The 70,260-nt window shown below is 45.2% G+C and overlaps 3 protein-coding genes across 9 annotated transcripts; 2 read left to right on the top strand and 1 right to left on the bottom strand.

Moving 5' to 3' along the window:
• The first annotated feature begins 12,036 nt into the window (after positions 1-12,036).
• TMEM216 (transmembrane protein 216) lies at positions 12,037-20,210 on the top strand. Of its 2 annotated transcripts, none has more exons than XM_054441418.2 (5): positions 12,037-13,708; positions 14,274-14,375; positions 14,927-15,019; positions 19,135-19,336; positions 19,623-20,210. In XM_054441418.2, the coding sequence occupies exons 1-5, from the start codon at positions 13,675-13,677 to the stop codon at positions 19,636-19,638; spliced, it is 447 nt and encodes a 148-aa protein (XP_054297393.1). In that variant the 5' UTR covers positions 12,037-13,674; the 3' UTR covers positions 19,639-20,210. The 2 variants fall into 2 exon arrangements, with proteins under 2 accessions (XP_054297393.1, XP_054297394.1); XM_054441419.2 differs by having other exon boundaries at positions 12,037-13,722.
• A 3,884-nt stretch (positions 20,211-24,094) lies between these two features.
• On the bottom strand, positions 24,095-50,560 carry CPSF7 (cleavage and polyadenylation specific factor 7). Of its 5 annotated transcripts, none has more exons than XM_054438726.2 (10): positions 50,475-50,560; positions 49,743-49,851; positions 41,989-42,207; positions 41,068-41,171; positions 40,517-40,689; positions 36,695-37,109; positions 36,249-36,367; positions 33,127-33,295; positions 32,300-32,467; positions 24,095-26,077 (listed from the first exon to the last, which is right to left on the bottom strand). In XM_054438726.2, the coding sequence occupies exons 2-9, from the start codon at positions 49,794-49,796 to the stop codon at positions 32,305-32,307; spliced, it is 1,416 nt and encodes a 471-aa protein (XP_054294701.1). In that variant the 5' UTR covers positions 49,797-49,851; positions 50,475-50,560; the 3' UTR covers positions 24,095-26,077; positions 32,300-32,304. The 5 variants fall into 5 exon arrangements, with proteins under 5 accessions (XP_054294701.1, XP_054294704.1, XP_054294702.1 ...); XM_054438729.2 differs by having other exon boundaries at positions 40,544-40,689; XM_054438727.2 differs by lacking the exon at positions 50,475-50,560 and adding an exon at positions 50,448-50,468.
• SDHAF2 (succinate dehydrogenase complex assembly factor 2) lies at positions 50,548-69,281 on the top strand. 2 transcript variants are annotated; one of them, XM_054438731.2, is made up of 4 exons: positions 50,548-50,742; positions 58,195-58,418; positions 58,575-58,684; positions 67,688-69,281. In XM_054438731.2, the coding sequence occupies exons 1-4, from the start codon at positions 50,707-50,709 to the stop codon at positions 67,816-67,818; spliced, it is 501 nt and encodes a 166-aa protein (XP_054294706.1). In that variant the 5' UTR covers positions 50,548-50,706; the 3' UTR covers positions 67,819-69,281. The 2 variants fall into 2 exon arrangements, with proteins under 2 accessions (XP_054294706.1, XP_054294707.1); XM_054438732.2 differs by lacking the exon at positions 50,548-50,742 and adding an exon at positions 50,761-50,918.
• Positions 69,282-70,260: the final 979 nt, after the last annotated feature.

Here is a 70,260-nt window from a genome sequence, read left to right as displayed (position 1 = left end):
AAGCTGTGCTTTCATAAAGCCCTGCAAACTGAATCTAGACAACTTCAGAAGAAAAATAACAGCAACCTATTTACATACATAAGCCACTTTCATACCTGCCTACCCATGTATGGACTTCAGAGTAATGTGGCTTATAGCAATTTTCCAGGATTGTTGTTTTGTTTGTTGTTGTTGTTCTCCCTTCCTCCCCCTATTTTGTCTTCATAGGACATGACACTTCACAACCTTCTAAAAATGAGTTTTCCTAATAACTCAGGACCTACTCGTCTAGAAATAAACCATCCTAGCCATGAGAGATCAGATGAAACCTGAGACAAGAGACTCGTTTTTTTCTAAAATGCTTTCTCTAAAAGATTTTTAAAAAGAAAAGGGAGGAAATGTGAAAGGAAAATATCTTGGGCCCCCAAATCTCTCAGCTAAAGGCGAAAGTCAAGCTGGGAACTGCTTAGGGCAAGCCTGTCTCCCATTCTAATCAAAGTCACTGCTCCGCTCACTGAGACAAATGCATATCTGATTGCCTCCTTTAGAGAGACTCATGAGAAACTCAAAAGGATGCATCCATTTGTCTCTAGTTTACCTATGACCTTAAGCCCCTCCCTGCTTCGAGTTGTCCCACCATATTGTTTCACTGAGCCAGACTAAGGCATACGTGACTATTCCTCTACCCTCCTCTTGCATGTAAATTGTGCATTCAGTGAAAGGCTAATCAGAAACTCAAAAGAATGTAATTGGTTGTCTCTTATCTACCTATGACCTGGAAGTCCACTCCCCTGCTTAGAGTAGTCCCACCTTTCTGGACCAAACCAATGTACATCTTACACATATTGATTGATGTCTCATGTCTCCCTAAAATGTATAAAACCAAACTGTGCTCTGACCACCTTTGAGCACATATTGTCAGGACCTCCTGAGGCTGTGTTGTTACAGGCACGTGTTCTCAACCTGGCAAAATATACTTTCTAAATTAACTGAGACCTGTCTCAGATTTTCTGGGTTCACTAACGTGGTGATTGAAGATTTATTTTGCTTTCACACTGGTCAGTTGTGCCTGAATTCCAAAGGGAGGACAGTATAATGAAGCATGTCCAAACACCCCTTCCAATCACAACCTGAACTAGTTTTTCAGGTTTAGTTTGGAATCCCCTTGGCCGAGAGGAGGGTTCATTCAGTCTGTTGGGGGACTTAGAATATTACTTTTGGTCTACACCAGGGAGGACATGGAAGCTCCCTGGCTCTTTTCTATACATTGCCCTATGCATCTCTTCCATCTGGCTATTCTAGAGTTCTTTCCTTTTATAATAAACCAGCAATCTAGTAAGTAAACTGTTTTCCTGAGTTCTATGAGCCATCCTAACAAATTACTGAACCCAAGGAGAGGGTTGTGGGAATGTCTGATTCATAGCCAGTGGGTCAGAAGTACCAGAGAGCCAGACTTGTGATTAGCATTTGAAGTGGGGGCATTCTTGTGGGACTGAGCCTTACTTAACCTGTGGGCTCTGATGCTAACTCCATGTAGTGTCAGAATTGAATCGAATTGTAGGACACCCAGCTGATGTTGAATAATTTGTCAGTGTGGGAAAACACCCACACATACCATCATACCTGGGTAATTTTAATTTTTTTGGGTAGAGATGGGCCCTTCCTACTGTTGCCCAGGCTGGTATCAAACTCCTGACCTAAAGCAATCCTCCTGCCTGGGCTTCCCAAAGTGCTGGGATTATAAGCATGAGCCACTGCACCTGGTGGAAAAAAGCACTTTGAAAGGGCTTAGAGACTTCCATTCTTCTAACTGACCGACACTGCAGTCAGGAACTAGAAAAGTCAGATAAAATACACACAAAAAAAGTCATATATATATGATTTTCAGTTTGAGGCTTTGTTTTTTTTTTGAGATGGAGTTTCACTCTTGTTGCCCAGGTTGGAGTGCAGTGGCATGAGATATATATATATATATGTGTGTGTGTGTGTGTGTGTATATATATAGAGAGATATATGTATGTATATATAATATTTAATATATGTATATTGTATTTTTAGTAGAGACGGGGTTTCGCCATGTTGGCAAGGCTGGTCTCAAACTCCTGACCTCAGGTGATCTGCCTGCCTCGGCTTCCCAAGGTGTTGGGATTACAGGCGTGAGCCACCACACCCAGGCTAAATAATAATTTTAAAAATCATATTTTTAATACTCTCAGAGAGCTGGTGAAGCAAAAAGGACCAGCAGACCTAAAATTCTAGAGTATGGAGAATCATAGAAAAGCCAGCTAACAATTGCAACAATTCTCCCTGGGGTATTTACTAATTCTACGATTGAGCAAGAGGCTGAGAATCCAAGCATTGCCCAGACAAGGTTGCAGAAAAGCCAGCTGAGCTGAGTCATCTCATAACACTGGAGGAAGAAAATTGGGGAGTCAAAGAGCCTTTACAACATAACAGATTTTTTACTTAAGATATTTACCAAATTCTGAAGCTGTGTAGAACTAGAGGCTATAAAAATCTAAGCCTCTTGTGAGGCACGGTGGCTCATGCCTGTAATCCCAGCACTTTGGTGAGGCTGAGGTGGGCAGATCATCTGAGACTAGGAGTTCGAGACCAGCCTGGCCAACACAGTGAGCCCTTGTCTCTACTAAAAATGAAAAAATTAGCCGGGCCTCGTGGCGCGTGTCTGTAATCCCAGCTACTTGGGAGGCCGAGGCAGGAGAATCACTTCAACCCAGGAGGAGGAGGTTGCGGTGACCGTGCCATCGCACTCCAGCCTGGGTGACAGAGTGAGACTCCATCTCAAAATAAATAATAATAATAAAAAAATAAGCCCCAAACCTCTGAGCAGCAGAGTAGAATTTCTGACTGATAGCGATGAATATTAGAATTTAGGACCCACCTGGGCAAAGGGATTGGTAAACACACAGGGCTTTCATATGAATGCTCAGGAGGGCTCCTTACTGGGAACAGGATGAAACAGGTGGACTGAAATTTGTCAAAATTGTAATGCAGGCTGGGCACAGTGGTTCATGCCTGTAATCCCAGCACTTTGGGAGGCCAAGGCGGGCGGATCACGAGGTCAGGAGATTGAGACCATCCTGGCTAACATGGTGAAACCCCATCTCTACTAAATACAAAAAATTAGCTGGGTGTGGTGGCACACGCCTGTAGTCCCAGCTACTCGGGAGGCTGAGGCAGGAGAATCGCTTGAACCCGGGAGGCAGAGATTGCAGTGAGCCGAGATCGCACCACTGTACTCCAGCCTGGAAGACCAAGCGAAACTCCATCTCAAGAAAAAAAAAAATATTGTAGTGCAGCCTCAAACCCTAAAGTCCCTGATGGGGTTAAAGTGATGAGCACTCATTCTATCTGCCTAGCAAGGAAAGGGTGGAAGAAAAAACATCTGTAAGTTTTTATACACAATTTCTGGGTCTAATAAAAATTACTAGCTTGCTAAAAGGTAGGGCCATATCAATAAAACAAGAGAAAAACTAGGAAATAGAAACAGGTGATCTAACTGTTAAAAAAGGAAGACAAGGAGTCAACAATAGAGGAAAACAAAAATTAGCCAGGCATGGTGGCACATGCCTGTAATCCCAGCTACTTGGGAGGCTGAGGCAGGAGAATCTGTTGAACTCAGGAGGCGGAGGTTGCAGTGAGCCGAGATCGTGCCAGTGCACTCCAGTCTGGGCAACAAGAGTGAAGAATGAAACTCCGTCTCAAAAAAAAAAAAAAAAAAAGGAGGAAAATATGGAAGAAATAGACAAAATATCATTAACTTAAAATAATCAAGAGCGTCAGGGTCAGAATGTATCTTAAAGAGAGTGTATTCAAGAGCAAAGTTCTGGCCAGATGCAGTGGCTAATGCCTGTAATCCCAGCACTTTGGGAGACTGAGGAGGGTGGATCACTTGAATCTGGGAGTTCAAGACCAGCCTGGGCAACATAGGAAAACTCCCATCTCTACATAACATTTTTTTTTCTTTTTTTTTTTTTTTTTGGAGACGGAGTCTTGCTCGGTCACCCAGGCTGGAGTGCAGTGGTGCGATCTTGGCTCACTGCAAGCTCCGCCCCCTGGGGTTCATGCCATTCTCCTGCCTCAGCCTCTGGAGTAGCTGAGACTACAGGCGCCCGCCACCATGCCCGGCTAAAATTTTTTGTATTTTTAGTAGAGACGCGGTTTCACTGTGTTAGGATGGTCTTGATCTCCTGACGTTGTGATCCGCCCTCCTCAGCCTCCCAAAGTGCTGGGATTACAGGCATGAGCCACTGCGCCTGGCCTCTATATAAAAATTTTAAAAATTAGCTGGGTGTGGTGGTGTGCATTTGTAGTCCCAACTACTCGAGAGGCTGAGGTGGGAGGATTGCTTGTGTCCAGGAGGTTGAGGCTGCAGAGAGCTGTGATTGCACCACTGTACCCCAGCCTAGGCGGCAGAGCAAGACCTTGTCTCGAAAGAAAAAAAAAATTAAACCAAGCTAATTAAGAGAGGAGGTGGTTATAAAATTGTTCGTCGGGAATTATCATTGATTTACAGAAAGAACATTGGTTCGTGATTGGCTATACCCTGTTGAACTACAGGGTTTATGGTATTTTATGGCTCCTTGGTGTCAGTCTAGAGTCCACATAGCAAGTGGCTTCAAGAGGTAATTATTTTTCTCAAGAGGGAATGAGACGTGACCATGGCTATGTTTTTAAATGTCTTTCTGAGCCTGATAATTTATTTATTTATTTTTAGACGCAGTTTCGCTCTGACCCCAGGCTGGAGTGCAGTGGCGCGATCTCGGCTCACTGCAAGCTCCGCCTCCCGGGTTCACGCCATTCTCCTGCTTCAGCCTCCCGAGTAGCTGGGACTACCAGCGCCCGCCACCACACCCGGCTAATTTTTTTGTATTTTTTAGTGGAGACGGAGTTTCACTATGTTGGCCTGGCTGGTCTCGAACTCCTGAGCTCATGATCTGCCCGCCTCAGCCTCCCAAAGTGCCAGGATTACAGGCGTGAGCCACTGCGCCTGGCCTCTTTCTCAATATTGAAACAGGGTCCTGCGTGTGTGCAACTGAAACCACTAGAGAGGAAGATGGGAATCTTAGAAGGGAAAGAGCCAGAGAGGGAAATCCCCACATTCTGTCTGCCCACACCTCCACCCAAGCCCTGAACCCCACACAGGCAACTCAGACTCCACGCAGCTCAGTTAAAGACAGAAGATCTAAAGTGGCCAGGTGTGGTGTCTTGCACCTATAATCCCAGCTACTCAGGAGGCTGAAGCCAAGAGTTCAAGACCAGTGTAGGCAACATAGCGAGGAACCACCCCCCAATCTCTAAAAATAAAATAAAATAGAAAAGATCTAAACTGAAGATTGGAGCTGCCAACTCAATAAGGGTGACTGTAGTATATATGTAACTGAGCTAACCGCCTGATAAAATTAAAAAACATCACTCTTTGGGGAAAAGTAACCGAAACCAGAGTCTCCAACATTTACAACTGCCACCAATGAGATGGTCCAGATATCGGAATTAACAGACAAGGATATAAAAGCATCAATGAAAATATTATCTCAAGGCTGGGCACAGTGGCTCACGCCTGTAATCCCAGCACTTTGGGAAGCCGAGGCGGGCGGATCAGCTGAGATTAGGAGTTCAAGATCAGCCTGAACAATATGGTGAAACCCTGTCTCTACTAAAAATACAAAACTTAGCCGAGAGTGGTGGCATGTGCCTACAGTCCCAGCTACCCGGGAGTCTGAGGCGGGAGAATCACTTGAACCCAGGAGGCAGAGGTTGTAGTAAGCCGAGATGGTACCACTGCACTCCAGCCTGGGCAATAGAGCGAGACTCCGTCTCAAAAAAAAAAAAAGAAAAGAAAATATTATCTCAGTAAATTAAAAGACAGGCAACCTCGGGCTGGGTGCGGTGGCTCATGCCTATAATCCCAGCACTTTGGGAGGCCGAGGTGGGTGAATCACCTGAGGTCAGGAGTTCAGGATCACTTTGGCCAATATAGTGAAACCCCATCTCTACTAAAAATAAAACAAAATTAAAAAATTAAAAAAAAAATGAAGCTGAAATAAAAACATTTTCAAATAAAAGAAAACTAAGAGAATTAGTGCTGCACTATAAGAAACATTAAGGCGGGGCACAGTGGCTCACATCTGTAATCCCAGCACTTTGGTAGGCCAAGGCAGGTGAATCACTTGAGGTCAGGAGTTCGAGACCAGCTTGACCAACATGGCAAAACCCTGTCTCTACTAAAAACACACAAAAAAATTAGCCAGGCATGGTGGCCCATGCCTGTAATCCCAGCTACTCGGGAGGCTGCAGAGGGAGAATCACTTGAACCCAGGAAGCAGAAGTTGCAGTGAGTTGAGATCACACCACTGCACTCCAGCCTGAACTCTGTCTCAAAACAAACAAAAGATAGGCCAGGCACGGTGGCTCACGCCTGTAATTCCAGCATTTTGGGAGGCCGAAGCGGATCACCTGAGGTCAGGAGTTGGAGACCAGCCTGGCCAACATGGAGAAACCCTGTCTCTACTAAAAATACAAAAATTAGCTGGGCGCGGTGGCACATGCCTATAATCCCAGCTACTCGGGAGGCAGAGGCAGGAAAATCACTTGATCCCGGGAAGTGGAGGTTGCAGTGAGCTGAAACCTCGACACTGCACTCCAACCTGGGCGACAGAGTGAGACTCCATCTCAAAAAAAAAAAAAAAAAAAGAAGATGATAGTATTTAGGTAAACATAAAGATTATTTTTAATTTTTTTCTATTTTTTCGTTTTAGTAAGATGAAGGTCTCGCTATGTTGACCAGGCTGGTCTCAAACTCCTGGCCTCAAGCAACTAAAGCAATCATCCCACTTCGGCCTCCCAAAGTGCTGGGATTACAGGCATGTGCCACCACTCCTGTTTATTTTGTATTTCTAGTAGAGACGGGGTTTCACCATGTTGGCCAGAATGATCTCGAACTCCTGACCTCAACTGATCCCCATGCCTCAGCCTCCCAAAATGCTGGGATTACAGGAGTGAGTCACTATGCCCAGCTGATCCCAGCACTCAGGGAGGCTGAAGCAGGAGGATCACTTGAGACCAGGAGTTTGAGACCAGGCTGGACAGTACAGCAAGACCTTGTCTCTATTAAAAAGAAAAAATTAGCTAGGCATGGTGACATTGCCTGTAGTCCTAGCTACTTGGGAGGCTGAGGCAGGAGGATTGCTTGAGCCCAGGAGGTCGAGGCTGCAGTGAGCTATGACTGCAGCACTGCACTCCAGCCCTGGGCAACAGAGCAAGACCCTGCCTCAAAAAGATGAAAAAAAAAAAAGAAAAAGTAAAAAAGTATTAAACTATAATAAGAGAGGAATTATAAGGAAGTAAAGAGGAAAGTACCCAAGGAAGGGCAAACTCAGTAGGGTCCCCACCCCCAAGGCAGGGGTTCAGACTTCACTGCATGCCACTCACTGGGTGGTGGTGAAGTTCACTGATTAGCCCAGGCCAGAGCTGGTTCACAGTTGCCAGGCAAGAAACAACCCTCCAGGCCAAAAGCAAGCTAAGGCTGGTAGGCTGATGCTCAGAGCACTTGGGGACACCACCTGCCCAGGGCACATAGCACCCACATTGGGAGGCCCCTAGGAAACAACCTTCCAGGTCGCAGGTGAGCCCCAGCTGTCAGACAGATGCATCAAAAGAGCTGGAATGCCCTATGTGCTTGGACTGCACGGTGTCCACACAGGGTATGGAGGATGGGAATCAACCCTCTGGGATGCACGAGAACTCAGATTGGTGAGCAGACGCACAGAGGAAGTTGGGGCACAGCCTTGACCGCACATTGTCCATGCCTGGAAGGCTTTGGGGAAAACCATCCATGGCACAGGTAAGCCAAGACACGGCGGCAGGTGCACAGAATTAGGGAGCTGCCCCAGGTGGAAGGCCTGGAGTAAGCGGCAACCATGACAGGGAGTCCACAGCAAGTTGGTCATGGGGCCTAGACCAGATCGGCAAAGTTGCCAAGGGAGTGCCGGCTTTGGGTGTGCAGCTGGAGCGGAACACCAGCAGATCTCCCAAAGCGTGCCCTGCTGATGGACGATGGAGCAAGGCCCCTAGCGGGAGCGCACTGGAACCAGAAGATAAGCCCTTTCCTTCCTGCAATGTCTTCTAGCGTCCTCTGCTGACAAGGCCTAACATTGTACTCATTGTAGGGAGAAATGCTTCGAGTCCAGTTATTATCGCTTAACAGACACTGAAGGGTAAATAATGAAGCTGAGAGGCAAAAAATAGGTAACTGGCAGAAACCATTCTTCCGGCTACGCCACTACCATATGCACTCTTTACACAAATTTTGAACTCCCTTAGTAGCTACATTCCTACTAACAAGATATCTCCTTTCTAAAAGTGAAGTTCTCAGCCTTCCCCCAAATGATAAGACATACAGTCCAAACAGTCGCTGTATCCATAGCTGGCTAGATTACTCCACAAATTTGTTATGATCCCATTAAACAGTCTATTACCTAAAAACTAGATTGTAAAGCTGACCTCCAACAATTTGCACATAAAATAACAAAGGGAGACCAAAAAAAGACATGGTCAGTACATACAAATAAACACATGCATGTAAGAAGCAAAGAAGGATATGCATCGCTGCTACAGTCCTCGTTTTTGTAATTGATCATTTTTGTAACTAATCACGGTCATAGTTGACATCCATGGTTTCCTTCGAAAAATCCGAAGGCTGCACACTGGAACCCGGGAGAGCCTCTTTGTTTCTGCAATAGCCCTCTAGTGCCCTCTGCTGACAAAGCTTAACACTGTACTCACGTAAGGGATAAATGCTTAGCATCGATCTGGTTATCATGGAACAGAACAGGTACTGAGAGTGAATCTGGAGCTGAGGCAATGTGTTGATAACTGCCATACTAGGAAACCACTAAATATTCAGAAATTAAATAAGGCCGGGCGTGGTGGCTCACGCTTGTAATCTCAACACTTTGGGAGGCCGACATGGGCGGATCACTTGAGCTCAGGAATTCCAGACCAGCTTGGGCAACATGGCAAAACCCCATCTCTACTAAAAATACAAAAATTAGCCGGGCGTGGTGGCGCGCACCTGTAGCCCCAGCTACTCGGGAGGCTGATGCATGAGAATAGCTTGAGCCTGCAAGGCAGAGGTGGCAGTGAGCCAAGATCGCACCATTGCACCGCAGCGTGGGCGACAGAGACTCTGTCTTAAAATAAAATAAATAAAATAAAATACACTTACAAATAGCCCATGGGTCGAAGAAGAAATCATAAGGGAAATTAGAAAACACTTTGAACCCGGCTGGGCGCAGTGGCTCACGCCTGTAATCCCAGCACTTTGGGAGGCTGACGCAGGTAGATCACTTGAGGTCGAGAGTTCGAGATCAGCCTGGGCAACATAGTGAAACTTCATCTCCACTAAAAATACAAAAATTAGCCGGGTGTGGTGGCACACACCTGCAATCTCAGCTACTTGGGAGGCTAAGACAGGAGAATTCCATTGAACCCAGGAGGTGGAGGCTGCAGTGAGCTGAGATTGCACCACTGCACTCCAGCCTGGGCAACAGAATCAGACTCTGTCTCAAGAAAAACAAAAACAAAAGAAAACAAAAAATCTAAAGAAAGTAAGAAGAAGGAAATTATAAAGAGCAGAAATTTGTAAAATAGAAAACAAATATACATTGAAGAAAAAGAAAGTCAAAAGCTGTTTTTAAAAAAATTAATAAGGCTGGGCGTGGTGGCTCACATCTGTAATCCTAGCACTTTGGGAGGCCGAGGTGAGTGGATCATGAGGTCAGGAGTTTGAGACCAGCCTGGCCAACATGGTGAAACCCCATCTCTACTAAACAAAAACTAGCCTGGCGCAGTGGCGGGCGCCTGTAATCCTAGCTACTCGGGAGGCTGAGGTAGGAGAATTGCTTGAACTCGGGAGGCAGAGGTTGCAGTAAGCCGAGATCACACCACTGCACTCTATCCTGGGTGACACAGCAAGACTCCATCTCAAAAAAATAAAAAATAAAAAAAATAATAATAATGATAAACCAGGCATGGTGGCTCATGCCTGTAATCCTAGCACTTTGGGAGGTTGAGGCAGGTAGACTGCCTGAGCTCACCAGTTTGAGACCAGCCTGGGCAACATGACAAAACCCCGTCGCTACTAAAAATACAAAAAAAAGGCAGGGAGCGGTGCCTCATGCCTGTAATCCCAGCACTTTGGGAGGCCAAAGCAGGTGGATCATGAGGTCAGGAGATCGAGACCATCCTGGCTAACACGGTGAAACCCCGTCTCTACTAAAAATGCAAAAAAAATTAGCCAGGTATGGTGGCGGGCGCCTGTAGTCCCAGCTACTCGGGAGGGTGAGGCAGGAGAATGGTGTGAACCCGGGAGGTGGAGCTTGCAGTGAGCCGAGATTGTGCCACTGCACTCCAGCCTGGGTGACAGAGTGAGACTCCGTCTCAAAAAAAAAAAAAAAAAAAAAAAAAAAAAAAAAAAAAATTAGCCAGGTGTGGTGGTGCAAGCCTGTAGTCCCAGCTACTTGGGAGGCTGAGGCACAATAATTGCTTGAGCCCGGGAGGCAGAGGTTGCAGTGAGCCAAGATCGTGCCACTGCACTGCAGCCTGGGCGATAGAGCGAGATCCTGTCTCATAAAAAAAATAAAAAACAAAAATAAAACGTTAATAAAATTGATAAACGCCTATCAAAACTATTGAAGAAAAAAATATGAAAGAAAAGGGACATCACTGCAGTTCTTACATCCATTAAGTAATACTTAAGGATTGCCTGGTGACTTTTTTAATTTTTAAAAATTAATTAGTTATTATTATTTTTTAGACAGAGTCTTGCTCTGTTGCCAGGCTGGAGTGCAGTGGCATGATCTTGGCTCACTGCAACCTCCACCTCCTGGATTCAAGCAATTCTCCTGCCTCAGCCTCCCAAGTAGCTGGGACTACAGGCATGTGCCACCACACCTGGCTAATTTTTTTGTATTTTTAGCAGAAATGGGGTTTCACCATGTTGGCCAAGCTGTCTTGAACTCCTGACCTCAAGTGATCCACCTGCCTTGGTCTCCCAAAGTGCTGGGATTACAGGTATGAGCCACTGCGCCCAGCCTGACTGCTGACTTATAATACAGAAAAAAAAAGTATTGAGGAATGTTATGAAAGCCTTCACGCCGATACATCTGGAAATCTATACAAAATGATTTACCCAAACCTTACTCAAGGTTTACCCAAACACAAATTCACCCAAACCTTACTCGAGAAGTAGAAAATCTGAATGTTCTTATATATAGTACAGGGATTTCATTATTTTAAACTTCCCCCCGCAGAAAATTTTAGGTTTAGATGGCTTCATCAGTGTATTCTTTCAAATATTTGAAGAAGAAATATTACCTAGCTTACACTATCTCTTCCAGAGAATAGAAAAAGAAGAAACACCTCTCGCTTTATTTGATGAAGCCACCTTAACCTTATATCCACCCTTGACAAGGTCCTTGACAAAGTTAAATTACAGACCAATCTCTCTCGTGAACATATGTAAAACCTGAACAAAATTAGCAAATGAAATCCAGTGACATATAAAAAGGATAACATATCTGTGTCAGGGGTCTCCGAGATCACACCCAGGTTGGAAGATTTGCTATAAGGACTTATGGGACCCAGCATACAGGTGTATTGATGCCTCTGATCTATTATAGTGAAATACAAAGCAAGGTCAACAAAGGGAAAAGATACATAAGGCACAGTCAACGAGAAACCAGCAGCACGCTTCCAAGAGGCCTCTCCCAGGGGGAATCACACAAGACATTCATCATTCCTCCAGCAACAAATTCTGATAACATATGTGCAACGTTGTCTACCAGGAAAGCTCACTTGAGACTCAGGGTCCAAGTTTTATTTTTTTTATTTTTATTTTTTTTAGACAGTTATGGTTCACTGCAGCCTCTTCCCTCTACCTCTTGGGCTCAAGCAATCTTCCTGCCTCAGCCTCCGAAGTAACCGGGACTACAGGTGTGCACCACCGTGCCTGGCTAAATTTTTTTGTTTGGGTAGAGACAGGGTCTCACTGTGTTGTCTTGGCTGGTCTTGAACTCCTGAGCTCTATTGATCCTCCTGCCTCAGCTTTCCAAATTGCTGGGATTACAGGCATGAGCCACTGGACCTGGCCCCCAAGGTTTTTACTGGGAGCTGATCATGAAGGCACCCTCTGCCTAACATGTTTCAAAACTCCAGACTCTGAGAAGGATAACAGCTATTTAGCATAAGCCACATTGTTTGTAAAGTTTAGGCACTGTGAGCCACTTTAAACTGGTGGGAATACTCTCAAAAGCCAAGTTCCCTTACGCCAGGCAAGGGTCAACCTTGCAGTTGGGCCTCTCCAAAGACAGCAGCCTCAGGTCTGCTATGTTAAGTTTTTTTCTGTACAGTATCATAAGCAAATGGGTTTTTTATTTTTTCCAGGAAGACATGGTTGGTCATACCTCTGAAAATCAACGTAATTCATATTAGCAGAATAAAGGAGAAAAATCATACAGTCCTCTCAACAGATTAAGAGAACACACTTAATAAAATATATCATAAGCCTTTTAGCAAACTAGGATAATAAGGGCCTTTCTTAATCTGATAAACAGTATCTACAAAAAATATCTATAGCCACCATTTAATGGTGAGATATTGAGTGCTTCCCCTGAGGTTAGGAACAAGACAAGGCCATCCATCATCACCACTTACAGTCAACATTACACTGGCAGTCCTGGCAGTCCTGACCTCATGATCCACCTGTCCTGGCATAGAGATTGACACCGCACTGTCGCCCAGGCTGGAGTGCGGTGGCGCGATCTCGGCTCACTGCAACTCCCTTCCTGGGTTCGAGCGATTCTCCTACCTCAGCCTCCCAAGTAGCTGGAACTACTGGCGCGTGCCACTACGCCCGGCTAGTTTTTGTATTTTTAGTAGAGACGGGATTTCGCCATGTTGGCCAGGCTGATTTCGAACTCCTGACCTCAGGTGATCCATCACCTCGGCCTCCCAAAGTGCTGGGATTACAGGCGTGAGCCACTAAGCCCTGCCAGCAACACACTTTTACCGCTGCAAATCCGAAGCCCAGCTCACAGGCCGTCTCTTGGAAACTTAGATTTCCACCTGGGAGCACTTTGTCCTCTCAGCTCCCACTGCACCACTTTATGGATCGCGTGGTGACTCGTTTCATTTTATTTATGTGTGTGCCTGGAAAGGACGCTCTATTTCCCTCGTGTCTCTACCTGGTAGGTAAATCGGCCGCAGAAAAGACCAATGCTAACTCCACCCCGCATCTGCAGAGATCCGTCGCTCACACCGTTTCTTGTCTTCCGTTGAAAAAAGAGAATCGTGGGAGTAGGACCTATTTGCCAATCTCCTGGTAACACCATCACAATTGGCCACTTCCGCCCAACGCCCGGTAGCCCGAGAGCCTCCAAGGTCCTCCCCCACACCCCCGAGGTCCTGCAGACGACGGCGTCGTGGGTGGTCACTGTTATCCCTTAGGTCTGGAGAGGAGACATACGAGCGAGGGCCATTTGCGGCCAGGCCCGAGCTCGTTCCGCTCCGGGTGACCACAGAGTGTTGCGGGCGGGCAGAGGGGCCGGAAACCCAGGCCGCTCCGTCCCTGTTTCCGGCAGCACCGCGCTGCTCCGGGAGCCGCTGTGGCAGCGTATGCTGCCACGGGGACTGAAGATGGCGCCGCGAGGTGAGATTCCGGAGGTGTGTGAGTCGCTGGTCCCTTTCCCTTCGGTCCCTCCCTCCCACCTCTGTCCCAGAGCTTGACCTAAACCGTCCATTCTCTAGCGTTAGGGACGTCGCGCCTCCCTGGTCCAAAGCCGGCTTCCGTGGTCCCGCCCACCTTGGGTGCCTGAAGGTCTCAAGGTGCGCGACTCAAATAAACGCAGATCCTTGGTTGGGCCACTTCTAGGCTGGCTCAGGTGCGAATCTGTTGGTCTCCGCGCCCCAACTTCCCCTCCCAAATAATGACAGAGTGAGATCTTTGAGATGTCTGTCAGCTGCGAGTTACCTCTTGACTTTTATTCCTGAAGCCGAAGAGTCGAGTTTCACCGTGATTCCTGGGAAACGAGGGAAGCCCCCTCCACTCCCACCCCCGTACCCTCGCCCCCTCATTTTCAGCAACCAGAAGTGCCCCTGAGTGGCCGGTCCCATTAGTTGCGGCGTCTAGTTTCCCCAGAGTTAGACACCAACCCATACGAGCAGAGAAGGAGCTGCCTTCCGGCCCATCCCACTTCTCTGTGCTCCTTTTTCAGGTAAACGGTTGTCCTCCACCCCGCTGGAAATCCTGTTCTTTCTGAACGGGTGGTATAATGCTACCTATTTCCTGCTGGAACTTTTCATATTTCTGTATAAAGGTAAGGAAGGCTTGGGGCTTGACGACAGCATCCCTTCCCCACTTCAGCTCAAAGCCAACTCCTACCAAGAACCTTCTTATTTTCCGCTCTTTTCTGCCCCCTGCAGTTCTTTGTCGCTGCAAGGCAGGCCTCCTCATCAGATGGCTTCTTTGAGTATGATTCCATAGGCAGCCCCTCAGCAAGAATTTCTTGTGTTTGGGAAATGTGGGCTTCTCCATTCTTACTCTGCCCACATCACTGCTCTTTGCTGAGCTCCACTGTAAGCCCATTGGTGACCCTTAGAAACTATTCAGTGGCCTGTGTACCCATGTACATCCAATCATTTTGGAGAGTGGAGTCCCCAGAGACTTTTGGAGTTACGAGTAAAACACCATGATAATGAGCCTGAGTCGCATTGTGAGTTTATGTATCCTGCAGCTGTAATAATGCCCACATCTCACTAACTAGTTCATGGAAAGCTGAGGCTGATGTCCTCTTTTTTCCCGTGTGTGTGGCAGTTCTTGTGGGTGCTGTTATATGCTGTTTGCAAACTCTGGCTTTTGTATTGGCAGGTGTCCTGCTACCATATCCAACAGCTAACCTAGTACTGGATGTGGTGATGCTCCTCCTTTATCTTGGAATTGAAGTAATTCGCCTGTTTTTTGGTGAGTGTTATCCAGAGAATACTTCCAGTCTTTATGAGACAAGCTGGTATCTGTAACTTGATTAACAAGAAAAGTACATAACCTAGGTTGACTATCAGAGACTGGATCTGTACATCCCATTACTCCCTCTCTGCAGTTTCAAGTTGCTGCTTCATACATTGGGTCAAGATTTACCTGTTTGTTGCTCTGTAAGGCTAGAGATGGGCAATAGAATGGGATATTAGATGATTCCTTCCCAGCTGCCTAACTGCAAGAAGAGTGCTTGGTTCTTCTCACTAGTATTCTTAGGGGAATAGGTTCAGTTGTAACTCCATGTCAGGGCAGGCAGTGTATCCTGCACAGATCAGTACTAAGATCCCTAACAATTCTCTGAATAAGGATCTCTAGGATTTTTTTTTTTTTTTTTTGAGATAGAGTCTCGCTGTGTCCCCAGGCTGGAGTGCAATGGCACGATCTCGGATCACTGCAACCTCTGCCTCCTGGGATCAAGCGATTCTCTTGCCTCAGCCTCCCGAGTAGCTGGGACTACAGGCGTGCACCACTGCTCCCAGCTAATTTTTGTATTTTTAATAGAGACGGGGTTTCACCATGTTGGCCAGGATGGTCTCGATCTCTTGACTTTGTGATCTGCCCGCGTCGGCCTCCCAACGTGGTGGGATTACAAATGTGGGCCACTGTACCTGGTCGGATTTTTTTTTTTTTTTTTTGAGAGATGGAGTCTCGCCCTGTCGCCCGGGCTGGAGTGCAGTGGCACCATCTGGCCTTACTGCAAGCTCCACCTCCTGGGTTCACACCATTCTCCTGCCTCAGCCTCCTGAGTAGCTGGGATTACAGGCGCCCACCACCATGCCTGGCTAATTTTTTTTTATTTTTGGTAGAGACGGAGTTTCACCGTGTTAGCCAGGAAGGTCTCGATTTCCTGACCTCGTGATCCGCCCGCCTGGGCCTCCCAAAGTGCTGGGATTACAGGCGTGAGCCACCGCGCCCGGCCGGATTTTTTTTTTTTTTTTTTTTTTGGAGACAGAGTCTCGCTGTGTCACCCAGGCTGGAGTGCAGTGGCACGATCTTGGCTCACTGCAGCCTCCGCCTCCCGGGTTCAAGCGATTCTCCTGCCTCAGCCTCCTGAGTAGCTGGGACTGCAGGCGCCTGCCACCATGCCCAGCAAGTTTTTGTATTTTTAGTAGAGATGGAGTTTCACCATGTTGGCTAGGATGGTCTCGATCTCCTGACCTCATGATCCACCCGCCTTGGCCTCCCAAAGTGCTGGGATTATAGGTGTGAGCCATCACACCTGGCCAGATTTTGTTTTTTAAACATTTATTTATTTGAGACAGGGTCTCATTCTGTCACCTAGGCTAGAGTACAGTGGTACGATCATAGCTCACAGTAGCCTTGAAGCCCTGAGCTCAAGCAGTCCTCCAACTTCAGCCTCCTGAGTAGCTGGGACCACAGGTGTGTGACATCATGCCTGGCTAATTTTGTGTTTTTTGTAGAGACAGTGTCTTGCCTCGTTGCCCAGGCTGGTCTGAAACTCCTGGCCTCAAGCAATCTTCCTGCCTTGGCCTCCCCAAGGTGCTGGGATTACAGGCATGAGCCAACATGCCTGGCCTGTAGGACAAGTTTTATAACCCCAGAAATACAGGGCAAAACCCTTATTTGTTAGAATATGTCATCCCTGAAATCAACGTTAAAGCACAAAGTTAGGAACAAAATTACTTGCAACATATAAGAAAGGATAAAAGAAGGCTCACATAAATCACTAAGGAAAAGACAAAATAACTTTAAAAATTGGCTGGGCGCAGTGGCTCACGCCTGTAATCCCAGCACTTTGGGAGGCTGAGGCGGGTGGATCATTTGAGGTGAAGAGTTCGAGACCAGCTTGGCCAACATGGTGGCCGTCTCTACTAAAAATACAAAAATTAGCCGGGTGTGGTGGCGTGCACCTGTAATCCCGGCTACTCGGGAGGCTGAGGCAGGAGAATCGCTTGAACCCAGGAGGCGGAGGTTGCAGTGAGCCAAGATCGCCCACTGCACTCTAGCCTGGGTGACAAAGTGAGACTCAAAAAAAAAAAAAAAAATTGGTAAGGGACATTAATAGGCAGTTCATGTAAAAATAATTACAGAGAACCAGTAAAACTTGACAAGATGCTCAAACTCGCTAATAAAAATCAAATTGAAACAAAGTAACATTTTTTACCCATCAGACTGGCAAAGAAAGATTTATAACACCCAGTATTAGGGTGTGGGGAACAGGTTGTTATACGCTTTTGTGGTAATTTAATTTAGTACAACTCTTTGGTAATAGTTATTACTGTGTAATATTTTACTCTTAGCCCCAACAATTTCACTTCTAAAACTAGATTTAAAAAAAAAAATTCCACAGATATGCGAAGATAGAATGTTTATTGCCAAAAATTTGGTAACATCAAAACACTATAAACAAACTAAACATCTGTCCATATGGGATTGTTAAATAAGTTACGGCACTGATTCAACAGACTTCTATATAACCATTAAAAAAGAACGGTTGTTGGGCATGGTGGCTCATTGCCTGTAATCCCAGCACTTTGGGAGGCTGGGGCAGGCAGATCACGAGTTCAGGAGATCGAGACCATCCTGGCCAACATGATGAAACCCCGTCTCTACTAAAAATACAAAAATTAGCTGGGTGTGGTGGCACGTGCCTGTAATCCCAGCTACTTGGGAGGGTGAGGCAGGAGAATCACTTGAGCACGGGAGGCGGAAGTTGCATTGAGCCGAGATCGCACCACTGCACTCCAGCCTGGCGAGAGAGCTAGACTCCGTCTCAAAAAATTAAAAAACATTAAAAAATAAAAAAGAACAGTTAAGGCCAGGTGCAGTGGCTCACGCCTGTAATCTTAGCACTGTGGGAGGCCGAGGCGAGTGGATTGCCTGAGGTCAGGAGTTCGTGACCAGCCTGGCCAACATGGTGAAATCCTGTCTCTACTAAAAAATACGAAAATCAGCTGGGCATGGTGGCGGGCACCTGTAATCCTAGCTACTTGGGAGGCTGAGGCAGGATAATCGCTTGTACCTGGGAGGTGGAGGGTGAAGTGAGCCGAGATCGCTCCATTGCACTCCAGCCTGGGTGACAAGAAACTCCGTCTCAAAAAAAAAAAAAAAAAAATTAGCTGGGCGTAGTGACGTGTACCTATAGTGGGAAGATCCCTTCAGCCCAGGGGTTCGAGGCTGCAGCGAGCTATGATGATGCAATTGCATTCCAGCCTGGGTGACAGAATTAAACACTATCTAAAAAAAAAAAAAAAAAAAAATTAAGGTAGCTATGTGTGTGGAAAAATGTTTGTGGGGGAAAAATAAGTTGCAAAACAGGATGTAGAGTATGCTTCTATTTTTATAATAAATAGTAATATGTGAATATATACATATAAAAAATCTGAAACAATACACATCATTCTCTAATAATCTTCAGGTGTAGGGACATGGAGGCCTTTCACTTTCTATAGTCTCAAAAATTATTTTCTGTGTTGAAATTTTTTTTTTTTTTGAGATGGAGTCTCGCTTTGTTCCCCAGGCTGGAGTGCAGTGGCGTGATCTCTGCTCACTGCAAGCTCCACCTCCCAGGTTCACACCGTTCTCCTGCCTCAGCCTCCCGAGTAGCTGGGACTACAGGCGCCCACCACCACACCTGGCTAATTTTTTTGTATTTTTAGTAGAGACGGGGTTTCACCATGTTAGCCAGGATGGTCTCGATCTCCTGACCTTGTGATCCACCTGCCTTGGCCTCCCAAAGCGCTGGGATTACAGGCGTGAGCCACTGCGCCCGGCCATTGAAAATTTTAAAATGATTATATATTATTTTTATAATTAAAAATTTTGTTTTTCCCAAATAAAGATCCCATTGTCCCTTGAGTGGGAACCAGACTGGAAGCAGGACCTCTGGATTAAGTGACTTTAATCTTATAACTCTCCTAAGCCTCAAACTTTTAGTACAGTGGGACCCCATTTATAAATCTGCACACCCCCACTCAGGATCATTTTTTGTGCCTTGCCATTCCATCACATCTCCCACGCCTTTCCCCTGGGCCAGGAAAAGCAGACCATTTGGAGATGACTCCATGGGCTGTGTCTGACAGGTACAAAGGGAAACCTCTGCCAGCGAAAGATGCCACTCAGTATTAGCGTGGCCTTGACCTTCCCATCTGCCATGATGGCCTCCTATTACCTGCTGCTGCAGACCTACGTACTCCGCCTGGAAGCCATCATGAACGGCATCTCGCTCTTCTTCTGTGCCTCAGAGCTTTTACTTGAGGTGCTCACCTTGGCCGCTTTCTCCAGGTACTGCTGCTGAGGGACCATTTCTCATCACTAGAGGGTTGGGCTCCCATCCCAGGGAGGGGTTCAGTATTCTTCTGAAGCCTAAGGGATCTAGAAGACTTTTTCCTAGAGGGAGGAAGGGGTGGCTATGGGACTGCCTTTCCTGTTTAGGGTAGGTAGATCGTTTCCCACTCAGGGAAGATACTCACCTTATTCTTTGGGGACAGGAGGCTTAGAATATAGAACGGTCGAGGCCAGCTGCTCTCATTCACTGGTCTTTTAACATTTTCTTTCTTTCTGCCGTCAGTATGGACAGGATTTGAAGTACAGAATTTCAGCCAGCAGCCCATCATGCTGACACCACACATATTGCTTCTGGTACTATAGCCATACCAGTGAGAATTGGTGGGGCAAGCTGTCCTGAGAAAGGCTGTGTGGCTTTTCTTCAGCACAGACATTTGGGTAAGCAACTCAGCATAAGGCCAGTGGGTACCATCTTCTAAACCAGGACCATCAGCCCAAGAGACTCTTCTACACTCCAGTATAGGGAGGGGCAAGGTTATTCCCATCCTGCCCCTTCTCAGAACCAGTCACCTGCTGACCTCAAGTTCTCCTCCTTGATCACCGTGGCCAGAGCATCTCGTGTGGACCATCTAGGCTCCTTGGACTTCAAGCAGGACCTGAGCCACATGCTTCCTGTATGAGCTGTGCCATACCTGTCCCACATGAGCACGGAGAGCCTCATGTTGGTGGGTTTCCAGAGTGATGCGAAAGCCTCTCACTCCAATCCTCGGAGACTGAGTTCCAGAACTTTTTTAGTAGCTCATAGTGTTATTTTTCTACTCTCTTTATGAAACGAACTTTATTTTATAATAAATATGTATTTTCTGTTGTGGGGGTTGCAGCCTTTCCTTATGGCACCTGTCCCTAGAATTCATCCACTCCAAGAGAGGGTCATGACTATCCCAGCGGTTTGTTCTCAGGAGCTTTGTTTAGTGATACAGTGTGGACAAAAGGCAGTGATGACCATTGATTTTCTTCCCCAAGCTGCAGCCTAAATTAAACCCTAAATGCACTGCCATCCTCTGTATCTTCCTCAAGTCTCTCATCTTGCAAAAGACTGCTTATTTGCTTCACTCTGCCCCAAAGTCAGCATCTTGTCTCACTTCTCTTACAGATAATTGTTAGCTCTTTTCCAGTGGGCCATGTGTAACTGGAAGAAGCATATTCTAAACTAACTTTTTTTTTTTTTAAATTTTGGAGACAGTGTCTCAGTCTGTCATCCAGGCTGCAGTGCAGTGGCATGATCTTGGCTCACTGCAACCTCTGCCTCCCTAGCTCACGTGATCCTCCCACATCAGCCTCTCAAGTAGTTGGGACTACAGGCATACACCACCATGCCTGGCTTTTTTTTTTTTTTTTTTTGAGACAGAGTCTTGCTCTGTCACCTAGACTGGAGTACAGTGGCATGATCTCAGCTCACTGCAACCTCCACCTCCTGGGTTCAAGCGATTCTTCTGCCTCAGCCTCCCGAGTAGCTGGGAATACAGGTGTGCACCACCATGCCAGGCTAATTTTTTTTTTGTATTTTTAGTAGAGACGGGGTTTCACCATGCTGGCCAGGCTGGTCTCAAACTCCTGACCTCGTGGTCTGCCTGCTGGCCTCCCAAAGTGCTGGGATTACAGGCGTGAGCCACCGTGCCCAGCCCACTAATTTTTGTATTTATTGTAGAGATGGGGTCTGTGTTGCTCAGGCTGGTCTGTAACTCCTGGGCTCAAGTGATCCTCCCGCCTCTACCTCCTAATGTGCTAGGATTATAGGTGTGAGCCACTGCAACCAGCTGATGTTTTTTTTTCTTTTTTTTGGTCATTTATTTTAGTATTTTGAGGCCTGGCACAGTGGCTTACACTTGTGATCCCAACATTTTGGGAGGCTGAAGCAGGAGGATTGCATGAGTCCAGGAATTTGTGACCAGCCTAGGTAATATGGTGAGAACCTTGTCTCTACAAAAAAATTTAAAAACAAGCCAGGTGTGGTGATGCACACCTGTAGTCCCAGCTACTCAGGAGGCTGTGGCAGGAGGATAGCTTGAGCCCAGGAGGTCAAGACTGCAGTGAGCTATGTTTGTACCACTGTACTCCAGCCTGTGCGGGAGTGAGACCCTGTCTCAAAAATAAAATTTTGAATTAACATAAAAGTTAATTTTTTTTTTAAGCTGGAGAACTGTCACTCTAGATCAATGTATACTTTCTTTCTCCAAGTAAGGATCTTTAAAATTATTCATTTCCTTGGTAGTGGCCATGTTTTTTAATTCCAAGAAGCCACAAGGAGCCATGACAGAATCCACTTCAGAAAACCTTGAGGCTCTTCTGTTTTCAGATGAATCCTAGATTATCTGCTCTTACTCAAAGTAAAATGTAACTTTAAGCATTCTATGCTGGCTTTAACTCTTACTTTCTATGCTCAAGCTCATTCTTATCCTGAGGGGCTCTGCTGTCCAAAGCACTGATACTTTTTCTTGTTCCCTACCCCTTCTGTACCCTTGCCTCCCAGTTGCCCCTGGGGACTCTCCAAAAACCAGAGTGGACAGGTCTAATCAGCCACGAAACAGTAACAAAACCTTCAATAGGAACTGCCCTGATAATCACAAATCCCACTCATACCAATTTTCTGCTACTTTCTCCCTGTGTTGAAGAAATCGCTGGTATCAAACTGGAAGAGCCCATTCTGTATGGCCTATTTAATTTAGAGGTTCACTGGTTAAGCTCACTGCCACAGCAATATAGAGAAATGATTGGAAGGCTCAATTGGAAGTTTAAGGGTGCCTTATAAAATCCATTAGAATTTAAAGACCTACCTACCTTAGAGATGAACCAAGTCTAACCCCTGACTTTGCAGGCTTAGAGGTGAGAAGTAACATAACCAGCACCACACATCTGGTTATTAACAGGTGGAACTAGAAATCTTGCCTTAGGAGTCTGTCTGGATCAAGGAAATTCCATTTCCTCATACTTGAGAATGAGGATGATGGTTGAAAATGAGGCTGTGATTAGGAATAGGAAGTCCTCTCATTTACTGGGTGGTTATGTGGAAGTTTAGTGCATTGTGCTTCCTGTGGGTTGTGTGATAAATGTTCATTTTTCCTGATGCTTGTTGGAACCACCTGTGTAGATGCAGTTAGTCACATAATTAGGACATACAACAGAAACTGAGGCAGTGGAGGCCTGGCACAGTGGCTTACACTTGTGATCCCAAAATTTTGGGATCACAGGAATCAGTGTAGCTAGTCTTTCAGATTTATTGTGGCCAGAGGCTGTGCTCACTAGAGTCAAGGGAAGCCGCTTTACAGTCCACACAGAGAGGGAGGTACCAAAATTCTGGGACAGTGGAGAGAACTGAGCAAAGCAACAGGCCCTCGTCATAAGCTGGCAGAGGCCTGCTCAGCTACTCACACTCATGGCTAGAACCAGCAAGTGACTGCAGTGGTCTCACCCAGTTTAGGAAGCACTTAGGGCACAGATTAAGATTCTAGCTCCATACCATGGCAGCAGCTTGTGGAGACTACTAATCATCCAGTGCCCGGCAAAGTGTATTTCATTCATATAATGATCTTATGAGGCAGAAGGAAATTAATCAGATGGTAAGTCATGTGTCCAAGGGCATTCAGCTTAGAAATGGAACTGGGATTTGAACCTAGAGTAACCATAAAATCCTTCCTTTTCTACACCACCATGGTACCTCCTAGATGAAGCTGAATTTTGCCTCTAAGCTACCAGTCCTCACAATTTAGTTTACAAGTCATCTGGGGCATAAAAACCAGACTCCTAGACCTTATGTAGAGATTGCTACAGCACAGGAACAGGTGTCTTAGCAAGCATGACGTACAACTAAGATATGGGTTACCATGGAACCCAGTTTGAAAGTAATAGTTTACATTCTGAGGTATTCCAACTATTTGTCTTCCTCCTTTAAGTTTCACATCTTGATAGACCCTCTACAGAATTTCTCTTCTCCTAAAGCTTGTTTTTACACTGATCTTGCCATTCCTGGTACCATACACATTATCATCTGGTCTGTGGTTCGCTTTTTTTTTTTTTTTTATCACTGAACCCTCCTTCACCTGGCTTTTTAAAGCCAAAAGCTTTTCTGGAGCCCCAAGATCACCCACACTATGTACTTCCTCATATTTAGGTAGTTTACAAAACATTCACATTTGTTATCTCTGATTCTTAAAACATCCCTGTGTAGAAGGCACAACAGCTATTATTTTCATTTTGTAAGTGGAAAAGACCAAGGTTACACTGCTTGTCCATATTTAGATAAACAGGTGGTGAACTAGGCACTACCAGTCAGATCTTCTAACTCCTATCAAAGGATTCTTCCCTTCCTGAACTTGACACTGGAATTTAACTGTACAAGGTAGAACATTTGCTCTGCAAATAAGTCTTAGGAATCTTGAAGGGTAAAGGATGACTTGGAAGTTTTCTTTAACCAGCTGTTTAGATGGCCAAGGAAAAAAGCTAAACCTTAAGGGATGCCTCCAAAGGTTTGCATTAGAGGTCTCTTAGGAGGCTTTCCACAGTCAACTAAAGCCATGTATCACTGCCTGACATGCAATCCTAGCCACCATCATTCGAGTGTCTACATCAGCCCATGCCCACGCCCCAGACACCTCAACAAATCTATTCAATGCAGAATCCATAAAACAGCTCACACCCCATTTATTATTTAAAAATATTTTGTTACAAAAGGAAAAAAATACAATGCAGTATAAAAGATTGACAGCGTCATCAAGTTTATTACACAATTTTCAACCTATCAGAAAGACAAACAAATCACCGACAACAGGGGGACGGGACCTTGGCCTTTTTGAGGGATGGGTGTTTTTTTTCCTTTTGCTATCAGGAAATAAAACTAAAAATGGTGTCATTGAGTAAAAACAAAACAAATGGGGAGAAAAAAATTCTCCGGGTAAACGGCATTTCTGGTATTCTATATATATTTTTCCTTAAACTGTCACCTTTTCTCTACATTTTAAAAGACACCCGGAGTTGCTCTCAATAAGCACATCACTTAACACTTGGCCAGTTGGGTGGGGTGCCATGTTCTGAAGTGGAGGTGGGAATGGGGTTGGGGGACAGGGGAAAAAAAGCTCCAACCTGTAGCCTCTGTCCCAAGGGAATGTGCCTCTCCAATCCTGCGGGGGGACTCCCTCAGTGACTGAGGGCTATATGAGAAACGTGCTGGGAACAGAGGAAGGGTTTAGTCCAATTCAGTCTCTCTCCTCTGACCCAGAAGGGTCTCTAGTGACCCTATGTCTCACATGCCAAGTCTCATCTCACATGCCACGTCTCATGTTAGATGTCAGATGCCCTGTAGATGCATGCAGAAGTAGCATCACCCCATGGGTACCGCAGGACCTCGCTGCTGCCTCCTCCTTCAGCAGCAACCACATTACAATTTGGATGTTATGGAAAAGCAATTCCATTAGCCTGTAGAGAAAATGGCCCCCAGAATGCTGGTCCTTAGAACTCTGAGCTGAGTTCATTCAAGTCGGGCTCTGTTTCTTCTGGCTCCTCATCTGAGGCAGGAAGTATCTCCAGGCAGAGTGAGAGGAGCTATTAAGTCAACAGTCAAAAGGTGAAAAGACACCAAATTTCTGACTTTACCTGCCTACTAGTGCCAGGTTATCCCACAATAAGTAAAAGTATGTACCTGGGTGATGCAAGCCCATGCTTACATCAAACCTGAAAAAAAAAAAAAAGCCTATGGAAGTAGGCCATATCCTGCCCAACTTGCTTCTTCCCCCATTCCTCCTGGTTACTTCACAAGGGTTCTTCATTGCTGAGGTCCCAATGTCCCCATCTCCCAATGGGCAGTACCTTCCTCTAAAACAAGGAAGTAGCCTTCTGGGGGAAGGGCTCCATGTGTTAAATGGAAAAGCCCCAGGGAAAGGGAACAACTAAGAGCTGGTTATTGCAAGAGGTACCCAAGCACTAAGCAGCAGAGGGTGGTAATTGGCTCTGCCAGGCTTCCCAGCAGCAAGCAACCTCATAGGCCTTCTCTGCTTAGGAGGGGCAAGTCCACTGAGAAGGCTGGGCAGCGCAGAGTTGAAAGAGTTCAGCCCTCTGGGAGGTCAAAGAAATAAACCGTCAATACGTGAGAGGGAAAGCAGGAACAGAAGTAGCTTTTCATAAGGTAATTTCTGTTCTCATGGTCCCTCCTCAAAGGGCTGGAAAGGTAAAGGAGTTAAACAAAGAAGTGGTATGTTAGCAAGGGATTTGGACCCTCTTGGCCCCATTAAATCTAGTGCTGAGGGCAGGACCCTGGGCATATTTTGGCACACCCAGTCACTCTCTTAGATCCTGCATGGAGGATCTATTTTCTTTGGGAAGGAAGTCTTCCCATCAACCTCACCATTGAACTGCTCCCGGAGAATCAGAAACTCATACGTTTTCTTGGACAAAGCACCATTCTCTATGGAGACCAGGGGCCTGGACATGTTCTTTTCTTCCTGTCTGCCACCCCTCCCAATCACACGAAGTCTTTAGGTTCTTTCCCCTGGCAAACAGGAGGTGTGGGATTGGGAGGGCTGCCAAGCAGTCTTCAATCCTGTGGGGCAGAGGGTATTCCCTGGGTGTCTGGAGGGAGTTAGGGGTTTGGAGGAAAGGGAAGGGGGTGGGGCGGCCTCCGTCCTTTAGTCCTGATCAAGGTGAGGAGATGCAAGTCCATTAAAAAAACATTTGCTTCCAACCAGACTCCTGCAATGAGAACATCAGAAGAGAAGAAAGAAAACACAAGTTAGAGGTTACTTTCTGAATGACCAGGGCTTATATAAAACACACATATTCTAGCGCTACAACATAAGAAGTAGGGAATGCAGACAGAGAATGCAAGTCTGGGAAAACAAAGCAGCATTGTCTGACACTAGAAGTGGTGAGGAATGGCTGGAGGAGAAGCTACAGTGAGTAGAGAGAAAAAAAGCAGTGACATCCACTATAAAGATTCGGTGAAAAAACAGAACAAAATGAGGTCTCTGAACGTTTGACTGAAAAGGAGACTTTGGCTGCAAAAGTATGGAAACTGTGACACATTTCAAGAAAAGTTGCTAAAAGGGAATAAGGTAAGTTTAAATATGGGTTCAGAAGTCTATTCTGTGCAAGTCATAGCTTACCTTAAGGGGAAGGGGGAAAAATCTGGAAATGGGAGGTTTAGTGGTAAGAAAACAGGTATGTACACAACCAAATCCATTAATCCCCAAACACCCAAGAGGCCCTAGCAGGCAGGATGCACATACACAGGAAACTCTTAAATCCTTTTTTTTTCTTTTTAAAGGAGTCTTGGCTAAAAGTGCCTTTATGAGTATGTGTGTACACAAACACAGCCCCAGAGGTTTTCCAAGATGTACTAAAACTCGAGATTTTAAGTCTTTCCTCACATGACAGCCATAGGTGAGGAACCAGGAAACATACTAACACTAAGCAGGAGGCACGTGGCCAGGCCAGAACAGAAAGCAGAGCATGAAAGAAACCCAAATACAGTTAAGAAGTTTTACCCAAAAGGGTCTATTAAGCCACCTGTCACATGGCCACCAAACAAAGTTCCTAGTATACTCAGCCCCTGTTCCAATGCTGCAAAATCCATCTGCGGGTGGTGGTATGGTCAGTCTGAGCATATTAAACAGAACTAATAGCCAAAGGGAAAATGAGGAATTAGAATTTCTCCTAATGCCCAAACCGGCAACACAGCCTACACACAAATGTTTACCTTTTATATAACTACTTCTGTAAAGTGGCCTTATAAAACCTAGAGGAGACATCTACATCCTCCCTGATCCTTCTACACACCGAAATGACACTATTTTCAGCTTGGGTCCTCAGAATCTATATGGCCTAAACCTTCCTGGCTTGTCTAAACACCTATGCAGGCTGTTACTTGTCCCATTTTCTCTAAGGGAAAACTGAAGCCCTCAGTGCACTCAATTTCATACCATTAGGGCTTCTGAATCTTTGAATTCGATCCAAATTGAAGAGAAAGCTCAGTTTTCAATGGATAACAAGGACAGGAATGATGTGAGAATGACTATATTTCAAGTAGGATAATGTCCTAAAATAATGAGACAACTGACGTAGTTGAGAACTACTAAGAAGTTGAAGACCCAGGTTGCAGAGGATAACTTGTACACCAAGAGAAGCAAGCCACAGCACTGAATTCTTAAATCTCCATGGCTACATTTTGGTGCCAATGTTGGAATGCAGGCAGAAATCAGAGATTCCTTCAGTGGGCCAATTAGCCTTCAGGCCCCAGAACTGGGTCCTACACTGAGAAAAGATGGACAAAGAAGGCTACTGTTCTACTGCTGCCTCTGGACAAAATGTACCTTTCACTCTCAGGGAACACCTGTCATCATAGAATATAAATATGATTCATTTCTAACTAAAAGGTTGTTATAAATGAGGACCATGTACCATCTTCCCAACATGAAACTTCCTAAGCCATAATTTGGTCACTACAGATGGAATTAAGAGTCCTTAGGGTGAGAATGTAAGAAATTGACATTCTTGGGGTGCCTGATTCAGTTCTTTCAGACTGTATTATTCAGGCGCAATAACCACTATATCAAATGGGTGACCAGGAAAAGTGGGGAAGTAGAAAACCTGCCTCAGAGTTAATTTTTCCCATCTTGTCATGGGCCTACACAAGTCAAATGACTGTTTTCTAGGTAATATTGTTTCAGCATTTTCAAAGTTACCAAAAGAGAGTTATCCTCATAATGGGAGAAATAGTCTCATCTTATTTTTATTACTATTATTTTTTGAGACAGGGTCTTGCTCTATTGCCCAGGCTGGAGTGCAGTGGCACAAACATGGCTCACTGCAGCCTCTATCTCCCGGGCTCAAGCGATCCTCCCACCTAAGTGCCCCCAAGTAGCTGAGACTCCTCCCGCCTCAGCACCCTCAAGTAGCTGGGACTACAGGAGCACACCACCATGCCCAGCTAGTTTTGTATCTCTGGTAGAGACGAGTGTTTTGCCATGTTCCTCAGGCTGGTCCCTAAGCTCAAGCGATCTGCCCCTCTCGGCCTCCCAAAGTGTTGAAGTTACAGGCATGAGCCACTGTGCCTGGCCCCATTTTATAAGTGGAAGAAATAATGCAAAGTGACAGCTAAAGACTAAGGTTGAGATGTTCAATTCTCAAACTACTGCTGGATCAGCAGATCTCACTGGTAATTTCCCTGTTAAAAGGCTGTCAGGAGCAAAGCCATCAGGAATGGTGACATGCAGTTATGTTCTAACTACTAAACTGAATGCAGCCCCAAAGACGACAGTGCATGCTCTGCACAGGTCAATCATCACCTTCCTGGTCACTCTTATCCCAGTCAACTCCAAAAGACATACACTGTAGCCTGCATGTGCTTTTCAACCCACAAGTAACACTAGCAACTGTGCAGACTCAAACAAGAAAAGGGAGTTAGGACTGGACCAAGACCAACTCTAATGCCTGCCGCCCTCATGCCCACCTGAGACTGAATTAGGCCAAAGTTGTTTGTGGTCTCCATCTACAATAGTGTCTGCTTTTCCAGAGGATACATAGGCATCTCCCCAAACTCAACCTGTTGCAAAATCTAGAAAGAAGTACCTAGAACCCACAGCCTAACTGTTGATTCTACATGGGTTACCCTAGATTTCAATGATGTTAAGCACTCTAGGATTTTGTGGAATAAATGAGTGGCTAACAACAGAGAACAGAGACAAAAAATATTAGTAATTTTTCATCTTTCCACTTACTTGTTTGGGAGAAGATAAAAACAATTCCTGGCTATAAATCTTTTTAAGCTAATGGCCAAAGAACAAGACAGAGGGCAGTAGCCAAACCTAAAAGGAGTATTTTGGTTTTTAGTAGGTTGTCACTAGGCAAAATACTGCTAATTTTCCAACTATTTACATTCCAGCTATTGCTCATGAACTATAGGGGCTCACAGGTGGTGAGAGTTTCTTTGTCTTTCTTCATCCAGATATCACCATCCCAAAGACACCAAACAGAACTACTATTCTTTTCCCTCACCTTCCTTTTCAGTTACCATTACTTTAGATCAAGCAGGCAAATGATGAAGGACATCTTTTTTTTTGAGACGGAGTCTCACTCTGTCGCCCAGGCTGGAGTACAGTGGCGCGATCTCGGCTCACTGCAAGCTCTGCCTCCTGGGTTCATGCTATTCTCCTGCCTCAGCCTCCTGAGTAGCTGGGACTATAGGCGCCCACCACCACGCCCGGCTAATTTTTTTGTGTGTATTTTTAGTAGAGATGGGGTTTCACCGTGTTAGCCAGGATGGTCTCGGTCGGGATACAGACGGGGTTTCACCATGTTAGCCAGGAAGGTCTCAATCTCCTGACCTCGTGATCCACCCACCTTGGCCTCCCAAAGTGCTGGGATTACAGGTGTGAGCCACTGCGCCCGGCCAAGGACATCTTCCTAATGTACTTGATGTGAGACAGAAAAATGGGAAGTCCTAGAGACTTATAAATCTGCAACCACAAAATTAAGACAGGACCCTGAAGTTACCTGGGTCACGCAGTAGCCTCCAAGAACTACAGACAGACCCCTAGCCACTCTGGCCTATTTTAAAGATTTCCATAGAAGCAGAGTCAACACCTGCTCCTATATGCTTATATACTAGAAACAATCTTTCCAGAAGTTTTCTTTCAGTTGGGATTGCTAAGCTGGTAGGATGCAACCTAAAGGCACAGCACCCCCTCTGACTCCCTACCAATATGGAGCCTGTCTAAGAATGAAAGCAACAGAGAAAAGCAGAGCTGAGAGATGCAGATAAAGTCTGGATGACACAGCCAGAGCCCCTGGATCCAACCAATCTTAACTGAACTTCTCCATACTTAACAGTTTTTCTCCCAACCTTCCTGCTTTCATTTTGCTTCAAAAGAAAATTATAGCCAGTTGCAGTGGCTTCATGCCCATAATCCCACAGCACATTGGGAGGCTGAGGCAGGGGGATCACTTGAGGCCAGGAGTTCAAGACCAGCCTGGGTAACAAAGCAAGCCTCTACAAAAAATTTAAAAATTAGCCCTCAGGAGGCTGAGGGAGGAAGATCACCTGAGCCCAGGAGGTCGATGTTACAGAGCCATGATGGTGCCTCATGACGGTGCACTCCAGCCTGGGTGACAGAGTGAGACACTGTGTCTATTAAAAAAAACCAAAAAAACCAAAAAAAAAAAACAAAAAACAGCCGGGTGCGGTGGCTCACGCCTGTAATCTCAGCATTTTGGGAGGCCGAGTCGGGTGGATCACGAGGTCAGGAGTTCAAGGCCAGCCTGGCCAAGATGGTGAAACCCTGTCTCTACTGAAAATACAATTAGCCGGGCGTGGTGGTGGGCGCTTGTAATCCCAGCTACTTGGGAGGCTGAGGCAGAGAACTGCTTGAACCCGGGAGGCGGAGTTTGCAGTGAGCCGAGATTGCGCCACTGCACTCCAGCCTGGGCAAGAGTGAGACTCTGTCTCAAAACAGAACAAAACAAAAAACACAACAACAAAATAAACAACCTTGTCACTAAGTCTTTTCCAAAAGAGTTAGTTGAAGTTAATTATCCACCACAAAGCCTCTAAACCTGTTAAAGATCATTTTTCAGATCAGCTTTCTCCTCTCTGACTAAAGCATATTAGTTTTCAAAATCTTTTAAATAAACTAATTTTTTCTTTTAAGAGATGGGGTCTTGGCCGGGCGTGGTGGCTCACGCCTGTAATCCTAGCACTTTGGGAGGCCAAGGTGGGCTGATCACGAAGTCAGGAGTTCAAGGCCAACCTGGCCAGTATGGTGAAGCCCCGCCTCTACTAAAAATAGAAAAATAAGCGGGCGTGGTGACACACACCTATAGCCCCAAATGCTGGGGAGGCTGAGGCAGAATAGCTTGAACCCAGGAAGTGGAGGTTGCAGTGAGCCGAGATCATGCCACTACACTTCAGCGTGGGCAGCAAAGTGAGGCTCTGTCTCAAAAAAAAAAAAAAAAAAGAGAGGGTCTCACCATGTTGCTCAGGCTGCTCTCAAACTCCTGCTTAAGTGATCCTCTAGCCTCTGCCTCCCAAATTACTGAAGTGCTGGGATTACAGGCATGAGGCACCCACCCGCCCCTCCTCCCTACCTTTTTTCAGACAAGGTCTCACTGTCCCTCAGGCCAGAGTGCAGTGGTGCAATCACAGATCACTGCAGCCTCGAGCTCCTAGGCTCGAGCAACCCTCCCACCTCCACCTCCTAAGTAGCTGGGACCACCACACTTGGCTAATTTTTGTATTTTTTGTAGAGACAGGGTCTCCCTATGTTGCCCAGGCTGGTCTCGAACTCTTGGCTCAAACAATCCTCTCGTCTTGGCCTCCCAAAGTGCTAGGATCATAGGTGTGAGCCATTGCACCAAGCCTAATTCTTAAAATCATTAATGTTGCACCTTGAAAACTAAGTAGGCAATGGCCTTACTATTCTTAGTCAATTTTCCTCATTTTTTAAATTGAAAGTTCATAATGATAACAATGGCTATTAATTATTGAGAACTTACTATGTGACAGGTACCATGAGTGCCAAATGGTCTACATGGACTCTCTCACTAAAACTTAGCTAGTCATTGGGACAGCTGCTTGTATTATCTTCATTTACAAATGAAGAAACTGTGGAACAGAAAGTAATACGGCCAATTATTAGTGGAGAAACTGGGATTCAAATTGGTACCTGAACGCAGACACCATACTCTCACTCAGATACCAGGTTAAGGCAGTCAAGAAACAAGCAGAAGCAGCTGAACCTCAGGATAAGACTCCCCATAAATGTGCAGAAAATCTGCCCTGAAATTCCAGTTATGTAAATCAGAAGTTCCCCCTACCCTTGCTGCATTTACTTTTGCTTTCAAGAGAGATAACTTTTCACTATAAATCTTTTTTTAATAAAAAATCCCCCAGCAGCCAGGAACGGGGCTTCTCCCCACCTTTCTCAGTGGTGCCGGTCCCGTTCTCTATCCCGGTGTCTCTCATGCTCCCGGTTCCTTTCTTGGAAATAATCATCATGCCGATCTTCATTATGAAGCAGATCCCGGTGCCTCCTGCTGCTCTCCCGGGACCGGCTAGGTGACCTTTCCCGGGACCGATGTCTTTTCCTATTAGAAAGATCCTTCAGCCTCACTCAGAAGGCCTACCACTTTCTTTCCAAGAATGTGGTGTTTTGGTGTCTTCCGATATTTGCCTAAACTATTCCTCTATTACTCTATCATGGGCCTGCTGTCTGAGGATTTTAGCTCTTTGAGGACTACTCTTTTTTGGGAAGATGATTAACAGGTAAATTTATCTGTTGAGAACTAATTTATCAGGTGCAGTGCTAATAATTTTGTATGGATTATCTGACCTAATCTTTACAACAGGTCTGTAAGATAAATACTATCATTGTCCCTTTTTTAGAAAATGAGAAAAATAAGGCTTGGAAAGTTGACTAACTTCCATACACAAGAAGGTCACACAGATAGCAGCAGAACTGGGATTCCAATCCAAGCTTGTAGGGCTCCAAAGCCCATGTTCTTAAAAATACCTGTCTGTATTTTTTCCTACATGAGCCCACTGCCTCACCCACCAGATGCCAGATGTTACAACACTTATTAATGAAAGCATCTGATTAGTTTCTTCCCCAAAAAGACATGAAGGCTAAGGTCCAGACTTTCAGCCAGGTCTTTCCCAGATTCCCTGGGCTCCATTTGTCCCCACTCCCTATCCCTGGAAGAGTGCTGCTTGGGGCTGGTAGGTGAGGACGCAATCACCAACTCACCTGGAAGAGCTCCCACTGGCACCCACACTGTAGGACTTGGCTTCGATGCCATGAAGACAGTCCTTAAGAGAGGAGATGAGGACACGGCAACGCTCATCATTGGCAACCCGGGACTGTTTGATAACCGCAATGGCTGTGAGCAGCGTCTCAATTGCGTCACTGTAATCCCCTGATAAAGGATGAAGGAGAAAGGCCAAGGGTGAGGAGAGATGGTAAACTAACTGGACCAAAAGGAGAACTCAGGCAGACACAAACCAAGAGTAGCTAGCTGTCCCAAACAACCGCAGTAAAAGAGACAAGGCAGATGTTGCAAGTGTAAAACTGGATGACACCTATATTCCAGCGGTTTAGAATCTGACAGATGTTGTCAGATGAACAAACTGACACATTGTTATCCAGGGGCTATTTGACATCTATTAAAATAAACAATGTGCATATTTTTTGAGCCAGCAATTCTATTAAAAATTTTCTACTTCTGTTCACAAGTGTGTACGTTTAACAGTGTTTTAGTGTTGTTGCTTTTTTCTTTTTTTTTTTTTTTTTGAGACAGAGTCTCACTCTGCTGCCCAGGCTGGAGTGCAGTGGCCGCCATCTCGGCTCACTGCAAGCTCCGCCTCCCAGGTTCACGCCATCCTCCTGCCTCAGCCTCCTGAGTAGCTGGGACTACAGGCGCCCGCCACCATGCCCAGCTAATGTTTTGTATTATTAGTAGAGACGGGGTTTCACCGTGTTAGCCAGGATGGTCTCGATCTCCTGACCTTGTGATCCGCCCGCCTTGGCCTCCCAAAGTGCTGGGATTACAGGCATGAGCCACCGCGCCCGGCCAGTGTTGTTTGCTATATTATCTTCAATAGGGTCTGGCTATATAAAGGAACGTTGGTTCTACAGAATATTACATAGTTGTTAAAAAGCAAGAGGTAAACCTGTATGTAAACAAAGTAATCCATGTAAAGCCCTTAGCACAGTGCCAGGCACACAGTAAGGATCAATAAATGTTATATTATATGTTGATATAATAGGTGTCCAGAATACACTAATTGAAACAAGCAAGTTTCAAAACCATATCCTGTTTTTGTAAAAACAATAAAAATTATATAAATTGTCATATGCACAGAAAAAATTCTGGAGGAATATAAACTATAAAAGGTGGTCTTATTGGTGGTCCTTGTATAGAGGACTATTTTGTTTTTGAGACGGGTCTTGTTTTATCATCCAGGCTAAGTGCAGTGGTATGATCATAGCTCACTGCATCCTTGAACTCCTGGGCTCAAGCCATCCTCCTGCATGCCACTTCACCTGGCTTATTTTTCAAAAATTTTTTGTAGAGATGGGGTCCACTATGTTGACTAGGCTGGTCTTGAATTCCTGGCCTCAAGTGATCCTCCTGCCTGGGCCTCCTAAAGTGCTGGGATTATAGGTATGAGCTACTGTACCTCATGAGACTTTCTAAACAATGTGTATTTCTACAAATTTTTAACCTACCATCAGATGTATGTGTGTGTATATATGTTATTTACATAAAACATGTATGCGTAGTATATGTATACATTAAAAAAATTATGGCTGGATGCAGTGGCTCACACTTGTAATCCCAGCACTTTGGGAGGCCGAGGTGGGCGGATCACTTGAGGCCAGAGTTCGAGACCAGCCTGGTCAACATGGTGAAACCCGGTCTCTACTAAAAATACAAAAACTAGCCAGGCAGTGTGGCATGCACCTGTAATGCCAATTATTTGGGGGGGCTGAGGCAGAAGAATTGCTTAAATCTGGGAGGGAGAGGTTGCAGTGAGTCGGGATCACACCACTGCATTACTCCAGCTTGGGCAATAGAACCAGACTTCGTCTCAAAAAAAAAAAAAAAAAAAAAGTGCTGGGATTACAGGCATGAGCCACTTCACCTGGCCTAAAAAAGATTAATTTAGATGTCAAGGTAGATTTTTCTGGTGGGAAAAAAATGAAGGGAACATATGTACTTTCTGTCTTTAACCTTCTCTGTGGATTCAAGTTTGGCAAGATGATGCAAAGATGAAAACTGAGGGAAAGCAGATGATAATATTTAGGGCTAACTTATTTCTTAGGAGATCTGATAATCTACAGACATTTACATGCATGTAGGAAACTCACAGGAAGGAAGTGAATATGGCTAATGTCATGATGTAAAAACCGGACCAGAACTCTGAAACTTCCTGTAGCCTCTTCTTTTAGAAACCAAAAATCTTATGCTCAGGGCTTTCAGAATCATGGCTGCTGGTTCTACCCACTTAATAATGAGAGCAGAGCAAAAGTTAGCTGTAAGGGTATAACATGCCTTAAGATGACATCTACAGACTTGCCTCTTTTTAGGATAGGCTACCTACCAGCTCTGCTTAGACTCCCAAATGTAATCAGACTTCATAGCAAACCATTATCTAGGCTGGACGTGGTGGCTCACACCTGTAATCCCAGCACTTTGGGAGGCCGAGGCAGGTGGATCACTTGAGGTCAGGAGTTCAAGACCATCTTGGCCAATATGGTGAAACCCTGTCTCTACAAAAAAATACAAAAATTAGCTGGGCATGGTGGCAAGTGCCTGTAATCCCAGCTACTCGGGAGGCTGAGGCAGGAGAATCGCCTGAACCCAGGAGGCGGAGAGTGTAGTGAGCCAAGATTGCACCACTGCACTCCAGCCTGGGTGACAGGGCAAGACTCCCTCTCAAAACAAACAAACAAAAAAACACATTATCCAGTCAAAACATCATTCCTAAAGAAAACCCAGGGTCTGTATCTGGCATTGGGTCTACTACACAGACACTAGATCTAAAGATCAACCACTGAGATGGAGATTTCCACAAGGCAGGAATTTCATTCTACAGCAAACACCACATCGAGATGGTATTAATTATTTATATTCTAGGCATTAAGTTGGTTTTCATGAGGGCAGGCCTAGATACAGGCTAAGTAATACTGCCGGAGCTTCCCCAAGGCCAAGAAATCAGGTTACATATTGCTCTTTAAAGTGTGCCGCTCTTGCTATCTACAGTACTCCAACTTTATCTTGTTGAACTTTTGCCAGTAGAAATGACAAAATCAGGAAAAAAAAGTAAAGGTTAAGGATAAGGCAGCAAAGGTAAGCACCAAGTTACCTGCACTGGCTCCAGATACCGCTTTGGAAATGGCACTGCTGGAAATTGCTCTGTTTCGCTTCATGATATCTTCAAATTCGGCTTCACTCACTGTAGAGGGTGGAGGGCCCGAATCTCGGCTGTACAGAGAAAATACCATCCCTGATTGCTCACACCCCTTATTATTTTTACTGTACTCTACAATACTTTTGTAATTTTGGCATAACACACAACAATGCTAGACATCTGTAGCATTCATAACACCTGCTCCCACATTTAATTTAATTAAGCACCTTAAAAAGGGGTATAAAGGACATGGTACTACTTCCCAGGAGTCAATGCTATGATAACAGAATGTCCATAAGGGAAAGAACAAGGATTCAGTGCTCACTTTCTCAGGGAAAATAAAATGCTTAATACACTTATTTACCCTGGCTCAAATCTGAAAGGAACAAGATAGTCCTTACCTGCCATGGTGGTTATAGGGGGCAGAGGCCTTCATGTAAGTATCTGGTGGAGGCCCCACTGTAGCGTTTGGTGGGGGGAAGAAGGCTGGATTGAGGTGAAGGGCAGGTGGGATGGCCCCAGGGGGAGGTACAGCAAGATGAGGAGGTAATCGAGGAGGTGGGGGCATGAGATGCTGGTAGTGGATACCAGGAGGAGGAGGAGGGACCCCAAAGCTTGAGGAGAGAGGTGGTGGGGGTGGAATTGGTGGTGGGGGCAGACCCATCAGGGGAAGGGCCGAAGGAGGACGATTGAAGTAGGGCAGCACACTGGGGGGCTTATCCACACGAGCAGATGAGGGTACAAGGTTCTCAGAGGGTGTGGCCCGTCCATCAGCAGAATCACTAGAATCTCGGGAATGGGCCCGTGGAGGTATTCCTATGAAGCAAAACAGAACTGACGTTACTGCCCAGGCTTTACACAAACCCACAGGACCAGTTCATCCTTCAGGAGTTATCAGACACCCTACAAAGAAAGGTGACTAAAGTGGCTGAGAAGGTAAAATCATCTACTGCCTTTTTTTTTTTTTGGCTTCAGAGGTCAGAAGCAACTCAGTGAAGACATTAAATCCAAAAAACAATATCGTCCTAAATCCTTTCAAAGAATGTTTTCCATCCAGAACTCCAGAAGTGCTTCAGAACAGATTTAATTTATCCTTATATATATCTTCTATTTTTAAATGTAGAAGGATCCTGATAGCCCACGAGAAAATGACAGTGTTCACTGATGTTCAGGTGAATTTCAGTTGACTTGAAACCCCACATCTCCTGAAGAGTTCAGGACCTCTCTCCTTAAACTAATGCTAGTTAACCTCTTCCTGTTGCACACTTAAAATGTTCTCTTTGCCACAGGGTGTTGGCTAGGGAATTTAAGGGAAGAGAGGGAGTGGCAGGAACTGCATGGCACTTCTATTTACATACCAAAACTAGTAATCAGGGTGAGAAAGAGACACACATGAAGACTAGACAACTGGAGGTTAAGTGAAAGGTAAGAAAAATTGGGAGATACGCCAATAAAAGATCCGTCCACAGCACAAGCAGATAGCACACAGCTGACAGTAAGGATGCTTAGCAAAAGCTTGCTACAAAACACGTCTCAAATCTGGGGAACTCCCGCTACATTTCAATGGCCAAAATCCTCTACCCCTCAGGGCAGCCTAACAGGAACACCATCACCACGTGCTAGTATGGTGCTGTGCACAACAGGAGCTCAGAACATGTTTTAAACAGCTGGAAGCATGGATTCTGACATTGTCAAGTCACTTGGTTAAACTTGCTCCTTCTCTCCAGTTTAACAGTCTAAGCCTGTTTATTGTGGAATCCAATAGAAGAACAAGATCACATGGCTTTGGGGGGGTCTTGGAGATAGAAAGATGCCACTGGCAGCAACTGTGGAGGAAAGAGTGCTCCTTAAACTAGAATACGATAGTTAATCCCAGTGCCTGAGTAAAGCCTAAGGTGGAATCAATTATGTTGACAACCACCTAGATTTCTCTCTTACAGAACAGTGCCAGTGCTGTCTTGTTCTTCATGTCTCAAACACATGGCAGCTGGCTCTTTCCTAGCGTTCTCTCAAACGGAAGAACAAAAAGGTATAAGGCAAGTGTCACCTGACAGCTAACCACTTTCCCAGCTACTACTGTTGTCACATCTGCAACGGTTCTGTTTTGTATCTATGGCTACAAGTCCCAAAAGAGGCAACCATTTTTATGCAGAGGAAGTCCACCAGCTTTACTTAGTGAATTAACAGAGCCCAGGTCCATCAGCATGACAGAGCAGAAAAACGGCACTCAGTTACACAATCTTTTCAGCAAAGAAAAGTAACATGAAAAGTAGCTGAGCAGAAGTAGAATGTTACTCCCAATACAGCTGTAAAATTACATACCTAAGGAAAGTCAGGGGTGAATTACAGAAAGACTCTAAAACAGAGGGGACTTGAAAATACAACTTGTCAAGGAAGAAGAGTGTGTCCTTTCTAACATGGAACAGTAAGAGTTCACACCAAATCTATCTAGGCTGTCAATCTAGTTAAAAGAACAGCTGTTCCTATGCAAGAACAAAGTGGTCCTATTTCTACCTGGAGGATACACCCAATCAATACAAGGCACTATTTTGAGAGCTGGACCTAAGCAGTGACAGAACATCAGTGATGAAACTTTGCTGTTCCTCCCACTGTAGCAAAAGAAAATAAGGGTGGTTGGCTGTCTCAGGGAAGGCCTTGCAGGGTGGCTGCACTTTATGAGGTCAGGAAAATCCAAGGTCTAGTCCTCAGGCTTCTCAGGTTCAGAAACTTGCTTCAACTGGGGTGACTAGGCCCTAGGAGACTGATTCATGCTAACCAAACTCACAAGAGACTGATTCATAAACCATAACACCAATTTATTAATTTACAATGAGAAATATAATTGCCAAGCAGACCAGAATACTTGTGTCGGCTGGTCAGCGCATTCTCTTCCCAGTAGGAGACCCTAATTGGGAAACCAAATTAGCATCAGAAAGTGGCTTAGTGAGTACAGTCAGAATAAAGAGAGTAAGATGAACATTAGGGAAACTGTCCTCAAACTAAGGTAGTTCTGAGGTAACTTTCTTTTTTCTTTTTTTTTTGAGACGGAGTCTCACTGTCACCCAGGCTGGAAGGCAGTGGTACAATCTCAGGTCACTGCAACCTCCACCTCCTGGATTCAAGAGATTCACCTGCCTCAGCCTCCCGAGTAGCTGAGATTATAGGCATGTGCCACCATAACCGGTTAAGTTTTGTATTTTTGGTAAAGACAGGGTTTTGCCATGTTGCCCAGGCTGGTCTCGAACTCCTGACCTCACGTATCTGCCCGCCTCGGCCTTCCAAAGCACTGGGATTACAGGTGTGAGCCACCATGCCCAGCCCCTAACTTTTTTATTTTCCCCCCGAGATGGAGTCTTGCTCTGTCGCCCAGGCTGGAGTGCAGTGGTCTGATCTCAGCTCACTGCAACCTCCGTCTCCTGGGGTCAAGCAATTCTCCTGCCTCAGTCTCCCGTGTAGCTGGGATTACAGGCACATGTCACCCACACCCGGCTAATTTTTGTATTCTTAGTAGAGATGGGGTTTCACCATGTTGGCCAGACTGGTCTCAAACTCTTGACCTCGTGATCCACCCACCTCGGCCTCTCAAAGTGCTGGGATTATAGGCGTAAGCCACCGCGCCCGGCCTGTAACTTTCTTTACTAACGGGATATACCTGCCAAGCAGACTAAAACATTTGGTAATCAAAAGAGCACCCTCTCCCCTGGACAATGCTGGAGAAATATTGTTCAAGTCTTATTCTCCAACACTCCTCTTGGTTGATTCCTTACAGTATCCTTCCAATCAACGTTTATGAAAAGATTATAGGTACCTTTTAGTTACATTTTAGGGTGGCTGTTTCTTGATAATTTAGAGAGGCATGTCTTAAAAATTAAGCCCATTCATCTAATGCCAAGTTTTAGATAGAAACACAGAATTTAGAGGTGATGGAACTTTAAACATCATGTCACTAGTCCAGATAGGGAAACAGGCCCTAAGCAGTAAAGTGACTTGGCCAAGGTCACACGAGGCAGTGGCAGAACCAAACTACAACCTGAACCTACTTGGCTCCCAGCACAATGCTCTTTCTTCTATATAGACCTATTCTGAGGACTACTTGTCGACCATGACACCACTCACAACCACCACCACCCTCCCCCAAACTCATCCACACTGTAGGCTGTGCCTACACCATAGAAAACAAACCCACAAACATCCCCCCCTTCATACAGATGGTCTCCACGTACCCCCTCTTGGGACTCGGACACACTCACGTTTCCGAGCCTGTGCCTCAAACTGTGACAGGTTCTGCCGGGTGGCCGGCCTCACGTCCACTTTTTCTCCATTAAGAACTTTCCCTGGTAGGAGTTCCAACAATTTGTGGACAGAGTTTTCAGAGGCTACCACCACCTCAGCATACCTTAGGAAAGAAAAATTAAAAATGAATGAAATCTGCAGACAACCAAGAGAAGAAAAAAGAAATTCTCTTCCACTTTTAGTAAAAATTGATAAAGCAAAGGACATCTTGCTAAACTAAACATACACACAGCACTACTAACAACAAAGAGACACCCTAATTCTTTATTTTTTTGGAATTAAAAATCAGTATTCTTCGCCCCTTAACAGATGGATGTTCTACTACACTGCAGCTAGGTCCCTTTCTAAGGCAGTTTGCCGAAACCAACGCAGTAAGCTGGGCCAGGGGTGGGAGGGATTAAAATCCAGGGCCAAAATATACTGCAGATCTGTTATCCCAATGGTTACAAATTAAAAGGGGCTTCTCAAATCCAGACCTCACCCTTTGGACTGGCCATTTGCTCGATTCTCTGCAAATTTCAACTCCACCACATCATAGACTCCTATAGAGCGAATAACCTGGATCAGCTGCTGGTCTGTGGTCCACTGGGGCCGGCAAGATGGAAAAGGAAGAGATGTCAAGAGCTACACCCCCGCCCGCCAATGTCCCAAACCCAGGATTCTAGTCACAACTAAGTCCCCCCCAGAGGAAACTCAAAAGCCTGGCAATATTTCAATTAGTGCAGACTTTTCTTATTCTCCGCACCCATACAGAATTCCAAACCCACTCACCCCCAATCTCTATCTTTAGAGATTACGAAGATTAAAATTTATTGTAACTTTGACTGCCATTTGGGCTGGCTGGTCATCAGTTCAAACATTGACAGCTAGCAATTTTTTAATTATTGATCTGACAGGCTAGAGTTGACCATTGCCAGAACTTCCCTCACAGTAAATATATTTCCTAATTTGGAAAAACCACCCCCACCACCAGCCCCAAAACATCACAAAATAACTTGCAGAACAACAGTCACCACCTACCCCAAGTATACTAGAGTTATCAAGGTGTTTAATCCCCATCACCCACCATTATCACAGGACCATCTAATGACCACCAAGAGTTCAAGGTGTTCACTCTGATATCTCATCCCACAGATGACCCTGCTAGACATAAAGCCCCAGGGTCAGGGGCAGTAACAAGATGGCAGAAAAAGCAACTACCCACTTAATCATTGCTTTCTTCGGCACCAGTACGTCCTCAGGATAGTTCTCTTTCAGAGATCAATCCAACCTGATCCCAGGAAAAAGAAATCCAACCCCATCAGAGCACAAAACAGTGCAACAGTGGTTTCTGAAAATGCCATCACCTCCCAGTGCTCTCCCTCCAGCCCACCCATAAGCATTTTTGGTTACCCACACTCACCCAGGAGAAGCTGCCCACATAGACGGCAGCTCGTCTATTACGCAGGCCACTGTAGGTATACAGAATTGCAGGGGTCTTGTTGTTGGGCTTGGGAGATGGCTCCTGGCGAACAGGAGGAGGTGGCTCAGTGCTGCTGCTTCTGTCATCTGAGGGCTGTGAGGTGGCTGTCAGCACATCATCATACAGGTCAATCTGATCTGTATTGTTGAACTCTGGGTCCTAAGAGATGAGGGGTTGGCAAAGGTAGGTCTGCAAACTTCATTTTGTTCATTCTATTTCACTCTAGTTTATTAGAATCCAGTTAAATACTTGGTAAAACATGTACAAAACTTCCTTGTCCTACCCTAGGAAACAAAGTAAGAAAAACCTCCTTTTGAAACTGTATCACTTAATTATGCTTATGTACATTTTTTTCCCCTCAAGATTCTGTTAATAGTCTGTAAAATTTCTGGCTTTAGCCAACGGCAAGAATCAAAAAGCACTGGGTGATTAAGCAAGCAAAGAAAGAATGCATAATGAGATGCATGGGCTGCTATTATCAATAAGGTCAGCTTCTAAAGACCACATCTAAGATAAGCTAACGAAAACTTATTTTCAATATCTTATGCTATTTCCAAAATCAAGTGTTACATAAAATTCACTTGTCTATTTAATAATAAATTTATTTAGAAACAGAATGCAGAAGAAAAGCATGAAAGTGGGTACAAAAATGCAAAAAAGATTGGGAGTTACTGATTTAAATCCCTTGATTGGTACAAATGATTTAGGAAAGCTCTAAACTCACTGTACACAATCCCATCTTTCCATCAGAGAAAATAAAAAATAAATAAAAGGGAAGGGAATAACAACAGGGGTTTTCCTCTACTAAGTTCTATTTCTTAAGTGACATACAGACCCAATGCATTACCATGACATGTATCTAGGAGACTTTTTTTTTTTTTTTTTGAGACAGGGTCTCACGTTGTCACCCAGGCTGGAGGGCAGTGGTGCAATTACAAATCACTGCAGCCTCAACCTCCTGGGTTCAAGTGATCCTCCCACTTCAGCCTCCCAAGTAACTGGGGACTACAGACATGCACAACCATGCCCAGCTAATTTTCAAATTTTTTTGTAAAGACAGGGTTTCACCATGTTGCCCAGCCTAGTCTGGAACTCCTGGACTCAAGTGATCTACTGGCCTCAGCCTCCCAAAGTGCTGGGATTACAGGGGTGACTGCCATGCCCAGCCAATATTCAATGATATACAAAAAACAGTTAAAGTCCTCTAAAATATAAGGGCTAGAAAACAGGACAAGAACATAAACTGTATCACAGCAAGCATTTACAATATGAACATGTATTATGGAAAATGTGCAAAATACATATTCTGCCTATGTGATATCTTACTTACTATATACCAAAACCCCTAAAACTACAACTACTACTGCTACGATATAGGACCTTAATGTTTAGGATTTTACAGGCTGGGTGCAGTGGCTCACGCCTTGTATCCCAGCACTTTAGGACGCAGAGACAGGCAAACTGCTTGAGCCCAAGAGTTTCAGACCAGCCTGGGCAATATGGTGAAACCCTATCTTTACAATAAATACAAAAATTAGTTGGGCATGGTGGCACACACCTATAGTCCCAGCTACTCGGGAGGCAGAAGGATCACTTGAGCCCAGGAGGTTGAGGTTGCAGTGAGCCACGAGTGGACCACTGCCTTCCGGCCTGGGCAACAGAGTGAGATCCCGTATCAAAAAAAAAAAAAAAAAAAAAAAAAAAAAGTGTTCAGGATTCTACAATGTAATTATCTCAGAGAAATTTTTTTTTTTTTTTTTTGAGACATAGTCTTGCTCCATTGCCCAGGCTGGAGTGCAGTGGCGCCATCTCAGCTCACTGCAACCTCTGCCTCTTGGGTTCAAGTGATTCTCTTGCCTCAGCCTCCTGAGTAGCTGGGATTACAGGCACACACCACCATGCCCAGCTAATTTTTGTATTTTTAGTAGAGATGGGGTTTCACCATGTTGGTCAGGCTGGTCTCAAACCCTTGATCTCGTGATCTGCCCACCTCAGCCTCCCAAAGTGCTAGGATTACAGGCGTGAGCCACCATGCCTAGCCTCAGAGAAATCTTTTTAAGGATTAGACAAGCATTTTATTTTTATTACAAGAATTAGACAAAACATTCAAACAATGCTAAAGATAATGCTGCCAAAATGACAGAGACAGCAAGTAGTTCAGTGTTTTAAGGATGCTACGGCAGTTTCATATTGCTATTCTTTTAAAAAAGGGAATAAAGGAGGCACCTAAGTTGGGAAACTTGTCTAGTACCCTGAAGAAACAGTTTCTCCAAGGCAACTAAAGACATGTGGCTCCCTTAACTTTCTCCCCCCAATATCACGGCAAGAACTGCTAATTCTGAAGTGATCTGAAGAAGACTCACTAAAAAATTTACTCTTAGACCAGTCCTTGTATTATAAGAACCTTTGGAAACAATCTTTCAGTTTTTCAGTTTATCTGAAGTACAGTGGAAGAAAATGCACACTAAGAGAATAATCTTGGGTTGTTCTGATAGAGAAGGGGGAAGGATTCTACTTCCTAAAGCATATAAATAATTTCAAATATTAAAACACTCTAAGAAACCCACCAGGAGGGCTTAACCCTTGTAAAAACGTTAGAAAAAGTATAGCAAGAGAGAGTAAACTTTTAGGGGGCAACTTAACAACAAGAAATTAGTGAGGCAAATAAGCACAGGAAGCTTGTTCCATGTAGTCAAACCCATAAAAAAGAATTGTGCATAAAAAGGGTCAGCATGTAAAGAATGAGGAGAGAAGCTAACACTGTAGAGGACAGGGTGGATAATAAAGTAAGGTAAGGTCAGCTAGGGCTAATGAGTGGGAAAACATTTTGTGTGTAAATAATCACCATAAAATATTTCATAGCTCTTACGTCTCAAACTATCCCAACTTTAGACAAATCACTCTTCTATTCATGTACCAGGTATGGTGAGTTGCTCCTGTGGTTCAAGGTAGAGAAAGGATTTATATACATCACTTGATCTTATCCAATGCTCAAATCCTTAGAAAGCACTACTTCACACCAAGATTCTTCTTTTTTTCTGAGATAGAGTCTCACTTTGTCACCCAGGTTGAAGTGCAGTGGTGTGATCTTGGCTCACTGCAACCTCCGCCTCCTGGGTTCAAGTGATTCTCCTGCCTCAGCCTCCCAAGTAGCTGGAATTACAGGTGTGCACCACCACACCCAGCTAATTTTTGTATTTTTAGTAGAGACGGGGTTTCACCATGTTGGCCAGGCTGGTCTCTAACTCCGGACCTCAGGTGATCCTCCCACCTCAGCCTCTCAAAGTGCTGGGATTACAGGCGTAAGCCACTGCACCCAGCCTTCTTTTTTTTTTACATCAAGGATTTTCAAATGATACTTAAACGGAATAAGGAAACACATCATCTTGGATAATCGAATGGAACCAAACTGAGATTCCCTTCCATGCAGTATCTGTAATTCAGGTATATGTGTCTAAAATTTGTAATGTAAAAATTATCACTGAAAATTGAGTAGTGGACTAACATGCAGATTTGGACAGCTCAGAGACCAAATGCATCACCAGGAAACCCTTCGTACTATATGCTTAGGCAACCAATCCACTGTTTTAAGATCCCTTAAAGAATAGGATAGACTAGATCTTGGAGAATCTTGGTATGGCTACCACTTTTAGAAACAAAAGGACTGAATGAATACAAAATTATCACAAGATTTAAATGGTCTCTCTGGGCCACAGAGCCTCAGTTCAAATAAGCTGGTGGGAACTGCACAGGGCAAGTCTGTTGAGGGTTCTGCTGAAGAAACAAGGTATCAAATTGTTTGGATTTTAATCCCCCAGCATCACAATTCATTTTACTTGTTCAGCTAGTAAAACAGAAACACAGTTAAGGGCCAGAGATTTTTCTCAGGGGATTTATGCAGTGATAGATGAAAGTAAAATCAAATTCTACAAATTAAGTGAAAAGTACATTTTACATGCACTGATGTTCAAAGTTTCATTCCAGGGAAATTAAACATGAAACATATATTTAATATTGAATGACTATCTCAAAGAATTTTGTGTTTAATAGCACAGAAAGAACTGTGACTGTCTCATGAAACTTCCTGCTTCTCTGTAAACAAAAGAGAACATGTGTGATTTTCAATTTAAATAAGATCTTCTCCACTTGTCTGCTCAATGTTCCTAACCTCCACCCTCTTCTTCCTCATATCCCACTGAGGGAAGTAACTAGCCTAGGATTTATTTTTCTCAGAGCAACCAACTTTATACCATTGTTTCTTTTAATTGTAACCAGGGCTTAATCAAAAATTTTGGCTTTATAATGACCATTTCCACAGTTCCCACTTCACACCCTCTTTGTCCTTCACTGTACATTGTCGTTGTTCACCACCCCTACCCACCAGGAGTGGAATCTGTTTTGAGTACAGGGACCTACTTTTTTTTCCTTTTACCTCACTAGTCCTGGCACAGTGCTTAGCAAACACAAGTAGCTCAATAAATAAATACTTATTGATGGACGTAAGGAAGAGAACTGGACACACTGTGCAAAGCCTGCCTCAGTATGAGAAGCCAAAACTCCCAGCAGAGCAACTGATCTCAGTCACCTTTCCAGAGTTCTCCCTGGCCCAAGACAGCCAGTGTGAATCCCAGGACTCCCTATGTTACAGGAATAAAGTAGCTCTGGCAAAAACAGGCTTTTGTAGCAAATGCTCTAAGAGATCAGGGAATAAGCACCATAGGGTTCCATCTAGGAAAAATATTAATTTTCCTTGAGGAGCAAAGTGCACATGAAGGGCTTCCTGTGCATGGGCCAGCTTGGGGCGAAATCAGTAACATTCTTAAAACATTCTAAAACACAATTTGTACTGGGTGCCTTCAGACCAAGCCAGCTTCTAACAATTCTAGCCAAAGTTGTTTTTTCTTCGTTTTTTTTTTAAATAATTTCTGTAGCTTCCAGATGACACTAACACTAACTTTGTCAAAAATAACTAATTTGCATGTGTGTGTGGGGGAAGCACTCATCCCCTCACCTTCCACAAAACATAAGATATTCAAAATTCACACTTTCTTCAGCTTGCCTAGTGTCAAATATTGCCTGTTGGATATATGTATGTATTAAAGTCCACATACTACTGTTGAGGCCAATAACTTCTACTCTAACAAAGCAGTGACCACTGGACAATGAGTTCTGCCTATTTCTCAAAGTGAAATGGATGGCACCATTATCAATCCACAGATAAGAAATTAGAAGGGGAAAAGCTTTTCAGAGAAGGTGGCTGGGTATGGTGGCTCACGCCTGTAATCCCAGCACTTTGGGAGGCCGAGGAGGGCAGATCACAAGGTCAAGAGATTGAGACCATCCTGGCCAACATGGTGAAACCCCGTCTCTAGTAAAAATACAAAAATTAGCTGGGCATGGCAGTGCGCGCGCCTGTAGTCCCAGCTACTCGGGAGGCTGAGGCAGGAGAATCATTTGAACCCGGGAAATGGAGGCTGCAGTGAGCCAAGATGGTGCCACTGCACTCCAGCCTGGTGACAAAGAGAGACTCTGTCTCAAAAAAAAAAAAAAAAGAGAAGAACTAAGGAGCGCTCTTGTTATCTCGGTGGGGGAAAAACATAATCTGCAAAAAGTCTGAACTGGGCAGAGTGGCTCACACCTGTAATCCCAACAGTTTGGGAGGCTGAAGTGGAAGAATCACTTGAGCTCAGGAGTTGAGAGACCAGCCTAGGCAACACAGCAAGACTGTGTGTGTGTTTTTTTTTTTTTTTTAAGGTAGTAAAAGTCTGATTCAAATGAATATGGAAAACTCAGGAAAACAATGATTTTGTAACTAAATTAACATCTAGAACTTTTCTCTTTTATCCATAATTATTGGACTTATTTAAAACTAAAAAATTTTTTCGCCATGCACGGTGGCTCACGCCTGTAATCCCAGCACTTTGGGAGGCTAAGGCAGGCGGATCACAAGGTCAGGCGTTCAAGACCAACCTGACCAACATGGCGAAACTCCGTCTCTACTAAAATTAGCCGGACGTGGTGACCCACGTCCTGAGTAGTCCCAGCTACTCAGGAGGCTGAGGCAGGAGAATCACTTTAACCCGGGAGGCAGAGGTTGCAGTGAGCCGAGATCGCGCCACTGCACTCCAGCCTGGGTGACAGAGAGAGACTCCGTTTCAAGAAAAAAAAAAAAAAAAAGAAAATTCATCTATTTAAGACAATCAGCAGTTATATTTAAAGGACCACAGTTAACCAGAGCAAACCGGAGCAGAGACAAGAAACCTGCCATTAAAAAATATAATTGGTGAAGCTGTATAATGGGTACAAGGTCATTACATTATTCTACTTTTGTGTATGGTTTATAATTTCCATGTTACAAAACCATAATGCATCAAAAAATAGATTTTAATGTAAACTTACGCCAAGTGAAAAATAAATGGCATGTATCCGCCTCTTCTGTTGTCTCATATCAAAGTCAGGGTCCAACCAGGGAACTTTCCCTTTCTAACCCATTCAATACATGCTATTACCAGGTCCTTATGTTTACCCACTGGAAGATGCAAATGGGAAGAGCCAGCTTACTTACATAGAATGGTGCTGAAAATAACCCAGGCAAGATATTAGTATGTTTTCAATAGAAATTTTGGAACATTCTTGAGAATTGACCTCAAGACTGAAAAACTGAACTGCATGGAAGATTATTTCTTTGAGAGAATTTGGTTTCTTGTGTTTTTAAGAGTCAGGGTCTTGTTCTGTTGCCCAGGATAGAGTGCAGCGGCCCAATCATGGCTCACTGCAGCCTTGAATTCCTGGGCTCAGGGAGTACCTCTTGCCTCACTCTCCAGAGTAGACGGGACTACAGGCACAAGCCACCACATCTGGTTGTTTTTTTTTTGTTTTTTTACATTTTTGTAGAGACTGGGTCTTGGTATGTTGCCCTAGCTGGTACTGAACTCCTGGTCTTAAGTAATCTTCCCATCTCAGGCTCCGGAGCAGCTGAGATTACAGTCAAGAGCCACCTTGCCCAGCTCTAGATAAATTTCTGTATAATGTTCCCTGGTACAATAAAAACAAATGCAACTGAGGTTATGTGCATGGGTCTATTATCTGTTTTCTAAGTGGTTTGTCTAACGTCTTTACTCTTTTATTCCCTCTAGAAAGACTAGTTAATCAATACAATTTATTATACCAAAATGCCTGTGGACTTCTCATGACTGGAGTCAACCTACTTATAAAAGTAAAACTTAATTGGAATGGAGTTGAAACTAAATGTTAAAGTTATCTTTTCTACTTTGCTTCTGGACTGTCACGATGGAGGGGACTACGCTTCTCCAGCTGCAGAATGTAAAGGAACCGGTATCAACACTGTCCTCATGAATACCGTAGCAAATGTACTTTTGATTTTTAAGTGTGGTTAGTCTGACATCCAACTTTGGCTTCCTGGGGAGTAAATTCCACAGGTTGATTCACCATTCTATTACACCTGCTTTTTATTTGCTCTTAAATCAAAGCCTTTAAAATTAAGCCTGGAGCTTCAAATTAACATAAAGAGGAATGGAGTATAGTCTTTAAAGTTTCTGCAGGAGAAAAATTTTAGACCGGATAGACGCGTGTTCAAAGCCTAGGACTGGTACAACTTGAAATCACTGTCAGTTTGCTGAAAATGATTCCTCAGATGATCAAGGAAAATGCCAAAGCTCCTGATGACCCCTCACCTGGTTGAACTCCTCGTCAGCATATATATCAATCAAGTCCACTCCTTCTGACATGGCTCCGGAAGGAAGATCGCGAGTCCGGAGGATGGACAAAGTAAGGAAGATGCCACTGCGGGATTCGGAAAAATGCAAGAATTAGAATGCACGAGGGTCCTGGGCTGGGAGGAGGATAATGGTTGCTAACCTCCCATCTCCAGAGACGCAGCATCCTGGCGGCCCCAGCTCGGCCCCACCCGCTCCGCCCCGCCCCCGGCCTCGCACCGCCCCCCGCTCTCCCAGGCCGCCGGGGGTCGCTGCCCATCACCCTCTGGCCCGACCGGGGTAGCGCCGCGTCGGCGCCGCAGCTACCTATGGCGCGACGGAAAAGTCCCACCCTCGGCTCCTGGGGGCCCTACAACGGCGTTGCGAAGAATGACCGCGGCGAAGCCCGCAGCCCCTATCCGCCGCACCTGCCTGGCCCCCAAGGCGGCTCCGGCCAGGGGCCCCAGGTGTCAAGCAGCTCCAGCCGCCTCTGCCCCCCACCCAGGCCTACTCTTCGCCCCCAGCTAGGCCCGCCCCGCTCCCTCCCCACAAACCCGGCCCGGCGCGCTCTGCCTCCTCCCTCAAAAGGCCCGCGCCTCCCTCCGCCCGCAGACTCCGGCCGTCCCATCTCAACCGACCCCCTCCCCGCCTCAGTGCCGGCCCGGACCCCTCTTCCGGCCCAACCTGCCCCCGGCCGCGCGCCCCCGTTACCGGGAATATGGCGGCAGCGGCGGCGAGTCCGGACTAGGCCCGAAGCGCGCGAACCGCTCTCCGCCCCAGGTCCCGCCCCCCCGCCGCCGGCGTCACACGCACCGCCACTTCCGGCATACGCAGGGACGCACCTTCCGGCTCAGGTCCTCCGTGGCTGCCGTAGTCGGCTGGCCGGGCAGCTAGGAGTTCCCGGAAGTGCCCAGGCAGCCCGTTTCCGGTGCAGGTGGGGAAAATGGCGATGCCTACAGTGTTCTCGACTTCGTCGCGGGTGAGGAGAGAGAACGTTCTAGCGTCCGGGACGGGCGGCAGCGGGGATTACCCTTTGTCTTCCTCTGTGGTCTCTATCTTCGGCAGAGTTCGTCTGCCCGATAGCCCAGGGCAAGGGCAGGCCCAGGGAGAGGCCGATCCTGCAGCTCAGGAAATAAAGGTCGCTTCCATTCTTTGGTGAGCCTGCTGTGTGCCGGTCTGGAAATATCTGCTTAAACGATCATTCATCGTCCAAGACCCAAATCGCTTCTCACCTACGTCCCAGGCGGGATTAGCCCAACTTCTCTGGGCGCCCCTTCTCCCCGTTCTTTAGCTTTTCGTGGTTTCACATAGTATCTTCAGCTTTTTGTTTTGTTTATAATTGACATATAATAATTGTACGTGTTTATGGGAGTACAGTATAATGTTTTAATACATGTGTACATTGTAGAATCAAATCAGCGTAGTTAGCATGTCCATCACCTCAAATCTTTATGATTTATTTGTGATAATAACTTTTCAAGATCTTTTTCTAGCCATCTTGACATGTACAGTACAGTGTTATTAGCTGTAGTCACTCTAATATGTAATAGAACACTGGAACTTATTATTCGTTTTTCCTAGCCTGCTGTTATAAAGTAACTAACTTTGCCTCTATCTTCTCCTACCCCCATCCCTATCTTTATTCTTTTTTTTTTTCCTATAGACCCAGGGACTCTATCTTTATTCTTTTTTGATGTAGGCTTTTACACTATAAACTTCCTTCTTAGTACTGCTTTTGTCGCATTTCATAATTTTGTATATGTTGGGTTTTAGTTTGTCTCAGGATGTTTCCTTTTTGTTTTTTGTTGTTTTCCTTTTTTTTTTGAGACGGAGTTTCGTTCTTGTCGCCCAGGCTGGAGTGCAATGGCACGATCTTGGCTCACTGCAACCTCCACCTCCCAGGTTCAAGCGATTCTTCCGCCTCAGCCTCCCAGGTAGCTGGGATTACAGGCATCGCCATCACGCCTGGCTAATTTTTGTATTTTTGTAGAGATGGGGTTTCAGCTTGTTGGCCAGGCTGGTCTCGAACTCCTGACCTCAGGTGATCCGCCCGCCTCGGCCTCCCAAAGTGCTGAGATTACACGCGTGAGCCACCGCGCCCGGCCTGTGGTTTTCCTTCTTTTTTCTTTTTTTTTTGTAGAGACAGGGTCTCACTATGTTGCCCAGGCTGGTCTCAAACTCCTGGCCTCAAGTGATCCTCCCGCCTCAGCTTTCCAAAAAGTGCTGGAATTACTGGTGTGAACCACCATTCCCGGCGTGTCTGAAGATATTTTCTAATTTTCCTTTTGATGTCTTCTTTGACTCATTGATTGTTCAAGAGTGTGTTGTTTAATTTCCACATATTTGTGAGTTTTCCAGCTTTTCTTTTGCCATTGATTTCCAGGTTTTAATAAAATATCTCTTGTACAGCATATAGTTGAATCTTTTTTTAAATTTATTCAGCCATTTCATGTCTTTTGGTTGGGGAGTTTTATTTTATTTCATTTTATTTTATTTTATGTTATTTTTTTGAGACAGAGTTTCGCTTTGTCGCCCAGGTTGGGGTGCAGTGGCATGATCTCGGCTCACTGCAAGCTCCGCCTCCCGGGTTCACGCCACTCTCCTGGTTCAGGAGTAGCTGGGACTACAGGCGCCCGCCACCACGCCTGGCTAATTTCTTGTATTTTTAGTAGAGACGAGGTTTCACCGTGTTAGCCAGGATGGTTTCTATCTCCTGACCTCGTGATCCGCCCGCCTCGGCCTCCCAAAGTGCTGGGATTACAGGCGTGAGCCACTGCGCCCAGCCTGGAGTTTAATCCATTTATACTTAAAGTAAATAGTGGTCGAGGTGGGTGGATCGTGTGAGTCCCGGAGTTTGAGACCAGCCTGGGCAACATGGCAAAACCCCTTCTCTACTAAAAAAAATTAGCCAGGTGTGGTAGTACACACCTGTAGTCCCAGCTACTTGAGAGGCTGAGGTGGGAGTGCATCTGAGAAGTCAAGGCTGCAGTGAGCCGTGATTTTGCGACTGCACTCCAGCCTGGGCATCCTGGGCATTGGAAGTGAGACCTTGTCTCAAAAAATAAATAAAACAAAATAGGGAAGTACAGTCATCCCTTTGTATCCATGGGGTGACTGTTGTAGGATCCGCTGTGGATATCAAATTCTGCAGATGCTCAGTCTCTTATATAAGATGGCATAGTATTTGCATATAATCTATACACATCCTTCCATATGCTTTAAATTATTTCTAGATTACTTATAATACCGAAAACAATGTCAAGGCTATGTAAATACTTGTTGTACTATATCTTAGTTGTTTTGTAATTGTTGTATTATTTGTTATTTCTTTTGAATATTTTTGATCCACAGTTGGTTGAGTGTCCAGTTGGTTGAATTTACAGGTGTGGAACCCACAGATACGGAGGGCCGACTGTGCTTGCTGTTGCCATTTTGTGAACTGTTCTCTGTCTTACAACTTTTTTGCTCCTCTTTTCCACTCTTGTCGTCCTTTATATTTCGTTGACTTTTTTTTTGTAGTGACATACTTTGAGAAACAAATTTCTCATTTCCTTGTGTGTCTTACACAGATATTTCTTTGTGATTACCATGTGGCTTATATAAAACATAACAATCTGTTTTAATAACTTAATTTCCATTGCATACAAGAACTGCTCTTTTATGACCCCCTTGTATGTTATTGATGTTACAAATTACATCTTTTTATATTGTCTCCATTAACAAATTTTTAGTTATTTTTATACCTTTGTCTTCAATTTCTATACCAAAATTAAAAGTGACTTACATACCACAGTTACAGTATTATAGTATTCTGTACTTGTTTCTCTCTATATATACTTTTAAATTTATTTTATTTTATTTTATTTTTTTTTTTTGAGACGGAGTCTCGCTCTGTTGCCAGGCTGGAGTGCAGTGGCATGATCTTGGCTCACTGCAACCTCCATCTCCTTGGTTCAAGCGATTATCCTGCCTCAGCCTCCCGGGTAGCTGGGACTACAGGCGCCCACCACCACGCCTGGCTAATGTTTTGTATTTTTAGTAGAGATGGGGTTTCACAGTGTTAGCCAGGATGGTCTCGATCTCCTGACCTCGTGATCCGCCCACCTCGGCCTCCCAAAGTGTTGGGATTACAGGCGTGAGCCACCGCACCCGGCCTCCAGTGATAATTTCTTTAACACAACTCATACCAGTGTCACACAATTCCCTGGAAATATGTGACAACCATTATTGTTTCTTTTATGGAATGCTGCCTTGATACTAACAGAAAAAAATGGGTGAAATTTGGCTAAAATAATAAGACATCCCAATTATTAGAACAATTTCCTTGTACTGATGATGATAGTCCTCCCAATCTGCATTCATTTCTGTAGAAATTACTCAATCATGTTATTTTAGTATAGAAAGTAGGAATCCCTGCCTTCAGTCTGCATCAGAATCTCTTAGAGGGTTGTTAAAAATTCATTCGTCAGGGCCCAGTCCTAGAGATTCTCATCCAGAATGTTTATGGTGGGGCTTGGGAATCTGAATTTTCATTGCATGCTGTATTAGTTTACTAGGGCTGCTATAACCTGTGTGGTTTGAAGAACAGAAATTAATTTTCTCATAGTCCTGGAGGCTAGAAGTCCAAGAGCAAGGTGTTGGCAGGTTTGGTTTCTTTCGAGGCCTCACTCCTTGCCTTGCAGATGGCCACCTTTTCACTGTGTCCTCACATTTCTCTGTACATGCACATCCTTGGTGTCTCTTTTGTGACTTTTTAAAGACATAGGATCTTGCTTTGTTGCTCAGGTTGTACTTTGACTCTTGGGTTCAAGCAGTCCTCCCACCTCGGCCTCCCAGGTAGCTGGGACTATAGGGACATGCCGCTGCACCCAGCTTTTTCTGACTTTTGACAGTTTGATTAAAATACATCGCAGTGTGGACTTCTTTGGGTTCATGCTAATTGAGATCTGTTAGGATTGAATCTGGATGTCCACTTCTTTCCCCAACTTTGGGGGTTTTTAGCCATTATGTCTTTTTTTTGAGATGGAGTCTCACTGTATCACTGAGGCTGGAGTGCGATGGCACAGTCTCGGCTCACTGCAACCTCTGCCTCCTGGGTTCAAGCAATTCTCCTTCCTCAGACTCCCCAGTAGCTGGGATTACAGGCACGCACCACCATACTTGGCTACTTTTTGTACTTTTAGTAGAGACGGTTTCGCCATGTTGGCCAGGCTGGTCTTGAACTCCTTACCTGACGTGATCCGTTCACCTCAGCCTCCCAAAGTGCTGGGATTACAGGTATTAGCCACTGAGCCCAGCCAATTATGTCTTCTAATAAGCTTTCTGCCCCTGTCTTTCTCTTATAGGACTCTCATAATGTGTATATTGATCTCCTTGATGGAGTCCCTAAGGCTTTCTTCACTCTTTCTCATTCCTTTTTTTTTTTTAGAAAAAAACCCTAATTTCAAATGACCGCTCTTTGAGTTTGCTGACTCTTTCTGCTGCTTGATCAGGTCTACTATTGATTTTCTCTAGTGAATTTTTGTATTTATTTTAATTTCTTAAAATTTTTTAATTTTTTTTTTTTTTGAGACGGAGTCTCGCTCTGTCGCCCAGGCTGGAGTGCAGTGGCACGATCTCGACTCACTACAAGCTCCGCCACCTGGGTTCACGTCATTCTTCTGCCTCAGCCTCCCAGGTACCTGGGACTACAGGCGCCCACCACTATGCCCGGCTAATGTTTTGTATTTTTAGTAAAGATGGGGTTTCACCGTGTTAGCCAGGGTGGTCTCGATCTCCTGACCTCGTGATCCACCCGCCTTGGCCTCCCAAAGTGCTGGGATTACAGGCGCGAGCCACCGCGCTGGGCCTAATTTTTTAATTTTTATATATTTTTATTTTTTAGAGACGGGGTCTCACTATGTTGCCCAGGCTGGTTCTCGAACTCCTGAGCTCAAGCGATCCTCCAGCCTCAGCCTCCCAAAGTGCTAGGATTATAGACATGAGCCACCATGCCTGGCCTCCTCTAGTGAATTTTTCAATGCAGTTACTGTATTCTTCAGCTCCAAAATTTTCTTTTGGTTATTTTTTTAATGTTTTCTGTCTTTTTATTGGTATTCTCATTTTGTTCAAGCATCACTTTCCAAAGCTCATTGAACATCTTTATTATGGCTAGTTTTAATTCTTTATAGGTGATTCATGTACTTCTGTTTCTTTAAGGTTAGTTTCTGGAGATTTATTTCGTTCCTTTAATTGGACCATGTTTCCCTCTTTATTCATGTACTTGGTAACTTGTACTGGTGATTTCTACGTTTGAAAAATCGTCTGTCTCTCCCGGTCTTTATACTGGTGATTGGCCTTCACCAGTCAGCATGGATAGAGATTCTGAGGGCCTCTCAATCCTTTCCTGAGGTTGTGTCTTTTCCGGACTTGTGGATGTAAATTCCCAATTAGAGGGATTTGCCGGTTTCCTTTTTCAGGAGCCTGTAATCTCTTGCTCTCTCTAGTGTCTGCCTATGATACTGCAGTTTCTCTGGAGCTGCGCAAGTCTCCCAGCTGTCTTATTCGGTGGCTTCCAGACTTTTAGAGTATGCCATGTCCCATCAATGCCCCAAGCTGGGCAAGACAGAAACCAGTCCCTCTGGTAGCTTCCCCAAAAGACAGAATGTTACAACTGGATATGGTGGCTCACGCCTGTAATCCCAGGACTTTGGGATGCCAAGGTAGGCGGATCACCTGAGGTCGGGAGTTCGACACCAGCCCGACCAACATGGAGAAACCATGTCTCTACCAAAAATACAAAATTAGATGGGCGTGGTGGGGCATGCCTGTAATCCCAGCTACTCGGGAGGCTGAGGCAGGAGAATCGCTTGATCCTGGGAGGCGGAGGTTGCGGTGAGCCGAGATTGCGCCATTGCACTCTAGCCTGGGCAACAAGAGCGAAACTCCATCTCAAAAAAAAAGAAAAAAGAATATTAGATGCACACTCCACTCCCCCCAACCCTGGGAGAGGCCACCGGGCTGTATTGACCTTTCTCTACGGTTTCAGGGATCCTCTGGATCAGCAGCAAGCCACCCAGGCATTTAGAGTGTGCTAGATCCTTTCAAGTGCTTAGAGACAGAAACCAGTCCCCCAGAGAGCTCCAAAAAGCTAGAATGTTGGATGCACACTGCACCTGTTTCCCTCCCTAGGGAGAAGCTGGGAGGTGGGAGTTTTCTCCTGCTTGTTCTGCACTGAGCCAAGGATGAGTGATGAGGGAGTGAGTGCTTGCCAGTCTAAACTGTCACCTTTGTTCTCTATGGTTCTTTGTTCTCCCTCAACCTGCTGCCCTTTTCTGTCAGCACTTAGATTCAAACAAAACAGAAACCTGATCCCCCCAAAAGTCCGAACATTATACATACTTTTCAGTCTTCTCTTTTTGTCTCAGGTGGAAGCTAGGAGCTGGGGGTTATCTCATGATCATGCTTGGGCAGAGAGGGGAGAGACTATGGCAAATGAGTGCTACAAATTTTTCTCCTGGCTTCGATGCAGCTGGTTTTGTGCTCACCTGGGGAGCAGGAGCCTCTTACTGGTTTCTGGATTTCTCACAGGGAATTGGTTTGTTTGTTGCTGTTGGCTCAGTGTCTCCATCAGGGGAGCAGGATCTGGGGTTTCCTACTCCACCATCTTCACCTCTTGCTGAAGTCACCACCATGACATCATATCTTGATAAGTTACCCACTTCTCTGGATTGGGAGCCTTTGGGGGATTAGGGATCATGCTGTCTCTGTGTGCTCAGGATTTGACACAGGTGAGTGAGTACAGTATAAACCACACTGTAAGAATTTTAAGGGAGTGCAAAGGAAGGAAAAATTATTTCTGCTGGGATAGTTTCTGGAAAGGCACTGGTTAAGGACACATTTGCAGTTAGGACTGTGTTTTAATTCTAATTGCAGTTACTATTTGGATAATTTTGGGTGAGTTATTGAACCTTCCTGAGCCTCTGTTTCCTTGGCTGTAAAGTGGGGACTATCAGCATAATTTCTTTTCTTTTTTCTGGGGGATAGGGTCTGTTGCCCAAGCTGGAATGCAGTGGTACAATCACAGCTCACTGCAGCTTCGACCTTCCCAGGCTCAGATGATCTTCCCACTTCAGCCTCCTGAGTAGCTGGGACTGCAGGCACCGTGGTGGGACTACCCCACTATGCCTGGCTAATTTTTGTATTTTTGGTAGAGACAGGGTCTCACTATGTTGCCCAGGCTGGTCTCGAACTCCTGAACTCAAGTAATCATGCTCGTGTCGACCTCCCAAAGTGCTGGGATTACAGGTGTGCGCCACCACGCCTGGCCAGCAGCGTAATTTCCTCATGACTAAATGTGATTGAATGCATTCAGCACCTAGTAAGCATTGAGTAAATGATAGTGATGATAGTCGTCATTATTGTAAAGATCTTTGTGGTTTGTTCATTTCAGATGCTTGCTCTGTCAAGGCACAGCCTATTGTCTCCTTTGCTCAGCGTGACATCATTCAGATGCTTCTACAGAGGTGACAGTCCAACAGATTCCCAAAAGGACTTGATTGAAATCCCTTTGCCTCCATGGCAGGAGAGAACTGATGAATCCATAGAAACCAAAAGAGCCCGCCTGCTCTATGAGAGCAGAAAGAGGGGAATGTTGGAAAACTGCATTCTTCTTAGGTATGGGACTAGGAGTCTTTTTTTTTTCAATCGGGCAGCTTCCTGAGCCAGAGTACGTTCAGAGAGACTCCCAGGAATAGGAGTCTTGGTGTCACTTCTCTTTTATTAGACACAGCCTTCTCAACCTCTTTTTCTTTTTTTCTTTCTTGTTTTTAGTCTTTTTGCTAAAGAACATCTGCAGCACATGACAGAGAAGCAGCTGAACCTCTATGACCGCCTGATTAACGAGCCTAGTAATGACTGGGATATTTACTACTGGGCCACAGGTACTGGGCATGATAAGCAGCATAATGTGAAAATAGGACAGTTTAGGCTGATTTGAGTCTAGAATTGTATCCTAGATAATTTTTTTCTTTCTTTTTTTTTTTTTTTTGAGACTGAGTTTCACTCTTGTTGCCCAGGCTGGAGTGCAATGGCACGATCTCAGCTCACTGCAACCTCTACCTCCCAGGTTCAAGCGATTCTCCTGCCTTAGCCTCCTGAGTACCTGGGATTACCGGCATGTGCCACCACGCCCGGGTAATTTTGTATTTGTAATAGAGGCGGGGTTTCTCTGTGTTGGTTAGGCTGGTCTCGAACTCCTGACCTCAGGTGATCTGCTCGCCTCAGCCTCCCAAAGTACTGCGATCACAGGCATGAGCCACTGTGCCTGGCCTATAAGTTTTTTCTTTTATTCATGAAGTAGACACTCAACCCAAATACTGTTCAAATTTTTGTTAAGTGTACGAAATTTGTTTTATCAGTTAAGGTTCTTTATTTGCAAGACAGAGTGGAAAGTTGTCTGTCTCACTTAAGCAAAAAGGAATTTAGTGGAAGGATATATGAAGCTTACAGTATCAAAGGTTGAAGAAGAACCACTCTGGGAATGCAGTGGAATCAGACAACTAAGTCTGCATAGCCAAAGCTCCTCAATAGTTTCATTCTGGCTGGGCGCGGTGGCTCATGCCTCTAATCTGAGCACTTTGGGAGGCTGAGGCGGATGGATCGCTTGAGGTTAGGAGCTTGAGACCAGCCTGGCCAACACAGTGAAACCTCATCTCTACAGAAAATACAAAAATTAGCTGAGCATGGTGGCGGGCAACTGCAGTTTCAGCTACTTGGGAGGCTGAGGCAAGAGAATCACTTGAGCCTGGGAGACAGAGATTGCAGTGAGCTGAGATTGCACGACTGCACTCCATCCTGGGCAACAGAGTGAGAGTATGTCTCAAAAAAAAAAAAGTTTCATTCAGTCACTGCCTTTATGAGGAATAAATTCTAACTGTGTATAGTTAGGATTAACTTTGGCTACGAGTAAAAAAACATCCAAAACAATAATGGCTTAAACAAGGTAGAACTGTCTTTCTCATGACAGAAGTCCAGAGGAAGGCACACTCCAGAGCTCATAGAGGGGCTTCAAAAAGTCATGGGTCCAGGTCCCCCCTACTTGCTGCTCTTTCATCCTAGCATGTGTTGTCTACTTCTTGATCCAGGACAGCCATATTTCAGCCCGGAAAAAGTGTGTGGAAGTGCATACCCCTCCTTTGTAGATCCCGCTCAGGAAATTATCCAGCATACTTCCGCTTACTTGCCATTGGCCACAGCTTAGTTACTTGGCTACATCTAACCATGAGGAAAAATAATACAGTCTATTCCATCTGCCCAGCTATGTTGGAGATTCTGTTATCAATGAAAATCGGATACTAGGGGACGTGTCATTCATTCTGCCACACTCTGGGACTGCTGTTTTTGTGTCTCCACTCAATATTTGTATCAGAAAGTAGCAGCCATTGTCTATGGGTTCCAGGTATGAAGAGTGATAAGACAGAGTCTGGAGCCTTATACAATCACTGGAAAGCCAACAAAGTCCAAATATTTACTCTGCAACCCTTTACAGAACAAGTTTGCCCTGCCTTAGCATAATGCATTTGAGATGCATATCCTTGTTGTTGCTTGTATCAGTAGTTCATTCTTTTGTGTTGAGTAATACTCCATTGTGTGGATGTACCATGGTCTATTGACCAGCTGAGGGACATTAGGATTATTTCCAGCTTTAGGTGATTATGAATGAAGCCACTGTAAACATTTGCTTACAGATTTTGTGAACATAGGTTTTAGTTTTTCTTGAGTGAATACTCAGGAGAAGGATTTGCTGGGTCATATGGTAAGGGTATATGTTTAACTTTACAATAAGGGCAGGTGTGGTAGCTCATGCCTGTAATTTCAGCATGAGATCACATGCTCCTCCTTTGGGAAGCCAAGGCAGGTGGATCACTTGAGGCCAGGAGTTTGAGACCAGCCTGGCCAGCATGACAATACCCCGTCTCTACAAAAAATGCAAAAGTTAGCCGCGTGTGGTGGTGCGTCCAGCTACTCTGGAGGCTGAGGCAGGAGAATCGCTTGAATCCGGGAGGCAGAGGTTGCAGTGAGCCGAGATCACGCCACTGCGCTCCAGCCTGGGCGACAGAGTGAGACTCTCTCAAAAAAAATAAATAGGGCTGGGCGCGGTGAGTCAACGCCTGTAATCCCAGCACTTTGGGAGGTCGAGGCGGGTGGATCACCTGAGGTCAGGAAACCGAGACCTTCTTGGCTAACATGGTGAAACCCCGTTTCTACTAAAACGACAAAAAGTTAGCTGGGTGTGGTGGCGGGTTCCTGTAAGGAGAATCGCTTGAACCTGGGAGGTGGAGGTTGCAGTGAGCCAAGATCGGGCCACTGCACTCCAGCCTGGGTGACAGAATGAGACTCTGTCTCAAAAATAAATAAATAAAACTTTTAGTACGTTTTTTCTGTAATAGGTAAATATAGATAGTAAGCTTTTTCTGTAACAGGTAACTATAGATAGTAAATACAGATAGTGAATATGTTAGGCTTTGCAGGCCATACAGCTTCTCATAACTACTGACCTCAACCTTTGTAGCATGAAAGCAGCCACAGATAGCAGATAAACAAATGCATATGATTGTGTTTCAATAAAACCTTATTTGTGGACACTGAAATTTGAATTTCATACTGTTTTCACCAGTTATGAAATATACATTTGATTTTTTTTCCCCAACCATTAAAAAATCATTCTTGGCTGGATGCAGTGGCTCACACCTGTAATTCCAGTGCTTTGGGAGGCTGAGGCAAAGGATCTCTTGAGGCCAGGAGTTTGGGGCCAGCCTGGGCAACATAGACCCCCTATCTCCAAAAATAAAAATAAATTAACTGGGCTTAGTGGTGCACACTGTATTCCCAGCTACTTGGGAGGATCACTTGAGCCCAGGAGTTCAGAGACTGCAATGACCCATGATCACGCCACTGCATTTCAGCCTGGGCAAGAGTGAGACCCAATCTCTAAAAATCATTCTTAGCTCACAGGGCATAGTTTGCCAGCTTCTGTGCTAAGCAAAAGAGGTCAGACTCGACCAGGTGCGGTGGCTCACGCCTGTAATCCCAGCACTTTGGTAGGCTGAGGTGGGCGGATCACGAGGTTAGGAGATCGAGACCATCTTGGCCAACATGGTGAAATCCCGTCTCTACTAAAAATACTGGGTGTGGTGGTGGGCTGTAATCTCAGCTACTCGGGAGGCTGGGGCAGGAGAATCTCGTAAACCAGGGAGTCGGAGGTTGCAGTAAGCCGAGATCATGCCACTATACTCCAGCCTGGGCGACAGAGCGAAACTCCATCTCAAAAAAAAAAAAAAAAAAAAAAGATCAGACTCAACTAGTACATACTCAGTATATAATTGGACTCAAAGAATGTGATTCTGTTTACATGATAATCTGAAAAACGCAAAACTTACAGGGATAAATCAGTGATTGCCAGGGTGTTGGACGTGAAGGGAGGGGTTGGTGTTCCACATCTTTACCCACACTTTGTATTATCAGGGTTTTGTTTTTGTTTTTAGCCATTCCAAGAAATATATATTGGTATATCACTATCGTTTTAATTGGCATGTCCCTAATGACTAATAATATTGAGGATCTTTTCAAGGGCTTATCAGCCCTTTATGTATATTTGGTGACATGTCTCTTCAAATTCCGCCTCCCACCCCCGCCTCCTTTTTTTTTTTTTTTTTTGAGGCAGGATCTCACTCTGTCACCCAGGCTGGAGTTCAGTGGTGCAGTCATGGCTCAGTGCAGGCTCCACCTCCTGGGCTCAAGCGATCCTCCCACCTCAGCCTCCAGAATATCTGGGACTACAGGCCAGTGGCACCACGCCCAGCTAATTTTTGTTGTTGTTGCATTTTTTGTGGAGATGAGGTTTTGCCATGTTGCCCAGACTGGTCTCAAACTCCTGAGCTCAAGCGATCCACCTGCCTCGGCCTCCCAAAGTGCTGGGATTACAGGTGTGAGCCACCATGCCTGGCCAGATTTTCCATTTTGGAAGATACTTTCACTGGATATAGAATTCGAGGGTCACAATGTTTTTTCTTCTGTTAAATAGACACACTTCTACTGCTAGCTCTTAGTGTACAAGATTGGGTAGTCAAGGAGTTCCACTGGGTTTGGGCTTTGGTTTTGCTCTGGTTACCTTCAGTGCGTCACCAGCTTCATATTCCCTCGTGTTACCATGTGCTGTTTTCTCATTTCCATAGTTTGTGACAAGGTCTGCTGTATCTTTGTTCCTTTGTATGTGTCTTCTCTTTCTGAATCTTTTCAATATTTTGTCTTTGGTTTCTAGCTATTTCAATATTATATATGTAAGTATTTATTTGATATTTATGTATGTAGGCATTTGATATTTATCGTGCTTTTGGGTTCTCTGGGCATTTTGGATCTGTGTTTTCATATCTTTTATTATTGTTGAAAAATTCTCAGCTATTATCCCTTCAGATATTTCTTCTGCTTTGTTTTCTCCCTCTTTTCCTTCTAGGATTCTAGTTATACTTAGTTAAATGGTTTAATATTGTCCAACAGCTTTTGTGGGGGTTTTGTTTTTTGTTTTTTTGAGACAGTCTTGCTGTGCCACCCAGGCTGGAGAGCAGTGGCGCGATCTTGGCTCACTACAACCTCTGCCTCCTGGGTCCAAGCGATTCTCGTGCCTCAGCCTCCGAGCAACTGGGACCACAGCCACGTGCCGCCATGCCTGGCTAATTTTTTTGTATTTTTAGTAGAGACAGGTTTCACCATGTTGGCCAGGCTGGGCTTGAACTCCTGGCCTCAAGTGATCCATCTGCCTCAGCCCCTTAAAGTGTTGAGATTACAGGTGTGAGCCACTGTGCTCAGTCTGTCCAACAGCTTTTGGGTTCTCTGTTTTGTGTTTTTTTATTTTTTTCTCTTTGTGTATCAGTTTGGGTGATTTGTATTAGATAATATCTATTGACCTATCTTCCACTAATTCTTTCCTTGATGATGTGAAATCTCATGATGAGCCTGTTGAAATCATTCTGCATATCTGCTACTGTATTTATTTTTAGCATTTCCATTTGACTTTTGGAGTTTCCAACTCTCTGCTAGAATTTCTCATCTGTTCATACGTTTTGTCTGCTTTTTCCACTGGCGCCTTTAATATTAGTCATAGTCATTTTAAATTCCCTGTCTGATAGTTCTAACATCTGGGTCATCCCTCAGTCTGCTTCTGTTGATTTCTTTGTCCCTTGACAGTGTGTTTTTTTTCTTCTTTTGTGTATATGTCTCTCGTAATTTTCTCATAATTGTATTTATGCTTACAATCGGGGATGCTTCTACTTTACTGTTAGTGTGGGGATCAAGTCAGTGAGTTGGGAGGTAAGCTCAGCTTGGGTTGTTTTTGCTTTGGTTACCTTCATTGCATTACTAGTGTCTAGTGTTAACGTGTGCTTAGGGTGGAAGCTGGCTCTGTCGCCCAGGCTGAAGTGCAGTGGCACCATCTTGGCTCACTGCAACCTCTACCTCCCAGGTTCAAGCGATTCTCCTGCCTCAGCCTCCCGAGTAGCTGGGACTACAAGCACATGCCACCACAACTGGCTAATTTTTTTTTTTTTTGGAGACAGAGTCTTGCTCTGTCGCCCAGACTGGAGGCAGTGGCGCGATATCGGCTCACTGCAAGCTCCGCCTCCTGGGTTCACGCCATTCTCCTGCCTCAGCCTCCCGAGTAGCTGGGACTACAGGCGCCCGCCACCACACCTAGCTAATTTTTTGTATTTTTAGTAGAGACGGGGTTTCACCGTGTTAGCCGGGATGGTCTCGATCTCCTGACCTCGTGATCTGCCCACCTCGGCCTCCCAAAGTGCTGGGATTACAGGCGTGAGCCACCGTGCCCGTCCAAATTTTTGGTATTTTAGTAGAGATGGGGTTTCACCATGTTAGCCAGGGTGGTCTCGATCTCCTGACCTCGTGATCCACCCTCCTGGGCCTCCCAAAGTGCTGGGATTACAGGCATGAGCCACCACGCTCGGCCTCCAGAGGGTTTCTTAAGAGAAACCCTATTCTACCTTCAGCTGTCAGCCTTCCCTGTATTTCTATGTCTCAGAGGGAATCTCTGTCTATGTTCTTGCCTTTCCCAAGTGCAGCAGCCTTCCTGTTGCTTTCCACTTGGTGCTTGGTTTGTTCAGGGGAGGAGAGGTTGGGATGGCACTCTGTGTTATCCTGGTCTAGCCTTAGTCCCAGGTAGCCCCTGTGGTCCTGGGTCTTGGAGCTGGGATTTCTCAGTTATAGTGCCTCTCCCATAGAGGTAGAGGAAAAGAGTCCAGGCTGGACTTTATGCTTTTTTTATTTTATTTTTTTTCCTGAGATAGGGTCTCGTTCTGTTGCCAAAGCTGGAGTGCAGTGGTGCAGTCTTAGCTCACTGCAGCTTCGAGCTCGGCTCAAGCAATCCTCCTGCTTCAGCCTCCCAAGTAGGTAGGATTAGAGGTGCATGCCACCACACCCAGCTATTTTTGTTTGTTTTTTTGTAGAAGTGGGGTCTCACTATGTTGCTCAAGCTGGCCTCAAACTCTGGGCCTCAAGCAGTTCTGCCTTGGGCTCCCAAGGCACTGGGATATGCATTTTTTTGGACAGATTGGCTGTTTCCCTCCTCCTGGCCTTCATCACTGAGAAAGGTTCTTTCTAGCCTCCTGCTTTCTACCCAGTCTTTGTCAGGAGCACACCTTTGTGAGAAGAACTTGTGAGTGGGTGCATATTCCATTTGTGTCTGTGGTTTTATTTTTATTTTTATTTATTTATTTTTTTGAGACAGTTTCACTCTTGTAGCCCAGGTTAGAGTGCAGTGGCACAATCTTGGCTTACCACAACCTCTGCCTCCCAGGTTCAAGCAATTCTCCTGCCTCAGTCTCCCGAGTAGCTGGGATTACAGGTGCCGACCACCACACCCGGCTAATTTTTTGTATTTTTAGTAGAGACGGGGTTTCACCATGTTGGCCAGGCTGGTCTGGAACTCCTGACCTCAGGTGATCCACCTGCCTCGGCCTCCCAAAGTGCTGGGATTACAGGTGTGAGCCACTGTGCCCAGCCTGTGTCTGTGGTTTTATACACTCATGCTAGCCCACACTTGGCTTTTAACAATTCATTGCAAATTTTAGTGGCACAGGCCTGCAGTCCCGGCTGCCCTGGAGGCTGAGGCAGCAGGATCGCTGGAACCCAGAAGTTCTGGGCTGCAGTGCTGTGTACCAATCAAGTGTCTGCTGTAAGGTTGGCATCAATATGTTGACCTCTCGGAAGCAGGGGACCACCCGATTCCCTAAGGAGGGGTGAACCAGCCCACGTTGGAAATGGAACAGGTCAAAATTCCTGTGCTGATCAGTAGTGGAATTGCACCTCTGACTAGCCACTGCAGTCTACCCTGGGCAACATAAGACTGGCCCTGTCTGTATTAATCTAAAAAAAATTTTTTTGGCTGGGCGCGGTGGCTCACGCCTGTGATCCCAGCACTTTGGGAGGCGGAGGCGGGCAGATCATGAGGTCAGGAGATCAAGACCAGCCTGGGTAACACAGTGAAACCCCGTCTCTACTGAAAAAAAAAAAATAGAAAAAATCAGCCGGGCGTGGTGGTGGGTGCCTGTGGTCCCAGCTATTCAGGAGGCTGAGGCAGGAGAATGGCGTGAGCCCAGAAGGCGGAGCTTGCAGTGAGCCCAGATCGCACCACTGCACTCCAGCCTGGGCGACAGAGTGAGACTCGTCTCAAAAAAAAAAAAACAAAAAATTTTTAGCTGAATTCCTTTTACCCATTTGTATGATGTCCAGTGTCTCTTCTTCCTGTGCCTGCCACAGGTGAGCAAGTGCACGGCTCTCGTTTCTCCTTTGAAGGGCCTCTTTTTCCTTAGGTTTTGTCTGTTGGGTTGCCCTGTGACCTCAGTTCTCTGATATCTTTGAGAAAAGTCATGATATTTGTAATTTATCTGGCTTTTTTTTGTCGTTACAGTGAGTGCGATATTCTTTCCAACTTTCTATTTTCTTGGGGGAATCCAAAACCTCTTTGATCTTATGTTGATTGTCACATGAAAACAGAGCCCTCACTAGATGGCAGGCCCTGTGCTGAATAAGGGAGAATCTGACTTGGTTTTGAGGAATTCTCTCCCCTGGCGTCGTACCTAGTGTTGGTGGAAGGGTAATTCTGGAGCACATTGCCTCGGCTTTGGCAGTGGGAGGCTTTGCTTGTAACTGGCATCTTAAATAAGTATCCCGAGGGGGTCGAGAAAGGTCAGAGGGAGCAGCGCACTGCCAGACCCACTGCCGTAGACTGAGGCTGGCCTTCTCATTCTTCTGACTCAGTGCCTTTGTTGCCCGTTCACTGAAATCTGGTTCTTTAGGCTCATGACAGTTCTGTGTGCCTCTAATATCCTTCCAATAAATTCGTTTTTGCTTAAGTTTACTAGAGTTATTAGTTTCTGTCTCTTAAAACTGAGGACCTCCAACTGATAGACAAAGGAGAGAGAGAGCTTTTGTTTCAAGAAATGTATACATTGCAAGGGAAAACACAATGTCTGGGGAACAATGGAATTGCCAAATGCAAAGCAAAATAGTACAGCCAAGATTGTGCGGGCCAGGGGTCAGCAAACTTGTTCATAGAGGACCAGATAGTAAATATTTTACTTGTAGTCATATGGTCTCTGTTGCAAGTACCCAATTCTGCTGTCGTAACACAAAAGCAGCATGGGTAATATGTAAACCATTGGGAGCAGCTGTTCCAGTAAAACGACTTGCAAATATAGGCTCACACAGTTTGCCACCCCCTGGTATAGGCTAACATCGTGTATATTTAGAAGAAGGATGGAGACAGTCTATATATCCATCTGTGGTTCTTGGCCGATGTTCCGAGTTTTAAGATTCTCATACCTGAGCATTGACTGACTATGGCATAATTCTTTCTGTCCACTCTTCTCTTGCAGAAGCTAAACCAGCCCCCGAAGTATTTGAAAATGAAGTCATGGCCCTGCTGAGAGACTTTGCTAAAAACAAAAACAAAGAGCAGAGACTGCGTGCCCCAGATCTTGAGTACCTCTTTGAAAAGCCACGTTGAGCTGTGCTCCACGGCCTGGCATGGGGGTTCAGTCTGCGGATGGTAACTACTTATGATGGACGTTAGCCTTGCTTCCGGCTTCTCCTTAGATGCCCAGCTGCCCCACCCCAGACCACTGGTCCTGCCTCAAGTGATGGACATAACCCTCTCCCAGGACATACATGTAAATACACAATGTGACTCATTCTCATACTTTTTTGTTCAGCTCTGAGCCTCAAAAGTGATTTGTCAGCAACGCTGGCATGAAGGCCTTGCCTGGCTGCTATCGCTAGAGGCAAGTCTGCCACGAGAGGGCACTGCAGGCGAGGCAGTTGTGCTTGCTCATTGCCTCAGCCCAAGTGTACTCAAAGAAAAGAGGCAGCCAGCTGTGCGTGCTGTACGGAAAGCCTCCCGCCCTCCCTGCAGCTCCCCGCCCTCAGTGGCCCAGGGCTTTGTTGAAGTGGAACTCCCCACTTCCAACCTGGTATGGCTCCTTCTGCGAAGGGAAGCTGATCCCAGCCTCCTGAGCTGAATCCTTCAAAGGCACAGCAGGCAGAATGAGGGCCACAGGCAGGAGTGACGTAGGCACACTGCTTAAGAGTCAACATCTTCATCATTGGGCTTTCTTTAAAACGTGCACTTTGTAAGTTGAAAGAGAATTATTAAAGCATACTGAAAAAAGGAAATTTACAATTTCCCAGCCCTCAAAATTAATTTTAATTTTGTCTATTTTCATATAACCATAGTCATATGTTTATAGAGTTTTACAAGTTCACAATTACAGGTTTTATTTCATGTAGCACTATAGAAAACTTTCCCCCTCATTCCTACAGTCTTCACAATTAGTTGACTAAATAATAATACATAAGAAATAATATATTAGAATGAATTAGTTACAAGTGTTTTTAAAAGCTCTAGGGCTGTGTGACTTCTGTGTTGCTAGTGGTGCCCTCCCTGGAGGGGTTTTGCCCTCAGAGCTGTAATCTAGGCAGTAGAATCAGTCACCCAAACTGGACCAGGTGCATCTAAAGGTATTGACCAGAAGAAGGTCGGCCAGATTTGATGAGCAGGTGGTTGGTGATTATAGGAGCCGCACACGGGGACTACACACGTACATGTTTCCAGCATTGTTGAGCTCCAGGGTTCCTACAGAGCCACGTCATGGTTCCTGCCTGCTCTTCAGTATCCCTGGTGGCTCAGGAGGGAAGGGAAGAGGTCTAGCCTTTACATAATCACAGTAAAGCCTCACAGCACTCTAGACTAGTGGTGTTATCCGTATTTTATACGTAAGAAAGTGGGCTCAGAGAGAGGAAGTAATTTGTCCAAGGTCAGGTAGTTATTGAGTCGAAAAAGCAGAATTTAGTATGGCTCAGTCTGCCTCCAAAGCTCTTGAACTTTCTACTAGAACACACTGCCTTACTGCTGGAAATTTAATAGAAGTCTGTTTGGAAAAGCTGTGGCAAATAAACATGACAGTTCTGAGACATGACCTCTGTGTTACATGGTGGGTAGGAATCTGACAGGTGCTTCGCCAAGTGAGTAGATCTGAACTTGGTCACCCAGTGAAGCTTCTGTGAGGAAGCAGCGCAGTGCACTGGTTACACATTTAAATCCTGGCTCTGCTGCTTACCTGCTGGATACATGAATTGACCTGAGCCTCAGTTGCCTCATCTATAAAACGGGGATGATAATGCTTCCTGTCTCAGCCAGTTGATGAGATGAAACACACAAAGCTCTTACATGGTAACTTGCACAGTATGTACTCTGTAGATGTGAATGTCAGCATTTAGTCATAGCCTCAATCTGAGACTTAAAAGCTGTCCCTAACACAAATTGCCTGGGATATCAGTGAGGTCACCATAGCTACATGCAGGGTGTCTCATCTGCAGGTCAGAAAGCCGAGCCTATTAATAGAACCACAGAATGTCTTCCCTCCCAGTGAAGACTAGAGAGAAAACAGACCCTGGTGACAAGACCGTTGATGGAAAAATCTAGCACTCTCCCCTAAGCAAGGAATGGAAGTGAGACTCGCAGAAGCAGGGCAGGCGAGGAAGGAGACGTCTCCCTGGGAGCTTGCTGAAGACTCTGGCTATTCTCTCGGGCTGCGTTTGATGTACCCTGGGGAGAATGTTAAGCAGGCCCGGAGTTTATATATAGACATAGATCTGGAGTGTACGAAGTGCACATGAATTGGGCGGTGACTTACCCATTTATCCTTTGCACGTTATGCAACAAACCCCAGTAGCCAAGGATGTAGTTGGAACTTTTCTCCCCCTCGGGTTTGATCCCTTCTTAGCCTGATTTTGTCTTATTTAACACAATGTTCAATTGCTGCCACTTTCACCTGGGAATGGCATGCTTCTGGAGGAATTGTTTTCCTCCCAGGCTGCTGGATTGTGTCATCTTTGAAAGTGAAGGATCTTGCTAAGTTCAGCTGCTCAGTTGTCAGGCCCAGGGATGCTA

This window comes from Pongo pygmaeus, chromosome 9 (genome assembly GCF_028885625.2).
Source record: "Pongo pygmaeus isolate AG05252 chromosome 9, NHGRI_mPonPyg2-v2.0_pri, whole genome shotgun sequence".
NCBI classification, from domain to species: Eukaryota; Metazoa; Chordata; class Mammalia; order Primates; family Hominidae; genus Pongo; species Pongo pygmaeus.
Note: the sequence above shows the minus strand (reverse complement) of the source record. Positions and strands in the feature narration are given on the sequence as shown.

Bases quoted from the DNA above. Each gene is read 5' to 3' on its own strand.
- TMEM216 (XM_054441418.2), top strand. From the start codon at position 13,675: ATGCTGCCACGGGGACTGAAGATGGCGCCGCGAG. The intron at 14,376-14,926 runs GTAAGGAAGGCT...TTGTATTGGCAG, and splicing joins TTTCATATTTCTGTATAAAG to GTGTCCTGCTACCATATCCA. The intron at 15,020-19,134 runs GTGAGTGTTATC...TGTGTCTGACAG, and splicing joins AGTAATTCGCCTGTTTTTTG to GTACAAAGGGAAACCTCTGC.
- CPSF7 (XM_054438726.2), bottom strand. From the start codon at position 49,796: ATGTCAGAAGGAGTGGACTTGATTGATATATATGCTGACGAGGAGTTC. The intron at 37,110-40,516 runs GTACGTGGAGAC...TTTGCTTCATAG, and splicing joins TGTCCGAGTCCCAAGAGGGG to GAATACCTCCACGGGCCCAT. The intron at 32,468-33,126 runs GTGAGTTGGTGA...TCTTTCTAATAG, and splicing joins GCCAGTGGGAGCTCTTCCAG to GAAAAGACATCGGTCCCGGG.
- SDHAF2 (XM_054438731.2), top strand. From the start codon at position 50,707: ATGGCGATGCCTACAGTGTTCTCGACTTCGTCGCGG. The intron at 50,743-58,194 runs GTGAGGAGAGAG...TGTTCATTTCAG, and splicing joins TGTTCTCGACTTCGTCGCGG to ATGCTTGCTCTGTCAAGGCA. The intron at 58,419-58,574 runs GTATGGGACTAG...TCTTGTTTTTAG, and splicing joins GAAAACTGCATTCTTCTTAG to TCTTTTTGCTAAAGAACATC.